This window comes from Salvia hispanica, chromosome 2 (genome assembly GCF_023119035.1).
Source record: "Salvia hispanica cultivar TCC Black 2014 chromosome 2, UniMelb_Shisp_WGS_1.0, whole genome shotgun sequence".
NCBI lineage: Eukaryota > Viridiplantae > Streptophyta > Magnoliopsida > Lamiales > Lamiaceae > Salvia > Salvia hispanica.
Genome location: NC_062966.1, coordinates 8611998 through 8682175, shown reverse-complemented (window position 1 = coordinate 8682175; position 70178 = coordinate 8611998). Strand labels below are relative to the sequence as shown.

Below are 70178 nucleotides of genomic sequence, written 5' to 3'. Positions count from 1 at the left end.
CATCGAGGCACAAGACATCTCAATGTTAAACTTGAAAGAGTCGAGCTTCCAATTGAAGGCACAATTGGGATTTCAGGTCCAGAAAACAAAACAGGTGAGTGGCGCGCCGCCGTCGTGGAATGAGGATCTGATGTTCGTCGCCGCGGAGCCTTTCACGGCTGAGAATGACCTCGTGTTCGTCCTGATCGAGCACAGGCCACCCAAGGAGCAAGCTATTGTCGGCGTCACAAGAGTACCTCTATCGGCCATCGAACGACGCGTCGACGACCGAAATGTGGTGTCGAAATGGTTCACACTGGAGGATCCGAACGAAGAGAAGAGAGTATACAGAGGCAGAGTACATCTGCGCCTCTGTTTCGACGGTGGATATCATGTCATGGACGAAGGCGCTCATGTTTGCAGTGACTACCGCCCTACAGCCAGGCAGCTCTGGAAACCACCAATCGGAACAATCGAATTAGGCATAATCGGATGCAACGATCTGCAGCCGATAAAAACTATCAACGCAAAAGGTTCAACCGACGCCTACGCAGTCGCGAAATACGGCAACAAATGGGTCCGGACTCGCACTATCTCCGATAGCTTAGAGCCGAGGTGGAACGAGCAGTACACGTGGCGTGTATACGACCCTTCCACTGTTCTTACTGTCGGAGTATTCGACAGTTGGGAAGTAGCCGAGTCAGAGGCCTCCCTAAGGCCCGATTTCCGCATTGGAAAAGTACGTATTCGTATCTCTACACTGACTACTGGCAAGGTGTATAGAAGCGTATTCCCGTTGATGTTGTTGTCCCAAGCCGGCCTGAAGAAAATGGGGAAGATAGAACTGGCCGTCCGATTCGTCCGATCAACGCCAACGCTGGATTTCCTACACGTGTACTCGCAGCCCCTGCTTCCGGCAATGCACCACCTCAAGCCTCTCGGAATGCTGCAGCAGGAAGCGCTGAGATCCGCTGCTGTTAAGATCGTGGCGACGCACCTCTCGCGGTCAGAGCCGCCCCTGCGACGCGAGGTGGTGAACCACGTGCTGGAGCAGGACGGCGCCAACGCATTCAGCATGCGGAGGGTGCGAGCAAACTGGTACAGGATCATAAAGGTGATGGCGGGGGCGGTAGAGGTGTTCCGTTGGGTGGAGGACACGCGCTCCTGGAAGAACCCAACAGCCACCCTTCTCATCCACGCGCTTATGGTGATTCTGGTGTGGTTCCCCGACCTAATAGTCCCCACGCTGGCCTTCTACGTGTTCGCAGTGGGCGCGTGGAACTACAGGTTCCGTGCGAAGGCGGGGCTGCCGCACTTGGACCCGAGGCTGTCGCTGGCGGAGAGCGTGGACCGCGAGGAGGTGGACGAGGAGTTTGAGGCGATGCCGTGCGCGAGGGGGAACGAGGTGGTGCGTGCGAGGTACGACAAGCTGCGGATGCTGGGGGCGCGAGTGCAGGCGATGCTGGGGGATATCGCGACGCAGGGGGAGAGGGTGCAGGCGCTGGTGACGTGGAGGGACCCGCGCGCGACGGGGATCTTCGTGGGGTTTTGTTTCGTTTTGGCGTTGGTGTTGTATATGGTGCCGTCGAAGATGGTGGCAATGGCGTTGGGTTTCTATTACTTGAGGCATCCTATATTTAGGGACAGAATGCCCTCGCCTGCTCTCAACTTCTTCCGCCGACTGCCTTCTCTCTCCGATCGTATGCTTTAACTAATCACTACATCTGTCCTTAATTATGCACTTGGTTAATTCTGGAGTGAGATTTGTAGCTATCACTATAAAGTTTCTATATTCATAATTCGAGTATGTGCTGATTGTAGTCTTTACATTTATTTATTCAAGCTCTAGTTAAGTAGTACTAGTAGAACTTATTTTATCAATTTTTGAATACTTATACTATGTAGGAGTACTACTTTGTTATGTTTGTATGATTCAAAATATATAATAATTTCAAACTTACCATGATCATTACAATTGTAATTACACACAATATAGTCCAGACTCTCTTTCCGTTAGTCTGGACTCTAAATAAAGTTGCGAAGATTAAAATGGAGACTAACCTCCTGATTTGGCTAAAAGGATATCTATGATTATTTTGAGAAAACTACAGTACGCTCAATTTTATTCAATCTTAAAATTATTTTGTCATTGTAATTTAATTTGGTGATTTTGGTTGCAATTTGAGTACAATATGCAACTAAGTAGATACGTTAAAACATGTCTGAGTTGTTTGTAGTATTATGTAAAATTTATTTTTCAATTTTATGAGAAATTATTTTTGCTGCCATGGTTTGTCATTACTATTATTGTTTTTTTTCAAAACAAATAGTATTAATTGGGTAAACAAGTTTTCCTTCTACGTATATGATTAAATGGTGGGCCCTGGTCAAGAAAAATGTAACGCCCCAATAAATGTGCATGTGAGTTGAAATAAGATTAAGTAATTGAGAAATTAGAATGTTTGGCTTAATCGAGAAATTAGAATGTTTGGGTTTTAAACACTGGAGAGTGTTATATTGTTAATTCAATGCTTAATTGTTAACTATAATTTAATAATAGTCATTAGATATTCAAATTAAAAGTCTAGATCATCAACCATGAAAGGTCAATACGATCAACAAAAAACGTCAATAAGATCATATGATTACTTCGAAAAAATATCAATAAGGATATTAATGTCAAGTTAGTTATAACTATCTTTTAAAAGAAATCCCAAAACTTTAAATTCATATAACATATATCAAATTACAGATAATTTTATAAGAATTCCAACGATATACTACATGCATATGTTCCGACGTCAAAATTTGAATAAAAAAATCTAGAATTTTCGTATTTTCGTACACAGGTTAATGTCAATGCAGCTAAGATAATATGTCAATATAAAGCATATACAATGTCAATCCTAAATTGTGTTGACATTCTCAAAGCATTGTGTTGATATTTTCGAAACACTATATTAACATTTTCATCCAAAACCCTAATTTGGAGTTTTTTTATCTTTTTCGATTTAATTAATATAAATGAAAATTACACGTGGCAAATTGTAGACCACACGTTTTCTAAAATCATATGGCCTTAAATTAGTTGTAGTTAGCAATTAAATGATGAGTTAGCAATTGATCAATCCCCATAAACGGCATGTGTAGATTTCAATTAAATTATTTTAGAATTATACTATCAAGCACAACTCCTACCCGATTGAGTAGAGGAGCCTCTGACTTCAGCCATATGTTTGTCCGAGCGTCCATTCTTCGTCTATTTTGATCCTTTTTCACCAATTTCTGCACACAAACTCAATAACTTTGTCAAGCATCAAATGCCATGAAATTGACTAAAAAGCTAACAATCAAGCTAAAAACTCAGTAATAAACACCTCAATCAACTATAATACCTTAATAAAACAAAATACGAGTTTATAAGTGAAACAAGAAAAAATTGAATATACCCAAAAAAAATTATAAAAGAGTTTATAGGAAATGTTGGGTACCTTTGTCCATGAATAATGGGACTTTGCATGAATTTTAAGAAATGTAAATTGAAAATGAGTGAATTATAATTGTACTTATAAATATTATTTTTGTAATAAATTATTAATAAAAATGAGATAGTGGAATGTTGGATTTATTATAAAAAATAATAGTAGTGAATATGACATTTAATGGTTGGCATTTGAATATGGCAATATGAGATATTTAATGGTGAATGAGGGAAGTATTTTTATTTTTATTTTGTAAAATTTTAATATTAGTGAAATTAAAATTTTTGTTTTAATTTGAATTTTAATGTATAAATATACATAATTTCAAATTATGGAATAAGAGATGACATTTAAAAGTGGGATCCAGTAGATAGGAATAGAATTATGAGTGTTAGGGAATATTAAGAAAATAATAGCATGTGGCCAATTAAGAGAAGAGACGTGTTCGTGAATGCCTCTATGCCCATTCCCATCCTACTTATTGATTTATGTCTTTTATTTATTTTCGTGCTTCAATAATATATGGACGGTGGATGCCGAATCAATTATAACTTGATTTGGTTTCAAAATCATCTTCTAGTACTTCTTAAAGGTGGCATTTTTGTATATACAAAATGGTATTATTTACAGTTACAGACATCATTATGTTCATAAATATTGATGGTTTACATTATCACGCTAGAGATTATATATAGAAGATCTCAACCCCACCTTGCCTGTATCTGTATGCAATCAAATAACGAATATACAAATGGAACTTGTCCCGTTCAAACATCGCTCTATATATTTTCTCAAACAGAATCATCACTTTCATGCTCAGAAAAAATATCTCTATCTCTATCTCTCTATATACATATATGTATATATATTACCACACATACACAGACAAATAAGTGGTGATTGCTGGTATATCTTTTATCAAGGGCTTGGGTATAAGTATAACTGTGAGTTCCATTGGCTTTCTAGTTTCCACCCCTTATTTTCTCTGTTTGCCATTTCACTCTTACTTATGGAATGATTTCAATAATGAAGATATACTCGATTTGTTTAGTAGGAGATGGTTGTTTTAATTTTAATGACTACACTTTTCAGCAAGTTAGAAGCAGCAAAGCAGAGGATAAAAAAATTACTAGCACACTCTATTATAGGTAGCCATTAGCCTACACAATAAGCTTTGGTTTTGCACACAAATTTCTCACTATCTTTAATGAAGTTTATAACTTCCCTCTTCAATAATGAAATACACTCCATTTGTTTAGCAAGAGATGATTGTTTAACGATGTTGTAATGGCTGCCATTTTCTGCAAGTTTGAAGCATTTCTTCCCCATAAAAACAGAGGATAAGTAATTTCTCTTCTCTCTTTACCTTATTTCATTTTCTTGTTCCTCTACTTTGTTTATTTGGTGAATGCATCTAACTCTTATTTCCAGCACTGTTTTGTTGTGATTTGTGATCTTGAGATATTCTACAAGTACTACTATATGTTATCTATATGCGCACCTTGGAAAATATAGTAATATACTAGTTCTTGTTTTGTAGCAAACGAGATGTGGCATCCCGTGATTCATGTGATCTGTGATTGTGGTCCATTTGTTTCACAATGTGCTACACATACATTCTTCTAAGTTAATTCAATTTGTATTATTCCCTGCCCTTTTGCTTTGATTATGATTCTTCGCTCCCTTCAGTGTCAAATATATTTGTCATATACCATGCTATTCTTTATTTATTTCTCCTTCATTATTGTTTTCTCATATCACATGTACCTAGTGATATTTAGAGTGGTAACCAATGCACACACACACAAGATTCCATCAGTATCTTACTAAAAAGGTTTCTGCTTTTAAAAAATACTATACATTGTTGTAAGAAGTTTGCTTGCATAATTCACTTTTTCAATATTTTTTTCATGATAAAAGTGTGTGCCACTGCCAGCCAATGCAGGCAAAAATGGGGAAATTTGCAATGGGGCTTCTACTGATGTGTTGGTTGGGAGGCATAGCAGATGCGGAGTACAAACTGTACAAAGATCCTACAAAGCCGATGAATCGAAGAATCAAGGATTTGATGGGGAGGATGAGCTTAGAGGAAAAGATAGGGCAGATGATGCAAATTGAACTAGCCGTTGCATCACCCCAAGTTATGAAGGACTACTACATAGGTCTCTCCACAATTTGATTAGGCTCAACACAATATTATTAGTATCTTCTATTTATGCATATACCTTATACTATCAATATCATGTTTCTATTTCTAGGGAGTGTGTTGAGTGGTGGAGGGAGTGCTCCAGGCCCGATGGCGCCCCCCGAGAAATGGGTCGATATGGTGAATGACATCCAGAAGGGCTCGTTGTCAACCCGTCTTGGCATTCCGATGATTTATGGGATTGATGCAGTTCATGGACACAACACTGTTTACAATGCTACTATTTTCCCCCACAACATTGGGCTTGGTGCTACTAGGCAAGCATTTTACATTACTTGTATGTGTATTTGGAACATTTTCTTGTGACCAGGCCACCAAAGTTGTATCTTTATATTTGAGTTTGACTATATATGAACAGGGACCCTGAATTAATAAAGAAAATTGGAGCTGCCACTGCACTTGAACTTAGAGCCACAGGGATTCCCTACACTTTTGCACCTTGCATCGCGGTAACAATCACAATTTATCACACTTGTAATGGAATTAATTGCTTAATATGTATGCATCTGCGCGTGTTGTGCAGGTCTGCAGGGATCCGAGATGGGGCAGGTGCTACGAGAGCTACAGCGAAGATCCAAAGGTTGTGAAAGAAATGACTGAGATCATAGTAGGACTTCAAGGAGAGATACCTTCTGATTCTCGCAAGGGTGTTCCTTATGTCAATGGGCAGTAAGTTATTACTACTACTTAGTTTGTACAAGCATTATCAAAAAATATTTCGGTTTTGGTATGGTTATGTTACATGTTGTATACAGAGATAAGGTTGCAGCATGCGCCAAACACTACGTTGGCGATGGTGGGACAACCAGAGGCATCAACATGAACAATACTGTGACGGGCATGCACAGATTGCTTAGCATCCACATGTCTCCCTACGATGATTCCATAATCAAGGGCGTCGCAACTATCATGGTGTCCTACTCAAGCATCAATGGAGAAAAGATGCACGCCAACACAAATCTCATCACTGGTTTTCTCAAGAAAACATTACGCTTCAGAGTAAATTAAGTCCATGCTATGCTTCAGTTTTATAAATAACAAACTGAATTTTCTTGACATTCCCATATATATGCAATGCAGGGATTTGTGATCTCGGATTATAAGGGCATAGACCTGATAACTGATCCGCCCGATGCTAACTATACATATTCGATACTAGCAGGAATCGGGGCTGGCATTGACATGGTTCGTTATAGTACTAAATTGGTTTTGTAGTCAACAAAATAATGTTTGGCGTAAAATTCCAGGTGATGATCCCGCTTAACTATACTGAATTCAAGAATGGACTAACTAGTTTAGTCAGAAGCAAGTCCATTCCGATGAGGCGGATCGATGATGCTGTCAAGAGAATTCTCAGAGTGAAGTTCACAATGGGGCTTTTTGAAAACCCGATAGCTGATTACAGCATGGCTCACTATGTAGGCTGTGAGGTGAGCTATCACTTAACAAACCCTTCATTTTAAAAACTATGCAATTAGCAAGTGCAAGAGGAATGAGGTTTTGGCAACAGGCACACAGGCAACTGGCAAGAGAAGCAGTGAGGAAATCTCTAGTCCTATTAAAGAACGGGGCGGGTGCAGACGAGCCCCTGATACCGCTTCCTAAGAAGGCGTCAAAGGTGCTGGTAGCAGGGTCCCACGCCCACAACCTCGGATACCAGTGTGGCGGTTGGACTATCGAGTGGCAGGGGAAGGGCGGCAACATCACTTCAGGCACCACCATCCTGAGTGCGATAGAAAATACAGTTGACCCAGACACGGAGGTTGTGTACGTGGAAAGGCCAGAAGCTGCGTACGTGAAATGTAGCAAGTTCTCGTATGCGGTGGTGGTGGTGGGAGAGGTGCCGTATGCAGAGGGGAGTGGGGACAGCTTAAACTTGACGCTGCCGGAGTCAGGGTATAGTGCCATCGAGAGCGTGTGTGGGGCTGTGAAATGTGTGGTGGTGCTGGTGACGGGGAGGCCGGTGGTGATGGAGGCGTATATGGCGCAGATTGATGCGCTAGTGGCGGCGTGGCTGCCGGGGAGTGAGGGGCAGGGTGTTGCTGATGTTTTATACGGAGTGCATGGTTTTAGTGGGAAGCTTCCACGGACTTGGTTCAAGAGTGTTGATCAACTTCCTCTCAATGTGGGTGACACCCCTTATGATCCGCTCTTTCCCTTCGCTTTCGGGCTTACTACCAAGCCCAACGCTACAGCTGCAGGGCATTGAAATATTTGGATACAAATATATGATGCTTCTCTATACTTGTGTGCTTGGATGCTGTAATTTATGATGGCCCCAATAAAATCTAACCATTTTTGTGTGAATTGGCAACAGAATTAAATTAAAAAGAAGAAAAAAAGTAGTGCCATCCCTTACTTGCGTATCTCACTTCTTTGTCATTATTCATCAACGCCTCCTGTTAACAAGACAAAGTAAAAGAAAATTAATTATGCATGCTTAGTTCATGTTCAACTAAATCTTTTTTAGACCATAAAATTAACCAAATTAAATATACCTCATACAACCAAATAATCCAACTTTGCATTAGGCATATAGCCCAATAATACCCAAGTGGACATGCGTGCACACAAAGTCGTCCAGTACGTCCCTCCAAAGACCAACGACGCAGTGCATGTCCACATGCATCTTGATTTGCACACTTCTTACAACCTTGATTAGAAATATTGGTAACTCCCGGTCATAATGGCATATTAGAATCTGTATTAGCTCCAACAAGCTTCACATACCATAAACTTGACCTACAAAAGGGATAGTTATCTCATGCATTCTGCACACCTTGCATATCTCAAATCATACGAAAAGCTCTATGCATCCTTAATTGTTAAGCTCCGCCTTCACCTCTTCTAGTTCACTAGATGTGTTTCCATATTTGAGACATAACGGTTTATCATTATAGACGACTCACCTGAACTGGGAGTACCGGGGCGAATCTAGTAAGGTGGTAGGAGGGGCATTTGCCCCACCTCAAATTTTTTTCCCCATACATATATTGTCTGTTTTAAAATTTATTTCTTTTAATTTTTCACTATATGCCCCTCCTCAAATTTTTAAATTTTCTTCATAGATAAATTTGCCACCTTCCCTACAAATTCCTGGCTCCGCCCCTGGGGAGTACTATTGTGGTGTACATTGTCTTGCGGAAAGATAACTTCTTGATTCAACTATCCATTAATTTTTCTTTCATTTTGCAATTTTCAATTTTGCATTTCATCTTCATTGTATTTTCCTTTTTGTTTTGAATTGTATCCTTGTATCCAAATAAAAAAATTCAGATGTCACCCGGACCCGACCTTGTTTGGCACTTCAAATGCGGTGCAATCCACAAAATTGAATGGCCTTGCAAGGGAGTCGTAATCACGTGTAACATAATTTTCGTCCACTTTTTGGTAAGGTTGGCAACACATGGACCGTTTTGTCAATTATTTATTTCTTGTCACCGCCACCCCGACTTTTCAATCTCCACTATTCTAGTAATTGAAACCTGTGAGTCATCACGTCTGTATAATGTTTTGCTTGCTTGAGAGAGTATTCATTAAAATGATAGTTTCCTTTAAGCAGTGTATAGCACTAAAATACGTTCCTATAAATTCCACACTCACTATTCAATTCATAATTCCTTGAAAATTGACTTTCCTATTCTCTTTTTCTTTTAGGATGATAGATTTTGAAATTCGAATGTTGAATTTTATTTGTTGCACTACTATTTTAACAAAATTATAGGAGAAGATGATTTAAAAAGTAATGAGTGAAACAAGTAGCATACCATAGTACCGCACTACCTCAATGTTGACTTGAGCTATCTTGTAGAAGCAGAAAGTCAAATAAAAAATGCTTCTTCAAGTACGACCAACTCATCCAACCGCCAATATAATCCACCAACCCACCTCTCAATTTTTCCATAATTTCAATTCCATTTCCCCTGCTACATCTACTGTTTTAATTTCCCATTTTTAACACCAAAAAAAAAAGCTGAAGATCCCCTAATCCATCTCTCCCATTAGTATTAGCATCTGGTTTGAACTAATAGGTTGTGTGGTTTTAAGATAGAGAAAACAAGAAAAGCGTGGGATTTTACATTAGATCTAGCGCTGTTATTGAAGTTCGATCGAGAGCATGTTGTTCCACACTTGTGTTTGTATTTACACTCACCAAAAATGTGATCTTTGAGCTGCATAAAATGGGGATCTGTTTGAGCAATCAGATAAAGGCTGAGAGCCCTTTTCATACCACCACAGGTACATCCTCAAATGCTTTCTTTTTTCTTATGTAAATTTACTAGATGTTTTTGTGCTTTTACAAGTTGATACTATTATCTTGAATTCTCAAATTGTAGTATGTTACATAAAATGGTTGTTGATAGGTGCAATCTCGTCTAAAATGATAAGCGGAGATGGGACCGAGTTAAGCTGTTCGAGTAGCAAGAGATCCTCTGCTTCCATACCTCCAACTCCCCGGAGTGAAGGTGAGATATTGCAGTCCTCCAACCTGAAAAGCTTTGCCTTCAGCGATCTCAAGGCTGCCACACGAAACTTTCGCCCCGACAGCGTGTTGGGGGAAGGAGGTTTTGGTTCTGTTTTCAAAGGTTGGATGGATGAGCATTCTCTCACAGCATCAAGGCCTGGCTCTAGCATGGTTGTTGCTGTCAAGAGGCTCAACCAAGAGGGCTGGCAGGGCCACAAGGAATGGTTGGTATGTATTTCAACATATTTCAACTCCCCTCCAATTCTTTGCCTTTAATTAGTTGCAGCATTGATGTCCTTGGTTTGAATTGATAGGCGGAAATCAACTATCTTGGGCAGCTGCGTCATCCGAATCTTGTGAAATTGATTGGTTACTGCTTAGAGGATGACCACAGACTTCTGGTGTATGAGTTCATGCCAAGGGGAAGCATGGAGAATCATCTATTCAGGAGTGAGTTCATATTTGACATCATCTTTCTAATATAAATTCTTATTTATGCAACTTTAATGATGAATGATTTTATTATGAATTAGGAGGGTCTTACTTCCAGCCGCTGTCGTGGCGCATAAGAGTGAAAATTGCTCTGGGTGCAGCAAGGGGTCTTGCCTTCCTTCACAATGCTGAAACACAAGTGATATACCGGGACTTCAAGACTTCTAATATCTTGCTTGATTCGGTTAGCATTTTTCGACTGTTTTTGTTTCCATTTGCCTCTCTTTTGCTTGTTCTCATTTCCTGGGGGCTCTTTTATGCTAGCAGAACTACAATGCCAAACTCTCTGATTTCGGACTGGCTAGAGACGGGCCAACTGGTGACAAGAGTCATGTCTCCACTCGAATCATGGGTACTTACGGATATGCTGCCCCGGAGTATCTATCCACAGGTATGGATCATATACTATCTCATTCAAAATTACCTTGCTTTGATTTGATGGCTTTGTTTCTTTCTTTTCATCTTTACTGCCAATTTCCATACTTAATTCCTTTGCATTTATAGGCCACTTAACCACCAAGAGCGATGTATACAGCTTTGGAGTGGTATTCTTGGAGATTCTAACTGGTAAGAAAGCAATAGACAAGAATCGGCCGATGGGGGAGCATAGTCTGGTGGAGTGGGCGAAACCTTACCTGACAAACAAGCGCAGAATATCCCGTGTGATGGATAGCCGCATTGAAGGGCAATACACAGTTGATCTAGCCTTAAAGGCAGCTGCCCTTGCTCTCCAATGCATATATATGGATCCCAGAACTAGGCCTACTATGGATGAGGTGATAATAGCTTTGGAACAGCTCCTTGACTCAAAGGACGCCTTCAAATCCGAAAAGGAGGAAAAAGATCACGGCCTGAATAGGCGACGCCAATCAAATTCAAATGCCGGACCTAAGCCCTGCAAGACCAGTGCTGGAGGAGGGCGCCCCGCACCTGCTTATCCGAGACCTGCTCTTTATGCATAGATGCTTGTAAATAATCTTTTTTCGGTGTTCTGTAATGCATATGTTGAGCTTCTGTAGTGCCTTAGAGTTTTGAGCTTCTTCTGGTTGATAATATATACATGCTGTAATATTCAAATATCTTCTATATATATGTATCTTGTAATTTTAATTTTATCAACGGTGGTTAAGATTTTGATGTGTTATTGCTAAGATATCTAAAAATCTCAAATTCTGTGGCAATGCCTAAGGTTTTAGTTGACTACAATACTTACTCTTTACTCTACCAAGTAGTAACTGAGATGCATTTAAACATGCAAATTCTTGGTCAAACCATAATCTATTATTGTATCTAAAATTCTTCAACAAATACTAAAAATGCATAAAAGTCAATGTAGAATGATGGTGAGCCAACCAAGTCTTCATTTGAGTCTGTGAATTGGTGGCAAGCAAGAGACTTGAATATTCAAATGTCATCCATTGCCTAATGGGATTTGAAGTTTTGACGGTGTTTTGTGGGAGTGGGAGTAGGAAAGACAGCATAAATATTGCTTGCACCTATATTAGAAAATAGCAACCTTTTAATATTTATTGATGGAGAAGAAAAGAAGGGTCAGCCAAAATTTGACAATAGATAGAAAAGGTGTCAAACAATGCATGTTCTAGAAATGAGTTAAGAGTTAGTTAATAATGTGAGGTGAGACATCACAATCAGTTGGAAAATGAGGCGTCGAATTAGTCTTCGCTTATCCAGTGGTTAGGTTGTAGTTGTACAAAATATATAACCTCCACTAGTGATTACAATCTGCGCTGGATTCCTAGTGTTATACTTTATTTATTATTAAAACTATCTATGTAAGATTTTAAATCATTCATTAAACAAGAAAAACAAGCACAAGTTTCCACCCCGATTATAGGAATACTTAATTCAAAATATAAATATAGTAGTTATTTATATGTATTAAGATCTAGTTTTGCATAATTTAAAACTCTATGTGGTCATATCCATTTTAGTAGTATGTGTTGGACTTACATGTATATTAAGTTTCCTTGCCTCTATTCGAAAATACATGACCATGAAGAATCCAACTGCAATTTTCAGTAGCTACAGTGCTACTGCATCTTTGGTGTATTACTGTTCAAAAACTGAAAAAAAAATGACAATTTGGATGAGATGAAGTATGATTGGAGGTTATTCTACTTCAAAGATGAGTTATGCAGTATGGTTGGGGATGTCATCCTACTTCTACTGAAAGTTTAACATTGTAGTAGTATTTTTTAGTATATTCCATTCAAACTATTCCAAATTACTTAAAACAGAACGAATGCATTTCTCGAAATCAAGATACCTATAGTATGCGTGTCTGTATTTACTTTTACAATACGTGTTAGATTATGATCAATCGAATATTAATTGTCAAGCCGTCTTAGCTCAGCTGGTAGAGCGCGTGGCTTTTAACCACGTGGTCGTGGGTTCGATTCCCACAGACGGCGATTTTTGGACCTATACATTAACCTCCTCCTTCAATTATTTCATGTTTCTGTATATCCAAGAATGCATTAATTCACGAATTGTACACTCGTCTCAATCAGGAAGGCCCAAATGCCTCTGCCATGTTATAATTTTTTCTTTGTTATACTCCCTCCTCCCATATTACTTGAGTCACTTCTTTTTCGCACTCGTTTTATAAAAATAATAATAAATAGTTAAAATAGAGAAGAGAATAATATAGTTATCATGTCTATCAGTAATTAAACAGACCACCCAACCAATTAGTCATATATTTTTTAATATTTAATTAATTTATCTCTTTTACACAATCTCAACATTCATAAAATCTAATCGTACATTTTTTGGTAGTTTATTAATGACCACTCCGATCACACTATTATTTCTTTTAATTATCATTCTAATATTATTATTATACTTATATATAAATATTTTATTATAGCAAAATTATAAAGAGTGGACTATAAAAATTGCATCAGGACAATATAAGATGGATATTTGAACTACTTCGTAAAAATAAATTGCATTTAAGGTACCTGGACAAAATTTAAATTCATTTAAAGTATTTTTTCACATTTTCTATCTCATTTTTCCCTTTCTCTATTATGCATTTATGTTCTCATCTCTCCTCACTCTTCCAATTTATTTATGATTTCTTTCTCCTATCTATTTTTTTCCTATTTATTTTACTTAACTCACTTAGAATTACTAAGTTATACTCAACATATAAGTAGTTTAAAACGCCGAATGGAAAATAATGGAGTACTCACGTATGAGATTGGGAAAAATTCATTTCAATTTATACAATTGTGTATATTCAAATTCAATTATTTGTATATGTTTTACTTTATCAAAATTCAAGATCAGTTATAGTTAATACATTGTTGTTAATTAAATGTTTTTAAAATTTTATTTTGAAAGACTTATTTTTTTCTAATTTTCATTTGTTTTTTTTTTTTCATTTGCTTTTACTCATTAAGCTAATTATATAATATGATTATTTATTCAAATTACTATTTTTAATTAAACTAAAATAATGTTTTAAATTTAAATTTATTTTTCGTTCCATGTGATTTTTGGTCATATTTTAAAATATTAGTTATTTGTGAAGTAATCATGAATAAATTGGAAATGTGTGGAAATATGAGAGATATAACTTATAAATAAATTAGAGTAGAGAGAACAAACTAGATGTACTAAATTACCCTTCAATGCAAAAAAATAAAGAACGGTAAAATTGTCCAAATAAAAAAAGTTAATTCATGTGAATTAAAAATGTTCACCACTGCCTACTAAATAATTTCAACTATTTTTTCTCTTTTTATTCTACATTACTAATACATATTAAAATTCGTATCAATCTCAAATTATCTATTTTTATGGAAGGAGGGAGCAAGTACAGCATCACCAACCTAAACCATTTGGCTGCCATTTTGATTGTAAAAACTTGAGACTAAGAAATGAACTTATATAAATCTTGGGTAACAACACTAGACAAATGATTATAACGACTTACGTTGCACTATATTTTTAGTGAACAATGAAAAATAGAGGACAGTTGAAGAATTATGTCATTTTGATTACGATGTTTTCCTATTGCATCTATAGCTTATATATTAAGAAATTAAAACACAATTGAATTTAAGAGAAAAGGATAGATATCAATCATATAACATGACACAAAATGAGATGAACAAATGAATGAACGACTGCCAAACTTATATAAACCTCACACTAATCTGAATCCAAATCTACCGCAAACAGTGTGCAAAGTAATCTACCCTAACTTCACATAAAACTAATCTATCGACAAAGTTGAGTGCATAGTCCTTGAATTTGAGTCGTAGTCGGATTAACAAGTGAATACGTCCTGCTTTTGCTGCTGTTCGAGCATGTCAATGTGTACTGGTTCCCACTTTGTACAGCTTGACACGAGATAGGCTGCGTGTTGCAGCTCCATCTGGAAGTAGGAACGCAGCTGAGATAATGGCACCACGAGCAGTGATCGTTTAGATCCTCACCACGGAGGAGCAGAACCAGCCCCACCGTGAACCTATACATACAACGTGTTCAGTCGAAATAGAATAAGGCAGCATATAACATAACATAATTGGCCTAGTAAGATAAGAACCTTGAGACGGAACAACTTAGAGACGTACCCGACAATAAGAAAGATCAAAGAAAGCACCCAAAGGATGCATTGGTACGGCTTGAATCGGGGGGTGGCTGAAGTCACTGACCCAGCTGGAGCATATCTCTGGCTGACCCAACCATACTGAGGGCGGATCAAGAACACGAAACCAAGAAGGAAACCGGACAAAAATCCTCCAAGATGAGCAAAGTTGTCGACGTGTGGGAGGATTCCTACTGCTAGGTTGATGGCAATAATCACAATAAGTGTAGACAAAGCTGCTATCTGAAAATGGAAGATTCTTGGTTTCAGCAAAAAAGTTAAAGACTTCATAAAAGCAAACCGATTTTCGCATATATACCTTGTTAGCATATATACTCCAATTAGTAATAAGCTCCGACAGCATTCCTCCCAACAATCCAAAGAGAGCACCAGAAGCACCAACTGATATATTTGATTGAATGAAAAGAGCAGATAGAAGACTTCCACCAAATCCAGAAATGAGATAAAGCAAACCGATTTTCGCTGAAAAGCATCACATGTAACTATAGATTAATTGAGATGCAGGTGCCTCTGAGTTCTTACTACAAGAATATATAACTAAATATGGATAGGAGAAAAATAGTTTTATGATACAAGCTGAACTTATGAGCCATATGCCTTGAATTGACAGAAACATGGATGGCAAACATATAATCATCTTCTAATAACAATGTAAACTGCAACACACTCAATTTCTACAAACATCATATTTAAGGTCACAAATCTAGATAGAGTCACAATCACAAGATATCAACATGCTATGATGTTCATATGGTTCTATTATGTGAAACTGTACAAAGAGAAAAGATTGTAATGTCTCTCATCCTCTAGACCATCATATAAATTTCTACTGTCAAATTTTCAAAAGTGCAATCACAATATACACAAAATCATACTATCAAAAAGTACTATTTCAACTTATTTAGTTTAACCAAGATGATGCCATGTCACTTTCAACCACATGATAGGTAATGTGGATAACATAATCTAATTCCAATAACATGAGTATGTAGTGACTTAACATACCGAATCCAAATTCTCGCTCAAGTCGGATGCCAATGACCAACAGACTCAACATATTGGCGAGCAAGTGAAAAACTCCGCCATGTAACCACATACAGGTGATAAGCCTCCATCCTTGATGTTGATGTACAACTTTACCCACATCTAGAGCCCCCATCTTCTCCAACCTAAACCAAGCGAAGATTCAAATGAATTTAGAGGTCATCCAGTACTAAACCACTCGCTCACAAACGAAATCAGGGTCTTCGATGACCTCCCAGTTAGGAGAAGTCGCAATCAGTTAGCATTAGACTATGTAGCAGAATTGCTGACAGAGCCAGATACAGCTAATAGGCATCAAAATTCCCTTGAAGTTCCATTGAAAAAATCATCATTTTGTATGTTTCCAGGACAAATTACATTACAAGTGAGGTTTCTGAAGTGAAGGAGGATAACCATCAACTGGTGTCTATGAAGGATCAGCTAAAAGTCAAGATTTGTGTTGTTTGAATTTCAAGATTAAGTGTCTCTAATCTAATTTTTTCTAGTTTGGTCATATTTCAAAATTAACACAACCCTCACAAGGCTAGTAAACAATTCAATTAGAAGCATATTATTCAAGATTGGGAATCGCAGATGAATTAACAGAGAGCTTACGCGGAGGAGGAAGGGCCAAGAAGGGGATTTTCCTTGAAGGGCTGAAAGGAAAGCCTCCCCAAAAAGGGAGCAAGGCAGGAGACGGAATTCTTGGGGCAATTATTGACAGCCATTGTTATAATAAACATCACCGTGTTTACAACTATGAAGAAAGGTATGAGCCACGGGAACCATTTCTTGAAATGCTTAACTTCTCTGTAGACGACGGGAGCGGCAGGTGATGGCGACGGAGACTCGATGGAAACGGGGTGGATCATGTTGCTTCCCCGCCGTGAGTGGACTCGAACCTGTATGCTGTTGGCGGCATTGTCCATTTTGGGATCGGAGATATATGCAGAGAAAAGGATTTTTGGTGGGTTTAAATTTGTTTGAGTAGGCTTGAATATGGAGAAGAAGGTTGGTGGGGTGGGTGGCCGGCGATGGAGGTGAAGGAGGAGGAGGAGATGGTTCGGTCAACTGTTTTAACCGTTTTCCTCTCTCTTTTTTCCTTTTCTGTAAATATTTTGCTTATTAGTACAGTAGTACCTTTTCATCTGCCGACGCTGCAAGCAAGCCTCTTCTTTGCTTGGACTCAAGTCCTTTTTTCTTACTCATTTTTCCAAATTTTAGGCCTAAAGACAAGAATACAAATGCTATTCGCCGACGATAAATTAAATACTCTCTCGCTCCATCATTTAAAGAGTCATTTTAACTTGCCATAAAATTTAATAAATTATTTGACTTTGTAACAAAAAGCTAAAGGAGAAAGTAAGTGAAACGTGTGATCCATTTTTTATAAGTAGAGAACAAGTAAAGTAAGAGAAGAATAATATATATCAAAGCTTTTTCTATATTATTTTCTATTTTTTTTCACATTAATGTTTCATTTTTGATGGGTCAAAGGTAGTACTCCTCCGCCTGTGAAATATTGTCACTTTATCATTTCGGCTCGTTCGCGAAATATTCTCCACTTTGCTTTTTTATCATTTTTGATAAATATATTTTTATTTTTCATCAACTCATTACACTCACATTCTATTATAAAACTAATATATAAACATAGAATCTACGTTCCACTAATTTTTTCCATGCATTTTTCTTAAAATCTGTATCAAATCAAACGTGAACAACATTTCATGGACAAGTAGCCATTATTCATGTAATATTTTTACTGTACCTTTTACAACTACAAACTATTTTTAATGTGGAATTAACATTGAACTATTTTTAATGTGGAAAATAACATTTATAGGTAGCATGCTATTTTGGAATATATGAGAATGCCTGGATGTGAAGAAATGGATTGCTTCAAAGTCAAAAAAGGAGAAAGAAAATAAGCAAGCAATAATGAATTAATGATGGAGGGCAATTGGCAGATTGCAGGCACGTGCAAGAATCCAAAGAGTGCTAAGACGGAGATTAAGATCCAAACATGATCTCATATGTGTTTAACTATTTGCATTATTTGTATCCCAAAAGTCCACTCTTACATGTATGAATAAAATATAAATACTCCGTATTTGTATTACTATGGCTATTGATATGGGATTAGTTGTCAATATTCTTTTTCTCACACATGGCCGTGGACACAGGACACCACACATAATTTAGATTTAAATCACGTCATCCAAATGGAGTCGGTCGCCACTCCAAAACTACTACTCCCTCCGTCCCACTTAAAATGTAACATTTGGAAATCAGCACAGAATTTTATGTAGTGTTGTTTTGTGAGTTAATGAAGAGAGAGTAAAGTAAGAAACATGAAAAAATAGAGATAGAGTTGTTTCTATTTTAGGAAACGTTTCATTTTTAATGGGACAACCAAAAAAGGAAAACGTTGTATTTTTAATGGGACAGAGGGAGTACAAGCTAAAATTACATAATCTATACTCACTACGTATGACTATCAATTAACATCATATCCCCAGGAAGGCAGGAAAGATAAGCTTATAAGCACCCCTGACACGTGTCAAGTCGATATACTTACACCGGGTTAAACGAATTTTAATTTATTCCAGCTGATTGATTGCACTTCAATCATTGAAGTAAACACTTCTAGACTCCGTTTTACACTATTACTGTATTTGTACTTCCCAATGTCGGCCATTTCGTACAATCCTACACGGATTGTGGATCAATAGGATACAGATTAATCGGGTTGTAATTTTTTCGGATTATAACAGTTTAATTTTAATCTTAAAAACTCGTGTTTCGTGCTAGCCAACAGGTTAATCAGATTACTACCGATAAAATTAACATGCGATCAATTTAATAAATAATGATGAAAATTAGTTATATTTAAAAAATGAAAATATTTAATTATGATAAATTTGAGATATATGCTTAAACTCAAACATAAACATTATCAAATACTAATATTTGAAATTTGATATTTTTGCAATTTGAAAATAAATATATTTCGAGAAATTTTAAATCATGTTTTAGAAAATTTAATATTTTTTTAGTGAATTTGAAGTTTTTAATTAATTTATCTATTATTATATTAATAAAAATTTAATGTAATTTGTATAAAATATAAAGTTATTTTTTTAATTAGCTATGTTACAAAAATCAATGAAGTTTCGAATTAGGAGTCAAACTTTCTCTAATTTTTTTTTTATCATAATTTCTAACATAGTTTCATAATTCTCATGTCCCAAGCAAATGTCTCAACTAATTAGTAGTTGGAAAGGAGAGAGTGAAATATTTCAAACCGTCATAAATCATGATGTTTTCAATGCTCTCTGACTTTAGAGTGGAACATATTTTTAATTTTGGGCCCAAAAAGTTCATATACAAAGACCAATGGATCATGATAAGCAAATTCTGGAAACTTATAGGCTACATGAACCGAGAAGCCTCGGTCAATTTCATTAAATTACAAGGAATCATACAACCTAAGAAGCCCTTTTAAATAGGAGTATGAAGGAGTAACTGGTGATTCATTACTATTATTTGCCTGTAAATACATTGCGTATTTTCTTATTTTCCCTCTAAACTATAAAATTTGAATGCAGATACATAAACTTCTGATAGAAAATTAAAGCTTGGAGACTGGAGTACTTGGCAAAATAAAAATTACACCAGCATAATTTTATTACTAGTACTTTGGCAATAAATTTCCCTTCACCGTGATTGATTCCATTCCCCTCTTCAAAAGCAGTTTGCTCCTCCTTGAAGACGGGAGAAGGCTCCATCTCCAACACCCTCCCCCCATCGACCATCGTGATTGATTTAGTCTTAGCCTCCATATCCGGAACTTGCTAAAAAAAATCTACCATCACTTTTCATAACCATTACTAATAAACAGTTACAGTTGTTATAAACATAACTCAGACATTGCTGAAAATTCTTGAACACATAGCACATGTGATGTACTAGAAAGAAAGCTCACCTCATTATAGCACATCGTACGGATTAGCATATAAAACTAGAAAAAGTATCATCAAATACACAAGGAACTGTTGAATTATCCACACAAGTTGGTGACGTCTACGTAGCAATCATAAATACAATACAGAAAGGAGCAACTAGTGAGCAAAAGGAACTAAATTTTTTCATCGGTTATTCCATGTTTAGAAGACGAATATATGAACAGGCAAGCAACAATGCAGCGTCTGGAGATGGAGACAAAAGGCATCTACTGTGCAAGTCGCCGGAGGCAGAGCCTTCTCAAATAGCTCAACAAGAAAGAGCAGAAATGGTGTGGTGCAGGTACGAGATGACTAAATGATGTGGAATTCGAAATTACTACTATTACTGTACTATTTTTAATTAACAGATTTATGTTGATTAGGGTCTAGGCCTTCGAATGCACAACATCATGATCCATACTCACTGAGAAAATCAAACGACATGATTCATAATTTGTTCTCAATATTTGTCATTTTTAATCTTTTAAAATTATAGTATCCCATAATTTGTAATTTTATTTTATTATCTATGAAGTACTTTCGTTATCGTCTCATATTTCAGTTTTATAAGGAAAATAATGAATAATGTAAGTTAAATGATCTGGCGTGGGAGAGAGAGCCCCGAGAAAAAAAAAAGAAAAAAAAAAGAAGGGAAAATAGTGACGTGACAGAAAACTTGGTCTGAGCACTAAAGAGAGTTTCCCAATTGTCAACGCCCTAAGGAATAGACATACAATGCACTACTCAAGGCATAGTAAGTGAAAAAGTTGATTGATGTAGATGTGTGACTCAACTTTATTTTACCCAAATAGTATCCCTAAGTGTACGAGGTTATCGTAGCAAACAGTAAACAAGAGTATATATATCCCACAGAGACAATTTAGTGTAAACCTAAGTACCACGAACAAATTTCAACTACTATCCAGACGATCGAGAATTTTGGTTTTAAACTAACAACTACTAAAAGCATATAAAAACAGAGATTAAAATAAAACACTTAAACAAGAGAACAAAGAAACAAGTTGCAGACAAAGATGAAGAAATATGCAGAATTCAAGGATCCGATGCACAACTCATAGCCTAACCCAATTGAAACCGATTTACCATTTAAAGTCTCCAGAATTGTTGAATCAATCACAAATATAGTTTAAACCCCCTCCCGAGGTGAGAAATCCGTAGATTAGGTGTAATAATTGAAGTCCCCTTCTAATTCTTAGACCTAACTCCTAATAGTTCGATTAGATTAAAGATCCCACTCAAAACCTCAACTCTCCCGAGTTTTATTGAATTAAGGTGTGAATAATTCTTCTTTCAAGGTTAAATATTTCATCTCCCGATTATTCTAAGAAACCCTATACTCCCAATTGGTGATCAAGCAATTGTTAGGAAAAAGCACAAGAATAATTCAAACAATTGCAAGAGCAAGATAAAAGCGAAGTCAATTGGATTAAAACTATAAATCAATGCATCTTCATCAAGAATTCTACATAAAAGATGTTTAGCTACTCATGTTCATAGTAGAACACAAATAGAAACAAGGAAAAACAGTGGAAATCATGATGCGAATCGCAATTGGCGGATGAATTGAAGCTTGAATCTTCAATCTTCTTCCAAGAATTTTTCACAAAAAGAGAGCATGTATTTTGTCGCTTGTCGAGAATGAATAGAATTGACCTAATTCTTCCTCCTTATTTTCTCTTCAAAAAATTGCGTTTCAGCTCTAAAAAACGCCAAAATGACGGACCCGGCCGGGTGGAATTAATCCACTGGAAATTCACCCGACCGAGTGGGACTTCTTTGGTACTCTCTGGAATCTCGCAGGCATAATTACGCCACCCGGCCGGGTGGAATTATAGGGTAATAATTCACCCGGCCGGGTGGGAATTTCTGGACAGCGCAGTGTTCGTATAACGGCCATAACTTCTTCTACCGAACTCCGATTGAGGCGTGCGAGATACCCACGCGAAGATCTTTCGAAGACGAAGAGATTGGTATGCCTTAGGGGCTGATTGGACTTCAAAATCTCCAGTAAATATTGTCTCAAACCAAGGCTGCTGCACATCCACATATTTTGTACATTTTTCTACACATTCTTAACAAAATGGTCAACATACCAACATAATAGAGAAGTAGATATAAACACGTCCAATAATAGACAAAATATGATCAAATTCATACATAACCACCCTCTAAAACCATGTAAAATCCAAGTATGTCAATGTGGTGGTGACGATGAGTTACTATAGTACTACGAAAATTACAAAATTACTACTCCCTCCGCCCAAACCTGACATGAACCCATTAACGGCTCAAATCACTTTAGGTCAACACGACACTATAAGTAATTTAAGTATTACCAAATTCAGATTTCATAAATCCAAATTCACATTTCACTCTCGCACTTTGCATACCCTAACTCAAATTTTAAAATAATAAAAATTAATAATACTACCCCCGTCCACAAAAAATAGAGCATATTTACTATTTTTGACCGTCCACAAAAAATAGAGCATATTTATTTATGGAAAGTTTTCAACTAATAATATCTCTACACATCATTCCACTAAGAGCATCTCCAATAGCGGACTTCCCGTCGTCCTTCGGAGAGGCTTCCGGGAAGTCCGTCGGGGAAGGGCGCCATTGTGGCACGGAGAGGAGGACGCGGATGTCCCGTGAGGACACGGGAAGGACGCGGCCTTCGCGGGAAGGGCGGGCGGACGTCTGCCATTGTGGCGACGCGGGGACGTCCGGTATATTTTTTTTTTTTTAAATCTCTAAATTGAATATTTGTGAATTTGTGAATTTTTTTTATTCCATAGCGTAAATTTTAATTCTGTAACGTAAATTGAATATTTGTGAATTTTTTTAATTGCGGGAAGTCCGCGCTGGGAGGGCGATGGGAAGGGCGGATTGTGCAATGGGAAGTCCGTATGACGTTGCAGGAGATGTATTTGGGAAGGGCGACGGGAAGGGCGTTAGGGAAGTCCACCCATTGGAGATGCTCTAACACTATTTCTCACTTACTTTTTCTTATTCTCTCTTATTTTTTTCCCTTCTTTCTTACTTTATCAATTCTACATTAAAATTCGTGTCATCCACCAATTGCTCTATTTTTTTAAATGGGTAACCCAAACCTGACACAAAATTTTTGTGGTTTTAACGGGTCGACTAATAAGCTTTGACTCAAACCATTAATTTCGTGAGGATTTGTGTCGGGTTATCGTATCGTGCCAAAAATTGTCAGCCCTATATTAAAAGAGTGAACTACATAAATGGTACATGATCTTTCACTTTGACACATAAAATGGTACCTAATCTTTATTTTATATCGTTTTTGGTACCTTGTGACAAAAATAATCTCAGGTACCAAACATGTGATTTTTTTTGTTATGGAGGATGTTTTTGGAATTTATAATTAAATAGTACCAAATATGTGATTATTTTTTCTTCCTTTCTTATTTCTTTTTTAGTTTCTTCTTCATTCTTTTTTTTTCATTTTCTTTTTTTTTTAGTATTTTATATTTCTTTCTTCTTTCTTTTTTTCTTTTATCTTCTTTTTCTTCTTTCCTTTTAGTTTTTTAATACTTACATCAATTGCGTTCATAATATAAATCAAGAAAAAAAATCTAATTAAATTAATTATTTAAAATAATTAAAACAATTGAATATTTTTTATTAAATTACTTTATACTCATTTTAAGATTGATACACCTAATTAAAAATATTCAACTCTTCGTATCATTATGAATACAATTCACAATTATTATTGCATAATATTATATGATTCATAATTTATATAATTATACTATAATTATTTATTAATTACTACTAGTTTTTAGCATTATAATAATAATATTTTTATAATAATTAAATAGTATAATTATAATTAACTATAAATGAATGATATTAAAAATAAATAAATTATTAATTTATAACATCAAAATAATAATATTAATATTGATTAATAATAATACTCCCTCCGTCCCGCTTTAGGAGTTCCGGTTGAGTCGGGCACATGTTTTAAGAAAAAAGTGTTTGAGTGTATAATAAATAAATATTGTAGTGGATGTTGGGACCCACTTTTAATTGAGTATCCAATAAATAAATGTTGTAGTGGATGTTGAGACCCACTTTTAATTGAGTATCCAATAAATAAATGTTGTAGTGGATATTGAGACCCACTTTTAATACTTTTTTATTAGTTGTAGTGAATGTTGGGACCCACTTTTAACACTTTGTATGCATTTTTTATTAATTTATTTCAACCAGGACTTCTAAAGCGGGACGCCCAAAATTGATCAACCGGGACTCCTAAAGCGAGACGGAGGGAGTAGTATAAAGAGTGAGGAGAATGAGAGAAGATATTACAATATAACTTTTGGTACTAATTTTATGTATACCTAAAATATCCTTTATGATATAAATGAGAAAACGTATTTGTTTGGAGGGCATTTTGGGAAGAAAATTGTATCAGATATCAAAAATGTGATTTATAGTATAAAATAAAGATCGGATACCATTATATGCGAAAATGAAAGATCAGGTACCATTTATGTGGTTCACTCGTATTATAAAAAAAACAATGGAAAAAACGTAAAATGTGCTAAAATGGAAAGTTCAAAAATAATTCGCAATATTTTTTGAAGGACCGCAAATATAAAAATATCAAAGTTCAGGGCCATTTTTAATATAGAATAAAAAGATAATATTTGGTACTTTTGCAACGGGAAGGAGAATCCATGCCCAGATTTTTGAATTTAAACTATGAAAGCGCACATTCAAAATTTTTCCATTTAGAAAATTTCAACATCGTTTCATCTCCTCTGTTGTTAAAAACTCTCAAATTGCCATGACCACTCAATCAGAAAAGCTCTGCGTCACACCTCAGCGCCAAATCTTTTCAACCCCAGCCAAAGATCGTCACCAATCCATCTCAATTGCCCAGGTCAGAGTAATCGTACGACTTCGCCCCTTTCTCCCCCATGAAATTTCTTCCAGAAATGGACACCCCATCTCCTGCGTTTCTCTCCAAGAATCGGAAGCCTCTCCATCAAATGAAGTCACCGTTCTTCTCAAAGACCAAGCAACCAGGTTAAACCTTTGAATTCGTGATTTGAAATTCTCAATTTTGGGTTTTCGAATGAGTAATTGATATTTTCCCGTGGATGTAGCCGAAATGAGTGCTTAAATTTGGATGGTTTTTTCGGGCAAGACGACAACAATGTGAGCCAGATTTTCGATAGGGAAGTGAGGCCTTTGATGCCGGCATTATTTCAGGGATACAACGCCACTATCTTTGCTTACGGCGCCACCGGCAGCGGAAAGACCTATACTATGCAGGTTTCATTCCTTAAAATACAACCTAGATTTGATAATAGGACTCAGTTTCAAAATTCATGACACGCTAGTATTATTTTGTGTTGAATTTGATCCCATAAATCAGTTCAATGAGATTATAACCATGGTGTTCTTATATAGCTAGATAGGATTCTGTACTCATTGTGAACACTGAGGCTACTGGCTGGTATGTCAGGAGCTTAAACTTCATTTGGTAAAATGAAAATTGCAGGGGAGTGATTTGCTGCCTGGTGTAATGCATCTTGCAGTTGCGAGCATCTTGTCCGAGTGCAAGTGTACGGGAAGTAGCATTGCAGTATCGTACTATGAGATATACTTGGACAGATGTTATGATCTGTTAGATCCTAAAGAGAAGGAGATCATGGTTTTGGATGACAAGGATGGACAGATGCATCTCAAGGGACTGGCTCAAATTGAAGTTGACTCGACCAGCAAGTTTCATGAGATTTTCAACTCTGCACTACAAAGGCGAAAGGTTGCTTGCACGGATCTGAATGATGCATCAAGCCGTAGCCATGGCGTGCTGGTGATTACTGTATCCACCCCTTCTCAGGAATCAACCAAAAAAAGTGTCACTGGCAAACTTAACCTCATTGATTTAGCAGGTTTTCAGTAACTGGCCTACTTGTTTCTGTCGTGGAATCTCAAGAATGTTATTCTAACATTTGATTGTCTATCAATGAAACTTAGGTAATGAAGACAACAGGAGAATTTGCAATGAAGGAATTCGACTTCAAGAGAGCACTAAGATCAACCAATCTCTTTTTGCACTATCGAACGTGATATATGCACTTAATAACAGCAAGCAGAGAGTACCATACAGAGATAGCAAATTGACACGCATAATACAGGATTCTCTCGGAGGAACAAGCCGTGCCCTTATGGTGGCTTGTCTGGTATATCAACTTAATCTTTTCTGATGTGGTTTTTGCACTTTGAACTTGCAAGACCCTTGTATTAACTTGGGCTTCTTGGGTCATAGAATCCAGGAGAGTACCAAGAATGTGTTCATACAGTTAGCTTGGCAGCACGGTCTCGCCAAGTTTCCAATTTTGTATGCCCTGCTCATAAAAAAGCAGACTCAAACATGAAAGTTGACATGGCGGCAAAGCTCCAGGCATGGCTAGAATCCAAAGGCAAAACGAAAGGTAGTCAGAGAGTATACAATTCTCCATTTTACAGTAGAAGTCCTTGTTCAGTGAAACCTGTAAGGAAATTGAATACTTTTACACCATCAACTAAAGCTGTCAGAAACAACGAACAAGTTCCGGATTCAAAAGAGAGGTGATGATTTTTGCATTACTATGATGTGACATGATCTTTCCCATGAATGCTAAACGCTTAAGTCTTTGTTTATCCACAGGAGTTCATGTAAAACAGGAAAAAAACTATTTCAGGGTGGAGTTTACACTGACTATAAAAGAGAGGTTATTGTTATGTGATTTGTATCAACCGAAACTTAAAATTACATATACATTCAAGTAATCTGGTTTTATTGCACAGGTTGAAAACCTTTCTGCTGCAGAAACTAATCAAGACAAGCTCTCTGTCCCAGTTTCTGAGGATGCGTCAAAATCAAATCCTGCTGGTACACTATCTCTTGCCTTCGTTTCACAAAGCTTTTATCTCTAAACATTAAGCTACTTTGAGATAGAAATAAAAATGCTTTTCAAGTATGTGTAATACTTCTTTATTCCAGATGAACTACAATATGGGAAGGAAACAACAACAAACAAATGTGGCGATGCCAGTGGCCTATTGCAGGAAAATGAGAAAATCGAAGCACTTGAGAAGCCCTATAGGAAGGTCCTCTCACCAATTCACTCCAACATTGAGAGATCCCATTTTGTTTCTTCGGATCCAAAGACTCCTACATTACGTGCAGTAACATGTAATAGAGAAAATAGCATCCATGAATATGGTACCCCACTTGATAAAATTACTGCTCGGAGCTCCAGCTTGAAGGTATTGCCTCACTTTTTCCCCTTGTAATTTACACGGCTCTGTTTCCTGTGCTGATAGATATAAATGGATTTCTTGGACAGACTTCTCTTCTCCAAGATTACATAGAATTCTTGAATACGGCAAGCAGGTATCAACACTGTTTACTGTTACTATACATGGAAGTGCATTAATCTTATTCTCAAGTTTGTATTGAACATTTTCATGTCTATTATGCCAGTGAGGAGCTAATGGAGCTGAAGGTAGCATTCCCCTCGGATCACCATGGACTATAATAGAATTCCCAACTCTGTAAACCATAATTAGTTACTCCTATTTATTGTTGCAGGGCATTGGGCAAAAGATGGCTGATTACATCATTGAGCTGAGGGAAACAAGTCCTTTAAAATCTGTAAGAAAAAAACACACAAATTATATGGTAAGAGAGCTTACGTTAGTTGCCACTAACTCTCTAATTCGACCTTTTGTAGCTCGGCGACCTGGAGAAGATAGGTCTTTCCTCAAAGCAGGTATAGCATATGTTCCCACAAGAACTTTTTGTGTTGGATTGAAACAGATACTGAAGAAATATTTTATTTTAGGTGCATAACATGTTTGGAAGGGCTGCAAGAGGACTTCTTGAGAATTTCATACACAACGCCTAGGATCATCAAAGCTGCAAAGGCAACAGAAATTTGAGCCTGTGCTGATATTAGGTTCTGCATTTCCTGTCGAGCTTGCTCTTGCTGTGTGTTACTGAATTTGAGTGTTTAGATACGTTTGTCCATGTATTAACTAGGAATTTAGCTGTCACGTTACTATAGTGACAAAGTAATCTTATTTTTCTTCCTTTATTTTTATTGTGAGTCATGTATGGGGTTGTAGGCAAAGTGATCATTCAAGATTTTCAGTTAAGATTGTATAACAAAATAAAAAAGTCAGATTAAAAGGTGATATAAAGCATAGATAAAACATGATAACAGGACCAATAATAATATAATAACAATATGATGGATTTAGTGAGTTTACAAAGTTACAAGACCAAGTGAATGAAGCAGAGATCCATTCAAGCTAATCCTAGTAAAACACGTAAACAAGCAAACTCCATCACAAAAGGCAAACAAACTTATTAGAAAAGGCTATGAGGGCCTTTTTTGTAAATAAAAACACGATAGATATATAAATAAGGTGTTCATCTCCGCTTGGGGATGGAACCTCCATTTCACTTGCAGTTGCACGGATCGCAGGTGCAGTTAGCTCCGCACTTGCATCCATTCTCGCCTTCGCCCATACCCATCTCCACTCCCTCAGAGTATCTATACAAAATTACTTGTTTTCAGAATAAATTTATTGAATGAATCGAATTGAATTGAAATATCGGTGGATCAAAATCAGACTTACGTCTTCTGAGGAGCAACGCCGAGCACAAGGGTTTCGGCGGCGCCGGCAGCCTCGGAGTAGCTCAACCCCGGGTACATGCTGCAACTGAACATATAAATCGATTAACGAAACTGTTTTAGGATAGGTAGGAAATGGAAATGGAAATTGAGATGATGAATTACCCATTGCAGCCGCTGCCGCACTTGCAGCTGGATCCGCAACCACAGTTACCATTGCAGCAAGACATCTTTTCTGATTGATTATGCAAACTTGTGATGATGAATTTGTGTGTTTTGATGTGAGAAGCGGTGTTTGATCGACTCCTCGTTTTATAGGGGTGCGAGGCCGAGGAAGCGTGGACGTCATCCTTACACGTGGCACTATCCTATCGGCCAGTTTCATCTCCACCGCCCATTTAGTGTATGGGACCCACCGAGATATTTCAGACTTTAGCGTTGATTATATTGTGGAAATTTCTGGACTTGATTGCGAAATAAAGTTGTCTAATCTAATCCACAACTCCTTAAAGTTAACAAAAGTCCTATTAGAGATAGCATCACCCCACAATCCCATATTCAAACCTAGGAAATTTATCAAAATCATTAAATTTTGTTAATTTTCAATTTATATTACACATGTCAAAATTGGAACAGTAAATTACTATAAATTTTATAAAATTTTAAATTGTTTTTAGAGGCAAATTCATTGATAAATTAGTGACACATATCATATAATCAATAATTAGTGGCACGAATATGTATAATGTGACAATATAGATGATTGAACTATGCAATTTTGAATATAAGAAACTAAAAATAATAGCATAAGTTTAATCATGTAGATTAATTGAGAATACTTGAAATTTCTTGTACTATTTCAAAATTCAAAAAATGTACTGGTATAAATCCTAATATGATTAAATTTCATCATTTATATGCAATTAATCCAAATTTATACTCCCTTCTTCCCTGAAAACATCGGGCAAAAATTTCACCTTGCCATTTGAATCCATACCCATTAGTAGTATTTCTTACTAATAATAGTAGCACTATTTTTTTCCTCTTTTTTATGTCTCTTGCTTTTACTTTGTTTAAAATCCATAGCCAGATCAAGAAAGTACTTGCTAAGATATTTTCAACCATTTATACTAAACTCAAAGTCATTTTTAGTATAAGTCACACAAAAAAATAATTTTACTTCAACTATTTACATCAAATTCAAATTTTATACTATCATTTTTGAGTATATATCACACCAAAAAGTTATTCTACTCCATCTATTAAACCACACTCAAATTTTACACTTCCTCTATCCCATCTTAAGTGATTGAGTACTTTTCAGCACATGTTTGAGGAAAATGATAATAAATAGTTAAAGTGGAGAGAAAGTAAAAATAGAATAATGTATATATGACCCTCTTCTATATTATTCTATCTCTTACTTTACTTTCTCTCCACTTTTAACTACTCCCTCTGTCCCACAAAATATGTCACACTTGTGGGACAACACGAGATTTTAGGAGGTTTTGTTTTGTGTATTAAATGGAGAGAGAATATATAATTTTTATATTCATGTGAGAGGGAATTTTTTCCAAAAAGGGAAATATGACATTTTTTATGAGACAAACTAAAAGGAAAGTGTGACATCTTTTGTGGGACAGACAGAGTTATTATTATCAACTTCGCAAAACAAAGACAAAAAAAAAATCAATCACTTAAGATGGGACGGGGGGAGTTTGAAGTTTTCTACACCAAAATATGATTGAATATATCTATTAAATATGGGGCGTGGATAGTGTACTCTATATTTGGGTTATAAAGTACTCATAGGCTACTACTACTATGAAAAAGAAGAGGGAATGGAGACTACTTTAAATAGAAATCACTCTTTAAGAGTAGGTGGGGTATAATTCAAATTCATCCGTTGGTTGTGCACGGGAATCTCTTTTTGCTATTGAGCCAACCCATTAATTATTTAATTTATCTCTCAGATATTACAAGATTCCAACTTTAAGCAATCATTAAATTTTTTTATTAAAAAATATAGCAAAAAGAATGAAAATCGAAAAAAAAGGGGGCAGCGAATTGAAATCAGAACATTTTTTTAGTGGATTATTTTTTAGTATCTAAACTTTGCCAAAATATTAAATGTAATCTTCGTTCTTCCAAATACCGTCACACATTTTTAGACTTTGTTGTAATATTGTTGAAACGATTTTTATCCTTTTTGAAAATTTTTGTTCAAATGACTCATACTTCTAAAGGGTATTTTCAATTTTCGATTTGAAATAACCTTTTGATATTATGACAAAGTTTAGAAACCAAATACGAAGGTCATTGAAACTACATTTAAAGAATATTACTACATTTAAAGAATATTTCTGTACATGATTTCTTATTTTAAATTAAAAAAATACTTTGAAAATAATATTAATAATTAGTATTTATTAGTATTTTTTATTTTTTTTAATTTGAAGAACATATTAAAACCTGTGTTTTAATTTTATTTATTCAAAGTTAATTTCGTTTAAAATAATGAATCTATTAAATAATTATATATTTTTAATATTACGTATTTAATATGAAAGTGATAAATTAAACCTACATAGCACTCTTATAAAATAAATTATTACAGTACTACAAAACACATTTTTAACAAAATACTACTACGATGGAATAAAATTTATATAGCATTCATAGTTAAATATATAAAATTTACTAAGAGAACCGTGTTTTATTTATATATTCATTTCCTAATATAAAATTTGCTCTTATTTGTTATTTCAATGTATAATATTTTTAAGAGTAAATTACAAATTCAATCCTTGGACAATTAGGTTCTAACATTTCTGATATTGGACAATTTTATAGCATTATTGGTCTCTGGACATGAGGTATAATCATATTGGAGATTGGAGGGACTTATTCTTTTTTATTTTTTATGTTACTCTTAAATTACAGTCAATTATAAAAATGGTCTCTAGATTATAGGTTTATCTCGCTTATATCTTTAAAATTATCTCTAAATATTATTGGACTAAGAGTTTATCTCAAATTTAGTCATTTCGCCATTTTTTGATACGAAAATACCCTTTTGAGCATTTGAGCAATTTGGTCTTTACACTTTTAACATTTTAAATATGATATTATTTCAGTGATGTACTAAATCTGATATTATTTCAAAATTATCATTCTTCTTTCCTTTGTCATCCTTCATTTTGTTTCATTATTTCAATATTAGATTTAATTTTGTAAAATTAAATTTAAATTTTGATTTTAAAATATTAATAAATTTTTTAATTAAAACTATTAATTCATGGACACTATAAATATTGATTAAAACTATTAATTTTTGTTATTTAAAATAATATTCGGCTGAATTGTAGAAGTACAGAAAAATAATATTAATCATGATGTTTTAATAAGAGTGTTGGAATCTATGCCCGGTCAATGAACTTTGACCAATTATAATTTCAACGAGATATTTAATTTTGTGAAATTAAATAATATAGTGTCGATCTACGTTCGGAGTAGATGACCGTGGTATATTTATTTTCTCAAATCCGATTCCCGGTGAGTGAGAAATAATTGATTAAAGTTGTGCAAAATTGCAAACTTAATGAGCTATGAGAGAAGCTTAGGGAATAATTAAAAGAGTTAATTATCCCACATTGGAAGTTACAACCTTATTAAACTAGTATTTAATAAAAAGGATTATTACATGTAATAATTATAGTGGACTAAGATGGGCTGTAAGAGCCCACACGCGCGCACACGCGCGCTGCCCGCCCCGCCGCGAGCCTCGAGCCCGAGCCCGCGCCCGTGTCCTTGTCCTTGGATCTTGGCAATTGGTCTTTGGGCCTGGTCGTGGGCTTGGTGCTTGTAAGCCAACGTGGCTGACACGTGATAGTCCACGTCGTGAACGAATCTAGAAGCTTCTAGACTCGACCTCTCTAGCTCTGAGCGTGTAACGGCTCGTAACGCCCGAACGTTACAGCTCGTAACCGACGACCGTTACGGTCTAGCATTAATGACGGCCATTATGATCGTTGACCCCCTGCAGTGGACCGAGCCTATAAATAGGCTAGTCATTCCATGCATTCTACACACATCAAACACTAGAAAGCATTCTGCATCATAAGCTCTCTCTCTCTCTGCATTGTTCTTCTGTCGAAGCTCGCCCTCTCCTCCATCCAGTTCGTCGGAGCTCTGTTGATTGCGGTGTCTGCTGCTCTTCATCAGAGACGTAGCCGTTTTATCTTTGGGGACGAAACGCCAATCCGAAGAGCACTACCGGGGCGTATCTCGTCTTGCGGAAAGAGGCCTCCTCGACTCGGCTAATTCCTTTACGATCTATTTGTTTCGAGTTTTCCACTGTAATTTCGTTTCAGTTTCCATTTGTATTTCTTCTTGGGTTGTATTACGCCCGGCTAGTTTATCTATTGTAATCCCTAAATCTCCAACAAAGAGCTATTCTATTTAATCTTCCTTCAGTTGTTATAATTGCTTATGATTAAATATTACTCCCTCTGTCCCATTATAAATGCAACGTTTTCCTTTTTGGGTTGTCCCACTAAAAATGAAACGTTTCCTAAAATGGAAACATCACTCTCTCTACTTTTCCCTCTCTCTTACTTTACTCTCTCTTCATTAACTCACAAAACAATACTTGGATAAAATCCTGTGCCGGAAACCAAATGTTTCATATTTATTGGGACGGAAAGTATGAAGTTAACTAAAATTTTTATATAGAAGTATTTTTGTTGAAATTTTCTAGTTAATTTTGATTGTTTTCAAATTAATAAACAAAAATTGCATTAGTCTTACATTCGACGCATATTTATTTCAGAATAAATCGTGTTATATGATCTATTTATGATTAAAACTATTAAATATTGATTAAAACTAAGACGTCGTCATACCTTATTGATTATATATTAAACACTATCAAATATTGATTTAAACTATTAATTTTTTTATTTAATAATTTTAATAATTAATAAAAATAAAAATAAAAATTTAAAATTTAATTTTATAAAATTAAATCTAATATTGAAATAAAGAAACAAAGTGAAGGATGAAAAAAGGGTAGAAGAATAATAGTAATTTTGAAATAATATCAGATTTAGTACATCACTAAAATAATATCAGATTTAAAATGTTAAAAGTGTAAAAAGACCAAATTGCCCAAATGCTCTAAACGGTATTTTCATTTCAAAAAATGGCAAAATGACCAAATTTGAGATGAACCCTTAGTCTAGGGATGTTTGGCGATATTTTTAAAGTCCAAGACTATGAGCGAGATAAACCCACGGTGTAAAGACATTTTTATAGTTCATTATTCAAAAGGTACTAGCAATGATATTAAATACTTCACCGTTACCTCTTTTGTGTTTTTTTTTTCAGTCAATTTTTAATTTACTTTTCTTAATTGTTACTTCTCTTGTTTCTTCTTTCATTTTTCTTTATTTATTTTTTACTTCTTCTTTTGTATTTTAAAAATATGAATTTGAAATAAAATTAAATTTATTAATCATAAAATATCGATGTATATATATTAGTACTAAAATATATGATTCAAATTAAATTTATTAATCATAAAATATCGATGTATATATATATTAGTACTAAAATATATGATTGTGCTATTATTATTTTATATACCTTTGAATCTAATATTTTAAATAAGCGAGTGATTATTGGATTAAATCCAAAACTATTTGATTTGTACAAAAAATGTCTTATTGACAATAGAATACTAAATATATAGAGTATTTTTCAGCACAATTAAAATCTATACGTCAAAAATAAAAAGGAATTAATTTAATTAGTTGTCGATTTATTTATTTATTAGTAAAAATTTTGGATTTTTATTAATTCAAAAAATAATCATATCATAATGATATAACATTATAAGAAAAGTAAATATATAGAGTATTTTTCAGCACAATTAAAATCTATTACATCAAAGATAAAAGGAATAATTTAAATAGTTGTCGGTTTATCTATTTATTAGTAATCTTTTTGGATTTTTATTATTTCAAAAAATAAAGGGCTTGAATAAACTAGAAGAAGATGGATTGTTGCAATTAATTTATTTCAAATTTGTATATAACCAAAAACTGAAAAAAAGCGCGTGAATAAACTAGAAGAAGATGGATTGTTGCAATTAATTTATTTCAAATTTGAAAAAATTTATTTCAAATTTGTATATAACCAAAAACTGAAAAAAAAAGCGCGTGAATAAACTAGAAGAAGATGGATTGTTGCAATTAATTTATTTCAAATTTGTGTATAACCAAAAACTGAAAAAATTTATTTCAAATTTGTATATAACCAAAAACTGAAAAAAAAGTGCCCACCGTGGGGCTCTAACCCAGCCTTGCGTTCTATCGAATTTGTATATCATCATTACATAACTCTCAGCTAGCAAAGAACATTGGAGCGGTCCAAACCAAAAGCCCAGTCTCACCCTCTCAACTTAAAAGACCATTGTTCAATTCCCACACAACTATTAACAGCTTTTAACCTCTCTTTTCAAAAGCCAGTGTTCTTTAGCATGTTAAACATTTAGCAACTGACTAATTGAACGAAGAAATACATTTAAGAAGAATCTTTCGTTATAAATCGGAGAGAGTATAACATACTTGGGCCTCCTACACTTATTAAATATATAAAACCCTTTCCGGGTATACGATATTAGGGCCCGTGCTTAATGTATAATGAACTAAACTTTATTAATAGCCCAAATTCAAATTTTGCATAGATTACTTATTTCACTCTGCAATGTTTAGTCTTCACAAATTTGACCCAATCTAAGATAGAGCTATTCTATATTTCCGGAAGGCTTATCAAGTCATTTTAATGTTTCTCATGCTTAGGCCATTCAGAATAAGGCCGTAATTTGCGGCTCTATCGCCGCTCTGAAAAAATTCCGGCCATCAGAAAAACAGCCGCAATCATTACGGACCTGATTTTGGGGCTGTTTTTCCGGCCTTATTGCGACTCTGGAAATTCCGGGGCCTTTGATATTCATTTTATTTTTTAAAAAGTTTAAATATAGTTCACACTTTCTCTATAACTACCTCACTTCATAATCCCATCATTCCTCTCTTTTCTATTCTACATTCTCTATCTACACTCCACTAAAATGAATCATGGTGGTCGCCCAACGATTTCCAACGATGGTCACGCAATGTATACCGGTGTTCACCCAACGGTGGTCCCCTAGTGAGAGCCATGGCTCGGGCTGCTCAAAATGTCTTTGCATTTTTAGTCAGCCTGTAGAATGGATCCGAAAGATTCTGACTCATGGAATCGTTATCAGCCGATAATGACCCAAGAAATGGATTCCCCATGAAAACACGACTCTAGGATCAACCTCATCGACGATTTCCCGATCAACACAAACTACTATAAGATTTCGGACATGGAGCCATCAACTGATGTAGCGCTACCATCCCCTTCGGAGGTGCATACCGGTTCACGCGCAAGGGGGAAGGGCAAAGCCAAGGGCCGGGGTGGGGGAGGGGAAGTATACCTTAGAGGAGACGATCTTGGTGGGTAAGTGTTACGTTGACATTTCCAATGATCCGGTGACCACAAACAAGTAGAATGTCAACAAATTCTAGATATGAATCTCGGAGACGGACAACCTCCGGTTCAAGCTCGACTGGCATGCTTTGCGAACAGTATCACCTCTGCAAGTATTGGGGCCAACTTCAAGCAGAGGTGTCCAAATTTGCCGCCATATATAAAAACAACCAATTTGGACTTTAACGTGATACTCCTTCCATCATAACTAAATTGAGTCGTATTCTTCTTTATGATGTTCCAACTAAGTTGAGTCATTTTCTTTTTAAAAAAAAAACAAACATCCAATCACTCTTACTTTATTTCACTATCTACTTTATACTCTCTATCTTTCTTACTTAATTCATCTTTCCTACTCCTTCTAACCCAAGGAAGATGACCCCTTCTTTGAGTGACACGGATTTTTATGCATTTTTATTTTGTGTGTTTGGTGGAGGGAGTAAAGTAAGCCATCCATTCTACTAATTCATTCTATTCACATTTTATTACTCCCCCCGTCTCCTATTAGGAGTCACACTTTGACTGGGCACGAGTTTTAAGAAATGTAAAGAAAAGTTGGTTGAAAAAGTTAGTGGAATGTGGAATCCATTTTTTTATATTGGTTTTATAATAAAATGTGAGTGAATTGAGTTAGTGGAATGTGGAATCCATTTTTTTATATTGGTTTTATAATAAAATGTGAGTGAATTGAGTTAGTGGAATGTGGGACCTACTTACCATTTATGGTAAAAATGAAGTGTGACTCTTAATTGGGGACGAACCGAAATGGAAAAGTGTGACTCTTAATAGGGGACGGAGGGAGTATAAAACTAATACTCCCTCTGTCTCATCTCAAGTAATTGACTGCTTTTCGGCACGTGTTTGAGGAAAATGATAGTAATAAATAGTTAAAGTGGAGAGAGAGACAAATAATTAATAGAATAATGTATATACGACTCTCTCATATATTATTCCATCTCTTATTATATTTTCTTTCCACATTAACTATTTATTATCATTTTGGCAAAACAACGGCCAAAAGGAAATCAATTACTTGAGCTGAGACAGAGGGAGTATATAAAAGTAGGATCCACAATCTACTAAATTTTAATGTTCGCTTTTATTTACAAAATCAAATAATTTCTTAAAATTCGAGTGGGTCAAATATGAGACATTTAATCATGGACGGATGTAGTAGTTTTTATATATTGTGTTTTTAATTTTATGTTATTTTGCAAAAAAATAAATATTCCTACTAAAATATTTGAAAAAATGGTGAACTAAGTTGTGGCTAAAAATTAGGCCCTCTTATTGTTATTGCATATATTGTGTGGCTGAGATTAAAAATGGCGACCTGAAAGGAAAAAAAGCTAGATTATATAACTGAAAATAAGGTTGAAAATCAAGGTATTATTGTGGATGCCTTAGGTTAGGTTAGGTTATATTGATAAGGGTTTTGGATATAATTACGATTACCCACCAAAAATTAACATTTTCTTTTACTTTCCCATTTTAACTTTTGCTTTTTGTCTGTTGCTATCATATATTCCCATTATATTCGAACTACGTCGAGCCATCGGAGATACTACTACGGCCCTTGCCTTTATCAAGGGTCTCATTTTTGTTCTTTATTACTGTAGTGCTTTTTCAATAGTAGGTATTTAGCCATATAAAAATGACCATTTCCACTAAGTTTATTCTTTCATAGAGGTTCCCATTAATTAATCAACCAAAGGTATTTATTTAAAAAAATGATAAGAATCTAAGTAGAACATAATCCAGGTGAAATATAATTTTAAAGTCAATTTAATTTTAAGTGACTTTAAGTATCTCCAAGAAGAGAGGGTCTCCAAGGAGAGAGGGTACATAGAAAAGGTATATTATGTATTTACCTTCTTAAAAAGTGAAATATACCCTTTTAAAAAGTAACACATTCCAAAGGGAAAAGGCATATAAAAAGGTAAGTTATTTTTTAAAAATAAAATAATAGTACAAAATACATTAAAAAATATAAAGTGTAATACCTTCTCAAATACCTCTCCCCTAAGGGTTTTCCATGAAAAGAAGGCAAATATGATAGCTATAAGATTTTACCTCTCAATGCCATTGATGGAGAGATAAAGATACATCTTCAAAATGGGAAAAAGGTGTAATACATTCTCAAATACCTCTTTCCTTTGGAGAATGATTTTTCATAAAAAAGAGATAAATATGGTAGTTATATTAATTTACCTCTACATTTGTTTTTCCCCTTGAAGATGCTCTAACTAAGTGTTGCTAACAGTCCATTGTGAAAAACATCACCTATTAATAAATGAGGTAAAATCATTTGATAGAACTCATCTCACGAATGACCCTACCAATGTAATGAATGTGTATGACTTAAAATGTATCAAAATTGATTAGAAGAAGATTTTTCAAAGCAATTTAGCTTTCTTGTCTGGCTGATCAGAAACTGGAGTTTATCGACGAATTCTTGACAGAAAACACATTGCTAAATGATACTCCCTCTGTCCGCCATTAGGAGTCCCAGTTACTTTTGCGTACTCATTTTATAAAAATGATAATAAATAGTTAAAGTGCAAAAATGGTAAAGTTAGAGGGAGAATAATGTTGATAAGAGTCTTCTAAACATTATTCTCCCTCTTACTTTATCATTTCTCCATTTTAACTATTTATTATAATTTTTACAAAATGAGTGCACAAAAATAATCGGGACTCCTAATGGCGGAAGAAGGGAGTAAATCACAGACCGAGTTTGGTGGGAAAATGACACGTTGAAAATACTTATCAACTGATCACCAAAAATCTGCAGTTACTGATTCCGTTTATAGTCACTTCATCTTAAATTTGATAAGTATGAGATTTATAAAACCGTACTGCACCTCACCTATATTTTGATTATTTATGTCTACGAGTTTTTAAAATATGTAAACGCTCTAAAAATTTGCAATCATAATTAAATACTCCCTCCGTTCTACAGTAACAGATGCATTTCATTTTGCACACTCATTTTGAAAAAATAATTATAAATAGTTAAAGTGGAAAAAAAGTAAAGTAAGAGATAGAATATTGTAAATAAGACTCTTCTCTACATTATTCTCTCTTTTACTTTACTTTGTCTCCACTTTAACTATTCAATATCATGTTTTTAAAATGAATGCAGAAAATGAAATGTCTCTATTACTGTGGAACGGAGGGAGTGGTTACTAATAAAAAATAAATATTCAATTATAAAGTTTGTAAAAGCGATCGAACATAAACAATAAACCACAAGAAACACCAAGAAATAACGTGGTTCGGCCGTAGCCTACGTCCACGGACGGAGAAGATGGTGTTGTATTGATCTTAATCGGGGATGAAGTTACAAATGGAAACAACTAGCTCTAGATTACAACAAGAAGAACATTCAACTCTCTTTACTCGCTTCTCTCTGAATCACAGAGACGAGAACTCGCAAAACATGGATGAAACTCTCCTTTCTCTCTCGTGTATAATCTCTCGGATGCTATCTTGAATCTGATCTTCAGCTCTCACACACTTTGTATATGTACTAGTGTGTGTGTGCGTGCGGTTACTCCAACACAAAAACAGCTCAGCTCCTTTGAGCTCAAACCGTTACAACCACCAAAACAGAGTCAACAAAAATATCCAACGGCTAGTTATTATTTGAAAAGTTCTTGGCTTCTTTATTCTTGATTAGCCAAATATCAACAAATCCTCCACCTGAATGATCAAGAATCTCCACACACCAAATCTCCATCAACAACTCCTGAGACACTAGTTTCGGACCACCCCCACCAAATCCAAGCAATGGTTGAACTTGGACTTTGGTAGAGCCTTTGTGAGCATGTCTGCAGCATTATGCTCTGTACTGACCTTCTCCACCCTAACCTTCCCCTTGTCTATCTCATCCCGGATAAAATGCAACCTCACATCAATATGTTTGCTGCGTTCATGGAAAGTATGATGTCTTGCCATAGCACTGCTGCTATCACACTTCACTGCTACACTTTCTTGTCTCACTCCAAAATCACCAGCAATTCCCTTCAACCAGTGACTCTCCTTTACTGCCTCAGTTAAAGAGATATACTCAGCCTTTGTTGTTGATAATGCCACAACAGACTGAAGACTTGACTTCCAACTCACAGCTGAACTGAATAATGTGAATATGTATCCAGATTGGGACCTTCTGTTATCTAGATTTGCTGCATAATCTGAATCACAAAATCCAATCAATGTATCTTCTTCACCCATGTCTTCTGATCTAAACAATATTCCCAGATCATCATGACTCTTCAAATATCTGAGAATGTATTTTAGAGCCAACCAATGATCCTTTCCAGCACATGACATATATCTGCTTGCTACACTGATAGCATGTGCAATATCTGGTCTAGTACATATCATCATGTACATTATACTTCCAACTATGTTGGCATAGGGAATCTTACTCATCTCCCTCTCTTCTGCCTCACTCTTTGGACACTGATCCTTAGACAGTTTAAACTGCTGTGAGATTGGAACTGAGGCTCCTTTGCTGCCATCAATTTGGAACTTCTGTATAACTTTTCTTATGTAATCTTTCTGAGACAGCCACAAACTTTTCTTTTCCCTATTCCTCTGTATGTCCATGCCCAGTATTCTATGAGCACTGCCAAGATCCTTTATCTCAAAACCATCAGCCAGCATCTGCTTTACTCTCTGTACTTCTCTTTATCTGGGCTAGATATCAAGATGTCATCAACATACAGCTGTAGATACACCACACTTGCTTCATTTCTATTTTTGAAATAGACACAGCTGTCATACTCAGATTTTTCAAACCCCATTTTCTCCATGTGTTGATCAAGCTTTATATGCCACTGCCTACTGGCTTGTTTCAAGCCATACAAACTTTTCTTCAATATGCAAACTTTATCCTCACTTCCATGCATCATGAACCCTTCAGAGCTCTTGATTGGACACACATGGAAACTACAACCAGAATCCACTATCCAAGGGAACTCCTCATAGCTGTCAGAAACATTCAGAGCCTTGGGGATTTCCAACTCTTCTGCAAAATCAGTAGTGTTCTTCCCATTCTCTTCTTCAGCTTGCTTCTTCTTCCATGAGAAGCAATTCTTCTTCAAGTGGCCTGGCTTTTTGAAATAGTGGCATGATCTAGTCTCCTTTTCTTGATCTTGTCCTGCCTTTTGAGGGTATGGTTGCTTGGATCCAGCACCTTTCTTCTTGAATCCCTTCTTTCCTTTTGCATTCTTGACCACAAGACTCTCTGCCACTGGATCTGAGTGTCCTTTGCTTCCTTGCTTCTGAAGCTCCTTGGATTTCAAGGCTGACTGCACTTCTTCCATTGTTATGGAGGTTTCCCTCCCATAGAGCATTGCATCTTTCAGCTGCTCAAAAGATCTTGGCAAAGTATTTAACAATATTATTGCCTTGTCCTCATCCTCGAGCTTCACATCAATATTCTCAAGATCATCGATGATCTTGTTGAACATATCAAGCTGTTCCTTTATGCTCCTCTCATCAACAATCTTGAAAGAATACAGCCTCTGCTTGACATACAAACGATTTGCAAGGGACTTAGTCATGTATAATGACTCTAATTTGGTCCAGAGATCCCAGCCGCGGTTGTCTCTCTTGCAACCTCTCTTAAAACTTTATCCCCCAAATTCAGAATAATTGGACTATGCGCTCTCTCAAAGATCTCATCCCTTTTTGCCTTTTCTTTGGGATCAAGCTCCTCAGCTGCCTTCGTTTTGTCTTCACCCTTCAAAGCCTCGGCTAGCCCCTGCTGCACCAGCATGGCCCTCATCTTCAAACGCCAAAGACCAAAATCATTTTTCCCTGAGAATTTCTCAGCCTCGAATCTGGATATCGACATCTCTTCTTCCTTGCGCGATTATGCCTCTCTTCCCACAGACGGCGCCACGTTGTAAAAGCGATCGAACAAGAAACAATAAACCACAAGGAACACCAAGAAATAACGTGGTTCGGCCGTAGCCTACGTCCACGGACGGAGAAGATGGTGTTGTATTGATCTTAATCGGGGATGAAGTTACAAATGGAAACAACTAGCTCTAGATTACAACAAGAAGAACATTCAACTCTCTTTACTCGCTTCTCTCTGAATCACAGAGACGAGAACTCGCAAAACATGGATGAAACTCTCCTTTCTCTCTCGTGTATAATCTCTCGGATGCTATCTTGAATCTGATCTTCAGCTCTCACACACTTTGTATATGTACTAGTGTGTGTGTGCGTGCGGTTACTCCAACACAACAACAGCTCAGCTCCTTTGAGCTCAAACCGTTACAACCACCAAAACAGAGTCAATAAAAATATCCAACGGCTAGTTATTATTTGAAAAATTCTTGGTTTCTTCATTCTTGATTAGCCAAATATCAACAAAGTTAGTACTCCGTATGATTGTTGTCGAAGGCTACAACTGTAGAGCTATTGGTTTAGCCAAAATGGGTATATAACTCAACTCATAAATATTGATGGAGGATTTTGAAGTTGAAATAGTAGAGCTAATAAAATATTTGATTCTGACCGTATATATGTATTAGAATATAGTCAGATCTCAAATTTGTCTCTTGAGGTTGTTTGATAAGCCCAGGTCATTCATTTTATTATATTTTGAGAGAATTTGGCAGGTGTCAGACACCAATAGGTGTGATCTAATAAGAACTTTTATTATATACATTTAAAATTCAATGTTTCAAGTGTTCAACCTAGGAACTTTAATGATGACAACGTCAGTTTAGAAAAATGAAGGTGCAACGATCTGTTTATGAGGATTTTGAAATAAACATATAGAAAAGTCAAATATTGTAAAAACTCAAACCACCACTGAGAGACTTGTAATGGGGGTTTTGATAATTACTTGCTAATCAAATCTTCAAATGCTCACTAATGAAGCTTCAAAAAGTCAAACGTATAATAGTCCAGCATTAAAAGTCGTCTTCATTAAACTTCGTCAGCTGCACCACTACATTCTTAGTGCTATGTTTTTAATAAGAATAATAGTCATAATTATTTTGTTCTCAAATAATAATAATATTATTACAAGATAAAATATAACTTATTTAGGATTCATTTATATACTGTACTATATTAGTGTATCATTTTGTAGTGTATAATTTTTATTTGTATTCTAGGAAGTATGCAACAGTGACATTATATATTGGGGTACATGATTTAGATTTATTACAAGAAATGCAAAACTGAATAATGAAATTATAATATTTAATGAAGGAGCAAACTAACTTGAAATAATTTTTCGCATTTGAGTTAAATTTATTATAATAAACTCACTCCTTAGCCCATCCCATTGAAAAAGAGATATTCGGGATGACACGCGAATTAATGTATAATTGGTAAAGTATAAGAAATGAAGAGAATGATAGTTAAAATAGTGTTAGTGAAACCCACATTATTATTAGTGTTTAATGTTGGACCATAGTGGTATAAGTTGTAAATAAATTGATATATACAATTAATGAGTTGGGAAAAACTTTTCATAAAAGGAAATTTGATATTTTTATAGGACCACTGGAAAAGGAAAGTGTCCATATTTTTATGAAACGAAGAAATATTCAGTTTGTTATATAACTAAATAGTTAAAGAGCACAAATTGTGAAAATTGATACTCAACAAACCAAGCATGATTCACTTTTCTTGTATCTCTTTATTAATCCATGTTAAGGTCTAAGAAGAGGACAAAACTATGGCAATGAGCTAAGATGCAGCTGGGTCTTAATTCAACCAGTAATCGGCCTATCAAGATAATTCAACCAGTAATCCGAAGACGACACGTCCTGCTCGTTGAGATTAATATGAAACCAACCTCAGTTGCTTCCGTTAGACATTTTCGCACAATCGTGAATCAAAATTAAAATGGAAAATTGAGTGAGTTTTTTTTGTGTGTACAAAAATTATACAGTGAACAGAATATGGTATAGATAGATGATTTTGGAATGAATTGATAACGGTATATTTGGAGAAATGAGATAATTTTACAATTACTAATTAATTTTTGATTTAATAAATAAATAAGTATTAAATGGTAAAAAACGACGCCTACCTCCAACAGAAAGCCGCCACATGTGTGTGTGTGGGGGGGGGGGGAGTCGTTGCTCACCCCCTTACCCCCTTCCTTCGCCGTGCGAGCCTTGCCGGGTGGAGATGCTCGCAATGCGCGTCCCCCCCACCCATCTCGTCTTTCCTAGACGAGCCAACTCTATTTTATTTTCGTCCATTGGGGGTGCTCTTATTAGAAAATAAGACAAAATTTAGAGCAATCAAGTACTTTCATAAAAGTTATACTTACTAACAGATCGGGGGTACACCGCTATACAATAAATGCAGTAAAAAAATAAGGTAAATTGTTAAATAAATTACAAAAGTTGGTCAAATCATGTTCCATCCCATTCACGAAAAATGAAATTTTCTCAATTATCCCGTTCTCCCTTATCCTGCAAATGACGGGCTGATGTGACAGTTGATCGGTTAAAATACGTGAACGAAACGTCGTTTTGAACTTAATTAAACATCATCGTTTTGTCTATACGTTTTAAACATGCTTATATATAATTAGATTTTTTTTATTTTGCTTATATTTATAAAATCCAATTGGTTTGTCAGATTTTAATTAGATTATATTATGTCACAAAATAAAATTTTTGACGTTCGAATAAGATTAAAGGAGAGTTGGAAATTTTGGTTGCAAAGAAAAGAGAAGCAAATAAGGATTTGGATCCCCTGCTTAGAGCCACAGCAGGGGATCCAAACCCAGCAAATAATCATATTCAAATTTAGGAGAAATAATTTGGTCTGAGCATGAGCCCCGAAAGGCAAAAGCACCCATTGGTGGTACTTGAGTAAAATGAGGTATCATGGCATTTAGCCAATAATTTAAAGAAGGTTAACAAGAAAAAAAAAATTAATGAAGGTTAATCAGTATGTGAAATTGCATTTTGAGGCATTAATGATGATGGCATCCGAATCAGCATCCCACCTTGACAATACTAATTGGAAAATTGCAAGTGGAGCCTTTTGACATTGCACATAGTTTTTTGCTAATAAATTATAAAACACTTGGAATTTATATAATCCAAAGACACGCCTTTTTTTGATAGAAACAACTATTTCTATTCTTATTCTGTATACCCACAAGAATAATCCTTTATTCACTAAATAATATTCATAGTCAACGCCCTCAAACCACATAAAACCAAAGCATCGAATATATTTAAAAAATCAAATCGAAGTTTTAATTCCAAAGTCAACTCTCTCTCTCTCTCTCTCTCTCTCTTTTCAAACTCCAAATCATAAACCTCCTCTGTTTCATAAACGAAAACAGAGCATTCATCTTTCTCTCTCTTCCAATGGGAAATGGAGTCGGAAAGTTCAGCCTCTGCTTCGCCGGGGACGCCGGCGAGATTTCCCGCCGGAGAAACGACATCTCCGTGTGTCTCTCCGACCCTCTCGACGAGGGATTGGGCCACTCTTTCTGCTACATACCATCAGAGAATCTCAACAAATCCCAATCTACAGAGACGGCGGCCTTCCGCTCCATTTCCGGCGCCGCCATCTCCGCCAACACCTCCACGCCTCTCTCCACCGACGCTTTTTCCTACACCACACTCGACAAGGCCTCCACCTTCGAAAGCACCAATTTTTTCTCCTCCATCCCTCTCCAGCCAATTCCCAAGACAGACACAGTCAAGTCCGGCCCGATTATGAGGTCTTCGGGCCTGATGGACCGCGGCTTCTTGTCCGGCCCGATCGAGAGGAGCTTCGCTTCTGGGCCTTTGGACATGCCTAAATCTAAAAAAATGGGCTTGGTTAAGAATTTCAAGAAAGTGGTGTCTAAGTCTTTGTGGAGTTTTTCAAGGGAGGTTAGTGTTAGTGAAGGAGAGATTAGTAGTGGAAATAGCAGCAGCACAATCACTAGTCATAATTTGAGTAGTGAGCTGAGTTTGGTTGATGAGAATAATGATGATGCTGGAAATGAATGTAATCTGCAGTGGGCTCAAGGGAAAGCTGGTGAAGACAGAGTGCATATTGTGATATCTGAGGAGAATGGATGGGTTTTTGTGGGGATTTATGATGGATTCAATGGCCCTGATGCTACTGACTTCCTCTTGAACAATCTCTATGCCAATGTCTACAAGGAGCTCAAAGGGTTGCTGTGGTTTGATGGGGGGGAATCTGGCCAAGGCGCGGAGAGTTTGGATGGTAACGGGAGGGTGGAGCTCGAGAGGAAGCTGAGGGAGAGGCTGACCTATTTGGGATGTGATGGCGCGGTTGATCATTCGCTTGTTCTTGAGGCCTTGTCTGAGGCGTTGAGGAAGACGGAGGCCTCGTATTTGGAGATTGCGGATATGATGCTGGTGGAGAATCCTGAGTTGGCTTTGATGGGATCGTGCGTCCTGGCAATGGTGATGAAGGGAGACGACGTTTATCTCATGAACGTTGGGGATAGTAGGGCGGTTTTGGCGCGAAGAAATGACAGTGGTGGGAAGATGGTGCTTGTGAAGAAGGATGGTGATGAATTACTCTATGGCTATGAGTATGACAGTGTACACTATTTGAGTGCTTCTCAGCTCACAATGGATCATTCCACTTGCGTGAAAGAGGTAAAATCCAGCCTTATTTTGGTAATGTGATCAAAAAATGTTTTTATGCAAATTGATGAATCTTGAAAATGTTGTTTTCTCTTAGGAGGTGAGGAGGATTAGGTATGCACATCTAGATGATGCCTTTGCAGTTGTGAACAAGAGGGTGAAAGGCTCACTCAAGGTCACGCGTGCCTTTGGAGCCGGCTTTCTCAAACAGGTAGAAGTCGCAGAGTTGTATGTTTGGGGATTTATTAGTGTTGATGGCTTACATTTGTTTGCATTCTTATGTTTTACAGCCCAAGTGGAACAATGCACTCCTTGAGATGTTTAGAATTGATTATATTGGAACATCACCCTACATCACATGTTCACCATTCCTTTGCCACCATAGGCTACAACACACAGACAAATTCTTGATCTTATCCTCTGATGGCCTCTACCAATACTTCACCAACAAAGAGGCCGTCTCTGAGGTTGAGACGTTCATGTCCATGTTCCCCGAGGGAGACCCTGCTCAACATCTCGTGGAGGAGGTATTGGTCCGCGCTGCTAAGAAAGCTGGTACAGTCTTAAAGAAACCTTGAACTGATCATGTAAATGCCTAAATCTAACACCAACTTTGCTTCTCATTTATGAAGGAATGGATTTCTATGACTTGCTTGAAATCCCACAAGGGGAGCGGAGGAGGTACCATGACGATGTGTCAATCGTTATCATTTCTCTCAAAGGAAAATACAACGTTCATCATAGTAAATGCTAGGTCACACTACGAGGATAAAACACGGAGAGGGGCACGCTTCAAAGTCTCGTGTGGACGAAGCATACCATCGATGTTCATAGTTATAGCATAAGATTAGGTCACATTTTCCATCTTAGGATAGAAGATAGTAGTATACAACAAGTGTGATGTGGGGGAATGTAAATGCTTATTATAACCCCTTTTTGTACATTATGGTGCTTACTTGAGTGCCATTCATAGAATATCTCAAATACAAAATTCTTTGGTTCTTTCCCATTTTTGTTTGCTTAGCTTCCTGCCTTTGTTTATTTGTAAATTAATTATTAAATTGATGGTCAAAATAGCGCGTTTGAGTTTTGTGAATGTGAATTCCACTTCTAAACATGGATTGGACTTTGTGTAAATGAATTTTAAGTCGCATGCCAGCATTCAAAAAGTACTAATCTTCTTGCTAAGTCAATGCAATCTTTTATGGAGTAATAAAATATAAATGTAATCTTCTATTTACGCTTCAAAATCAAGTCCTGCATATTCTTGATATACTACTAATGATTTACTCCTATTTGAAAAAGCCTCTCATGAAACTAGTTGACCCAAAGAGTTCTGACAAAAGGTGGGAAAAAATATAGAAACATGGATTATGACCACACAAAAAAAGAGAGAAAAATGCATGTTGAAATTATCTAGGAGTACTAAAAAAGCAGACATAATGGTGTAGTTAAAAACTTACTAACTCCACTTACAAGTTGAACTTGAACCTAGTTGACCAAAACAAAGAGGGCAAATCCTTATTTTAATTTCGTTTATGATGTCTATACAAACTTTGTTAGGTTAAGGCTCCGTGAAAGGTAGGAGTAATTATTTTCAAAAACTACTACTATAAGACAAAAGAGAGGCAAGTCAAAGGTAAATTAACAAAAGCTATTACCAAACCGGGCAAATTGATAAGGGTTTAGGTATTTTATCGAATTTTGATTATTGGACTATCACTGTCAATTGCAATTTGATGCGACACTCCTCCCTTCCATTCTGATAGATGTTGCTATATTCATCTTAAAAATTTAATATTGACTAACACATTTTATGCATTCATTTTTATTTTCTATGCATCTTACCATTTTCATAATGTAAATTAAATTTGATCTACTGCGCTCTCCCAATACACAATGTTACAAGACTCACCAACTATGAAAATCAAAGCATATCACTCACATATTTAGGTCCATTGTTGTGGTAGAGAGAGGTTCAAGTTTATAATTGTCTATCTTAGTGAAAAAGTATGATACTAGACTTGTTTGGATGTGCGGAATATGTCTTTTAATTGATAAATGAATAGAATCTTAAAGTCGTACCCATATTGTACTGAAAATCAAGTTTTTTGGTCTTCGATATTAACCACTCTATTATTAGGATGTTTATTTTTTTAATAATGTGGAGCATTTGTTATTGTTCATATGGTACCTGATACACATTTGATGGAGTACTATTTTTTAATCTTCTTTCCTGTTTTGAAATGTATATTTCTATATATAATTATGCTGCACTTCAAAAAACATGACAGCTATTTTTTATTAAAAAGACTTATGTGAGCGCAATAAAACCTCTTAACAAAACCTTCCTATATTAAGTATTGGAAATTACATAAAAGGCCATATACACGAAGGATTCAGAGGAGTTGAATAAATCAATTATCGGTATTGAAAATTCAAAATTGGGTAGTGGCTGCGTGCTTCATGCGATTCAGTACATACAAAATTAACTTCGTTAATTAGTACTCCATTAATCAAATAAGACTTAATTATATGGCTGAAAATGATACATATAAAAATAATGATTAATGCACATTTATTGATGTCACTAATCATAAATTTATACTAGTATCTAGTATTTAACTAAACAATAAAGATAAATGTACGTATTAATTTACATGAATTATATTATCGGTATTTTATATTATTCTATAGCAATACAAATTAGTGATATGGAACATTAATGACAAATTTTCATGACTTCAAACTTGAATCAAATAATTTTACAATATTTAATAGAATTCTTTTTTCTTAAATTTACAGATATTTGATTTAAAATTTTAATATTTTTCAAAATTGTTATCGAACGATTAGCATATAGCTTATTTTAAGTTAATTTTTAAGTTGATCACTACCCATGAAACGTAAATTTGTTGAAGAAAATTAGAGACCTGCTCCATCGATTATGTTAAAACTTAAACGCATTGATTAAAGCTTTACTACGTAAAACAAACTTAATGATATTTCGCCTAGTATTTGTGACAAATAAAGAAGAAGAATGTGTCAACTATGAATCCGCATGTTCAATCATATCATGTATTTTCACAAATTAGTTAGAAGCAAGATTTATAATGGTTACTTCATGAGCAACTCCTAGAATTAGTCTACACACCGTGCTAACAGAATAACACAGATATGTGCTTAGTATTACAAGTTGCAGAGGTGTTTCTCAACCAAAAAATCTGTATAGTGATGTACCTTAAGTAGACGATTCAAGAGAAACGGGAGTCGTTGCAACAACAACATGAATGGCTTCCTATTTTGTTCCACACCCTAGGGAAAGTCATGTCAGTGTGCACTGTGCACATTAGTTGCAAAGCTTTCCTAAACATTTCTGGTGTGCACATCACCAAATGAACCTCTGCGTCCCAGCTTCGTGCGCCCAAGAGAAGGGCCGGAATAAGAACATATACATTGTGAAGAAATTGATACAAAGATACAAGAACCCCAGAAGAAGCCAACTCATGTTGTCAATAATGTCGGAGTGGAGAACCATGAAGAAGAATGGAATTGTATAGTATCTGAACTCTATCAACGGCGTGGGAATAAGTGTTGCAGCGCAAGCCAAAACATATACCAACACCCAGAGCTTCTTCTGATTTTTGGCTGCAAATAACAAAAGAATTAATCTCATTATAAGATTAAAATTGCCGAAATAATAATATATGAAGAAAGGAATGCTGGACTTCGCACTAACCCAAATTACAGACTATGGAGAACCACGAGTAAATATAAAATGGGATCATAAGGTACTTGGTCGACCAATGGCGGTTGATGACTTTCCGCCAGAGATAGAAAGGATAATGCCGATTGTCTGCTAGGAGATATGGGTGGGCAATGCTGCAGAAGACAATTCAACTTTTTTAGTAGAATGTAGAATAACCTGTAACTAGATCCATTAACTTTTTCGCTTTAATTGAAGAAGCCGTGAAGCTTTCATCAATGCAGCAATTGGAACACATGAATCACATTCAGAATGAACAGAACAATACAGAAAGACTTGCGACTTTCCTTCAATGAGTATGACTGCGATAACTCATACGGATTATATCATATTGAACGAGATATTCTGGAAAAAGCATATCACAGAAAAGTGAAACAAATTTAACTAGGTGTGGTGAAGCAGCTGACTGACTGAGACATATGAATTAATCACACTGATTAATTAAAAAAAAAGACATTTTAGAAATTATCCCTCCAGTTTCTTTGATTACTTAAACCTGAAAAATTTTACAGAAAGGAAAGCAAGGGCCAAGGCCATGAACCCCTGAAAAAAGCCAAGCAGTCTGTTCTTGAGGAGCTGATGAGACAGAGTGGAAGCTTGACCAAAAGAGAAATGGACAGGAAAAGTAAACAGAGAAGAAACCACGCCGTAATACAGAAACTGGGAAAAATGGGGGGAAACTGTATGCGCATCTTTAGCACCTGAAAATTTGGGGCAAGTTACTATTTTCAGTTGATGCAAGGGATAACAAAATGATATACTGTCAATAGAGCTGAAGAAAGCGATGAGTGAGAATAGAAGCAAAATATACCAAGAACAATACTCCCATTCCAGCACACAAATGCTATAAAAGCCGCAAATACCATCAAGAAAGGACTTAGCAAAACCGAAATCTCCAATAAATGATTCCAAGATACAAGTACTATGCTATAAATCTCGTCAAGCAATCCTGCATCACAGAGGAGATGTATCATGTAATTATGTTATCAATCTTAGAACAAAGAAAAACATAAAAATGCTGAAAAATTTATTCCGAAGTGCTAGGTAGGGACAATTGCAAGCCCTGTTATAACTAGTCTGACTTTTTTGCATTAATATGCAGTAGCAACTCTGCACCAACGAGATCCATCCATCTTTAATACTCCCTCCGTCCCCGATTAAGAGTCACACTTTTCCATTTCGGTCCGTCCCCAATTAAGAGTCACACTTCATTTTTTACCATAAATGGTAAGTAGGTCTCACATTCCACTAACTCACTTCACTCACATTTTATTATAAAACCAATATAAAAAAGTGGGTCCCACATTCCACTAACTTTTTCAACCAACTTTTCTTTACATTTCTTAAAACTCGTGCCCGGTCAAAGTATGACTCTTAATAGGGGACGGAGGGAGTACTAAATTATACTAGTTCTAATTATCAAAAGATAAACAGTATTCTGCAATCAAATCAATTATTGGCAATATTCTTCCTGATTAATTTGATGCACTACTGGAATTGTAGGGATATGAGATGTAACCTGAGGAATGTACCATAGGATTCAACGTTTCTACAGCAAGGTTTTTCTGATTTCTCATACCATTATTGACCCTTCGCTTTCTCAATTTGGAGATCACTGAAACACCCTTATGAACGTCGGAGAAATCATCATTTTGCATTGCTGTCTTTACCTTATCTATTTCCTCCTCCCTATCCTTTAGATGAGACTGAGCGAACTCTATAACACCAGTGCAAGCAACAAAGAGCAACCATATAATATTTGTTTGCCTTACCAACACAGAAACAGCCCCTAGCTACAGGTCATTGAAAGTAAGATCATCATAATGAAGATGGAATGCCAAGGAAAAAACTAAAATCATGGTTGGCAGATGAAGAGTAAAAGTGAAACTGCCTTAAAAGGACAAAGTAGTAGTCCCATGTTATGCATATTAAATAGTGGAAAACACTTTGAAGTATCAAATGAAAAACTGCATACGAAGAATAAATTGTACATCCTGATGCTAAGACGCTGAGTTAATTAGATTACGAAACTGACATAAATAGAGATGCACAATAAACAACATACTAAAACCAAATTTAAAGATCCACAGGCTGTAGGTGCAGTACTAGATGATTGACACTCATCGCGATTGGAAAGTTCAAGACAATAAAAAGGAATAGTTCTTACCAAAGAACTGCAGATGTACTTCTTCTTCAAAACTAAAAGATACATAGCAAGTACGGCAGTTAGAGATGCGACGTCTGTATAGTATAAAAAGGAGAAGAACCAGTGCAACGGATACAATGACAAAACCACAGCACGGAATGTTGCTATCTTGTCATGAAGCGATGGTCTCAGATGAATGATTATCTCATATACAAGAATGCTACATACTACTGCAAGAACACCATTGGTTAGTCGTAGAATTGAAGTAGAGCATGAGTCTGAAAACGATGGCACTGCTCGCATGCAGAACAATCCTGGAAACAAAGAAGCAATATATGCAAGTGAAAGAAAGTACCTGCAAAATTTTATATTGCATAAATCAACTTCTTTTACTTGGAAAAATTCTAGTACATAACTGGATTTTGTAAACAAAGACTGCTTTTATTATCTACTATTACTAGCTTATTTCATTATCATCCAATATATTGAGGTAAATGTGACTAAACTATCGACTCAAGCATCTAGACTGATTTTTTTTACAGTTCATCAAGGTCATTCTAGAAAAGAAATAAGGACATGAATATCTTATATCCTCAGTATCAATGTAATGCTTAGACGAATAAATAATCTTCTAAACTTTCCATACATATCCAAATTTCTGAGCAAAGAAAACCCCATGACTGCAGCCTTAACTCCTACACCCGAAAAACAATGCCAATTGGCCCCAATACATTTAGCGACACAATATAGTGAAACAATTAACCGTATGTAAAGAGACTAGTTAATCAATTCCAGTATGAATAACAATTTCAACTAGTAGAAATTAAGGAATAAATAAAAAAGCAGAATGAAATGAATTAACACGGAATGAAGACTCACAGTCCAGGAGGCGTGGTGATCATGGGATCCCAACTTGTGAAATTTCCCCGACAGTAGTGTTGAGCCTGGGGAACGTGGAATATCTCATCCTTCACTTCCACCATTAACATTGAGGAGAGAAAAAATTTGATGAGAAATCAAATGGCGTATTTAGAGACCGTCAAAATTAGGTAAATCGGCAAGGTAAAAGAGAGGAGTTTACCATGTAAGGGTCGGGAACAAAACGATTGACGATAAGATGAACGGGAATCAGGCATAGAGTCACGACCGATGCAACGGCGGTTCTACCCATACTTAGGGATAAAGTTTTCCGATTTGCTGAAGAGGAGTCACAGCACTGTTGACGAGCGACTACCCCGTCCGATTAAAAGGTCTTTCCAAATAAAACTTAATTTACTCAATGGAAAAGATAAATGGAAAAAATATGATTTTGTTTTTGGTTTTTCCCATCAAATTATGATTTTTTAAATTTTTTAAAAATAAAGGATATTAAAAAATAGAGTGAACTACACAAATGGTCCCTGGACTATGGGTTTATCTCGCCCATAGTCCCTGGACTTTAAAAATATCGCCAGTAGTCGCTGGACTAAGGGTTTATCTCGAAATTGGTCCTTTTGGCTTTTTTTGGTACGAAAATACCCTTTGATATTATTTTGGGGGGTTTGGGCGATTTGGTCTTTTTACACTTTTAACATTTTAAATCTGATATTATTTTAGTTATGTACTAACTTTGATATTATTTCAAAATTATCATTCTTCTTCCATTTTGTTATCCTTCACTGAATTTGTTTTTTTAATTTCAATATTAGATTTAATTTTACAAAATTTTAAATTTTATTTATTAAATATCAATAAATTTTTTTAATTATAAAAATTATTAAATAGCAAAAATTAATAGTTATAATCAATATTTAATAGTGTATAGTACTATGTAATCAATAAGGTATGACAACGCCTTAGTTTTAATCAATATTTAAATAGCTTTAATCATAAATAGATTATATAACACAATTTATTCTGAAATAAATATGCATCTAATGTAAGACTAATATAATTTTTGTTTATTAATTTGAAAACAATCAAAATTTACTAGAAAGTTTTAATAAAAATACTCCTATATAAAAATTTTAAGTAGGATCAAATTTTTGTCAACTTCATAATATTTAATCACAAGCAATTATAACAACCGAACGGAGGCTAAATAGAATAACTCTTATTTTTCCATCATGATTAATATTATTTTTCTGTACTTCTTCAATTCAATTGAATATTATATTAAATAACAAAAATTAATAGTTTTAATCAATATTTATAGTGTCCATGAATTAATAGTTTTCATTAAAAAATTTATTGATATTTAAAAATCTAAATATTAAATTTAATTTTATAAAATTAAATCTAATATTGAAATAAAAAAAAAATCAGTGAAGGATAACAAAATGAAAGAAGAATGATAATTTTGAAATAATATCAAAGTTAGTATATAACTAAAATAATATCAGATTTAAAATGTTAAAAGTGTAAAAAGACCAAATTGCCCAAACCCCCCAAAATAATATCAAAGGGTATTTTCGTACCAAAAAAAGCCAAAAGGACCAATTTCGAGATAAACCCTTAGTCCAGGGACTACTGGCGATATTTTTAAAGTCCAGGGACTATGGGCGAGATAGACCCATAGTCCAGGGACCATTTTTGTAGTTCACTCTAAAAAATAATATGAACCTCTATCCATTAATATTAATTTTTTATTATTTTTTTCTGTTTTTATTTTACTGGAGTAATACATTAAAATATGTAGTATCTCCCTTTAAAAGTTTATATTTCTAAGTGATGAATACTTAACAAAATATATTTTGCTGATGTTTTATTTATTATGTGGAGTATATGAAATATTGTATTCGTAATAAATCTATCCATAATATATTGTATTGCAAAAATTGATACTTTACGAGAATATGCACTTTTTTATTTTTGATTTGTCCCATAAAAATGTGCATTTTCTAATTTTGGAAACTCTTATCTGTCTAATGAGATGGTGGGACTCATTCTTCATTGATAATACTTAATTTTCTCTCTTACTTTACCAATTGTGCATTAAAACTCGTGCCTAACTAATGCGTACTCTTGTGGAACAAAAGGAGTAAGAGAGAATGAGAAAAAGTAAATAAAGTACTCCATGAAGTATGAAGAGAAAATATGGATAGAATAATATTAATAATTTGAAAGAAACTTTTTTTTTTGGATGAGACTATATTCTATACACACCCTAAAATAAAAAGATATGACTATTCTTTATATGACTATTCTTTTTATTGAAAGGGAGTATGAATAATAAAAACAAGACATTCTCAGTTAAGATAATCGAAAATACTTTTGGCATTCGTAGGGTTGGGTCGATACGATATACCGTATCAAAATTTTTGTTTCGTTATCATACCGAAAATATCGATATGAAAGAATTTCATATCGTTATTGTTTCGAAAGTTACGTTATACCGTATTTCGGTATACCGAAATTTCGGTATGGAAAAAAACTATACCGTTACCGTTTCAAAATTTCGGTATATCGTACCGAACTTCGGTATACCGTTCTGAACGGTATATCGATATTTCGTACGATATACCGAAATTTTATACCATTTCGAATACCTGTATACCAAAAAATATAATTTCAAAACCGAAAAATAAAACCAAAATTAATGGAGTATAATTTTAACATAATAAAATAAACATCGTCCACATCTTCATAATCAAAAAATATATAATTAAGTTATATGGATATATTATTATTACTATTATTATATTATATTATTACTATTATTATTATTATCATCATCATTATCATCGGTATAAACGGTATAAACGATATGTATCGATAATTCGATACGTATTGATTTTCTATATATTTCGGTATACCGATAATATCGATATATATCGTATATTCGATATAAAACGGTATACCGCGGTATAAGAAAATTCATATCGTTATCATACCGAAAACTTTCGATACGGTATTGTATCGTACCGAAAGTTTCGGTATACCGAAAATTCGATATTTTTCGATATTTTTCAATACGATACAATCGATATACCGTTTTTTCGATATATTTACCCAGCCCTAGGCATTCGTGCGCTTTTAAGTCACAAGGTTAAAAAGAATGAAAAGACATTCAAAGACGTGAGGTTCATGGACCTAAAAGTTTTAGGTAGAAAATGCGTTTTCTAGGGACCAAATTTGAAAAATTAATCTATAAAGTTAAACCGCTTCTTAAAATTTATGCCTTGTCAAAATTAGGGTTGGGGGAAAATACCGACTTTATCGTACCAAAAAATAAGAAAATACTGAATTTTTGGCATACAGTGATTTTCGGTAAGGTATGATACCTTACCTTTACGATTCGGTAAAGTTACGGTATGAATTTTCAAATACCGCAGTATATCGCTACATACTTATATACGGTATGTACCGTAAATTAAGATATATACGGTAAAATATAAATAATATTATGCATAAAATATATTTTATATATTTTTAAAATTATAAAATATAAATAATATTCTAAAAACTGAAATTATCTATTTTCATTGATGTTGAAAGTCAGGTATACCGCAAAAGTACGGTATACCGAAAATAAGGTACGGTACCGGTATTGGAATTCATCATACCGAAAATAAGGTATAATGAAATTCGGTATACCGAATATTTGATAAGGTAAATGTATGATTTTTTTCTCATACCGAATTTATGGTATGATATACAGTATGGTTGTTTCGGTAAGGTATACCGTACTTATCCACTCCTAGTCAAATCGTGTCTTTTATTCACGAATGATGAATAGTAACTATACCCAAAATTTGGGTGTCGCCATAGAGCAGCCATTTAATCAATTTAATCATGACTATATTTATCATTATAATTCATCGATTCTAATTAAATTTCCATTCAAAATAATTGTAATTAAAAATTAGTAACTAAAAACAATTTGATGCAACATAACCAATGATTTCAGTAATTTGGAGTAAAATAAATATTGTGTGCAACTTCTAATTGGGCCTCCAATTCAAAATTCTCCACAATTTAAACGTGCTAGACCTTTGACATAGTGTGGGCTTGGATCCTGACATACTTTCGCAAATACAAATTAATTAAATAATTAAACCATTAACATTTTCTCAAAAAATCTCATCATTTACCGTGACGTGTTATATGCATACTAAGATATTAAATTGTAATTTTAAATTAATTATATAAAACTAGAATCAATAATAACAATGAATAAAATGAGCGAGTGACAAAATTTTAGTTTTATGAGAATTTAAAATATATACAAATCAACTTTGAAACATAATAAATTTGAAACAAATCGCATATTAGTATAGTATTTAAATATTAAATCATAAAGCAGAAGATAAAAATCAATCACAATAAAAAATTAAACAAAAGGGCAATTATTCATATTTTTAAAAAGATACTTCATTATACACTTAACTTTAAAATAAAAAAAGAATAATTCACCTCATTATTACAAACAAAAACCTTTGAGGGCATACTCCTGTGAAATGGAGAGTATTAAGCATGACTTTTATTCTTTTACCAGATTAAAAAAAGTTTACTAGTATGGAAGAGTTATAAATAACAGCAATAATAATTATTGTTTAACTTTCTTTCTAAGATATTGTTTCATTAAATTATCATAAAAAACACATTCTGAGATCCTTATATTAATATAATTTATTTTATTAAGTCCTTATAAAATTTTTAGCTTATTAGATTCTTAAAGTCCTTTCATATTTTTTTTGTTTATTACGTATTTATACTAATGCATTTTGAAGAGATTCTTTGACTGAATCTTTATTTAACGAACTTCAAAATTTAATTAATTAATTTATTTTTATTTTCTTATTTATTTTGAAATTGTCAGTTACAATATCGATCCAAGAATCATTGAAAAATTGATAAGTTTATAAGTTGATAATGGACAACATGAATAATTTTTTTCCAATGATTAAACGTATCTGAATTAAGTTCAAAATAAATTGGAGATAAAAAAAAATATAATTTAATTAACAAAAGTAAAACTTAACTAAATTTTGAAGTCTATTAAAAGAAATTCAACCAAATTTAAAATAAGAGCTTAAAATGTTTTTAAGTTAAAATGCATTAGTATAAGAATCTAATGAAACAAAAAAAATTGTAAAAGCATCTAATGAAACAAAATGCATTCACGTAGGTGTCTTACACACTAAAATTATGTACAATGACATGATGAACAAAATATATTAATAGAAGGCCTTCTAGATGCGTTTTGTCATATTAATATTCAGATGCTCTTTTCATGCTCGGTCTTGGTTTTCATTAGTTACCGTTGATTTTTTGGGGCTTGCTTTGGTGGTTTGTTCCTGCTCCAATAATCTTTTTCTCTCTGCCTAGTATCTTTTGGGCGTTGTTGTGCGCTCAAGAAGCGTAAGGTCCTCTTGGTGTTGGTAGCTTTGCCTTTTGTTTTGTATCGTGCTTTTGTTTTGCTAGTCTTTGTTAGCTTGCCTCTATTGTTGGACGATTTATGATGTATTATCGGCTCACCATCCTTGTGGCTTGAGCATTTCTACTTATAGGAAAAAAATATTTATGTGTTTTGCTTTATTAGACATTCCTATGGGTGACCCTCACTCAACCTATAACCCTAATCAACTTTTTAATAAAATACTCATTTCTCTTTCATCCACATGTACAACTCCCATCTTATTAAAACTTTTACTTCAATCAATGACCCCAACTCAACAAGAATGAAAGGAAATTTTGTTAACGTCATTTTTTGGAAGAGTGCTTCACATGATTTTTTTTGAAGAATAATTCACATGATTTTTTTGGAAGAATAAGAATGACAATCATTGAATAAAATAATTAATAATAAAAATTATAAAACATTTTAATGTTCAATTAATAAAAATATGACATGTGGACATGACCCTCACTTTTTGTATGGGTCGGCTGACCAACACCAAAGAAGGAGGGGGTTGAGGTAATTCATTTTAGAATTATCTATATTTGTTGCTATTTTGTTTTTTTATGGGTGACTGAAGAGAGGGTTTTTGCACGTGTGTCGTGTGCACGTGTCCCACCTTTCAACAAGATTTATAATTTTTTCACTAATGCAACAAATATTACTAAGTATAAGCGGCAAGAGCGGGGTCGAACCACATGGACTATGGACCTACTCGCGATCGTTTCTACGACACAATTGGAAAAGGGGTCGGCTGCTGCCACGCATTCATTGAGTGGGTTAAAACTCTAATCTATTTGACCTGATGGAATTAAACTGGACTCTATTTAACTGACCTAGGAGACTGAAGAAGTACGGAAGGAAAATAAAACACGAAATTATTTTTGATCATTTTAATAAAACATGATAGCAACTAAAGAAAACAATTGAAACTTATTAACCAAGCTAAAAACTTTCCTAAAATAGGCAGACAAAGTGTAAAAGTAAAGTGGGGACCATTTTTCCTAAACTAGTTGGGGCTGCAGAAAGCTGTGAAAAGCAAAAAGCAGATATGATTTTCTAACTAACTTCTACTTCATCTTCTCCAAACAACCAAGTAAAAACAGAGCATGGAACAGAGCTTCAACACCATTGATGAAATAAAACAGAACATGCTTCAAAACAAGACGTAAACACGAAAATCAAGCTAGAACTACCAGATCTACGCTACTGGGTCAAGCAGAAAACGAAATGAACACAGATTACCTTGCATGCATCACCTAAACTATCGGATCTCAGAAATCGAGCACGTGAACAACTAAATCTCAACCTCTAAACTACTGGAAATCATGTAAACAGCATGGATCTAAACATCTAAGCTACCAATTGCGAAAAGCATACAAGAAACATAAGTAAATAGCATCATCAATATAAAAATAAACACCAAAGCTTCATAAAACTGAAAATAAGTCGAGATCCAACGGTGGAGTCGTCAATTCCTCTGACAGAACTCGAGATCTAACTACATCGTCTCAAAAAGCGGTAAAGAAAACAAGAATCCAACGTTGGAGTCGTCAATTCCCTCGTCGAAACCATTGAACTAAGCTAAGAAAACAGTTAACTATCTAAACTAAGCTAAGAGAGCAGTGGCGTTAAGCGCCTATGAGAGCTTCCTACCTAAACTACGATAGCGTTAAGCGCTACTTCTTCATTGTGGGAAGCTTCTATTTATAGAGTGGCTTCAACTTCAACCCTAATGCAACTTCTTTCGGTATTTGACCATTTTACCCTTGAAGTAATTGAGGATCTTCATGTCATTCTGTCATTCTATCTCCTTGACCGGGTAGACGACTTTTTCTGCACTTCTGCTCCATTCCGACATTATGTCTCCTTGACCAGTTAGGTGACTTTTTCTGCACTTTTGCTCCATTCCTGCTCCTGTCGTCAACTTCCTGATTCTCCTAGGTCCAAGCTACGACTTCTGGTGTTTTACTTCAAAATCAGCTCTTTTGCATCTGCCAGGTTAATTAGCACAAACTCCTGGGTCTAGCAGATTTCTGCACACTTAAGCTCAAAATTTGTGCATTTTCTCCCCCAAAAGCATATAATATCACCCAAAACCAATGCATGAAACGAGCCTTATCAGTGACCTTGGTTACAAGGTCACCGATGGAAGTAGTCTTATTATGTACACATATAGTACAATACCCCATATGTCCCTCTGTGATTGAGTCATATTCTTTTTTGGGTTGTCTCACTATAGTTGTGTCATTTCTCTTTTTCGGTAAAAAAAAAACAACCTATTTTTTCTCTCTTACTCTATTCTCTTTTCATCCCTCTACCTTTTTCCTTTCCTATTTTATTCTTCTTCACTTGACTCATTTTAACACAATTTCTTAAATCGCGTGTTGAAAAGAAATATCTCTGCTGCAGAGGGACGAGGGAAGTATTATTTGCTCACATGTATGCATGCGGATGACCTAATACTCCCTTTGTCCACCATTTAAAGAGCCATTTTGTCATTTTGGGTTGTCTACGATTTAAAGAATCCTTTACTTCATTCCATTTTTTATATGTTGTATCGTCCCACATTCCATGATGCAGTTCTAGAAGACAAGACTTGGAGGCTAATCAAGTTATATTTTGGGTTTTATTTATTTCCTAGTTAGGAGAATTAGTAGATGGAAAAAAAAATTAGGAGTTTCCTTCTACCAAATTAGGTTTCCTTCTTTGTTTATTTTACTTTTAGTTATTTCTTTTAAGTTTTATTTTCCATAAGTTTAGGATTTCTCTTTGCCTATGCAAAACCCTATTGTTGAACTAAAAAGATAGAATTTGAATATTAAATTTACTCTAAGTTTCATACTCTAGTGTTCTCAATTAGTTGAGTTTTTTATTCTACTTGTTCAGTCATTCTCCATACGTTTCTGCATCATTCTTTATCATTGGTATCATGATCGAGGTTGTTAAGCAATGGCTAAACGTAGACATGACGACGGACGTGGCGATGCTCGTAGCAGTGGTCGTGGTGGGGTAGCACGAGAGCGCAATCTGGGCAACATCGAGATCGATGAAATGAGGCAACAGGTTCGACCTCCAGCGTGAGATTAAGATCGGTGATCTGAGACAACAGGTTCGAGACCTCTAGCGATGACTGGCGCGACGAGAGCAGCGTCAGAGGAAATCCAACCCGATGAGGTCTAATGCGCTGAAGTGTCGTTCGCTTGACAATCCATTATTCAGTGACGTCTACGGTGGCCAGCCAAAGTCTAGCTCAAACTTCGGTGTATAATAAGCTCGTATACGATGAGGATATATTGTGATGCCGGTGTATAATAAGCCTGTATCCGATAAAGATATATTGTCTATGTCAGTGTATGGTAAGCCAATATACGACGAAGATATATTCAATGTTGTTGTTGATATCATTAAGGTTGATGTGAATGTGGTAGATCTAGGAGTTTTTGTTGTTGGAGGGACGATAGAGAATGGAGATGGGAAGGTTATTGAAGAGGAGGTTCCACCTGAATCAGACGGTAGTGCTAAGTTCAGCTCTGAGAGTCAATAATATTGATGTCAACATGATTTTCACCGCTGACATAGCTTCTTTCTTTGAAGGTTACTATACAAATAAGGGTGTAAATGTCATCAAGGGCGCATTAGTTGTTGGATTTGAGACCAACGAGTATAGGGAGGTGAAGAATGTAAAACTTAAGGATGGCATGACAACTGATGTAGTTGGAGAAATTTTGATAGGGTTAAGATGCTATTTCGATAAAGTAGACTCGAGGTCGAGTCGTTTTCAAGAAAGGGAGTATGATGCAGTGCTAGAAGAAAAGACTTGGAGGCTAAGCAAGTTATATTTTAAATTTTATTTATTTCTTAGTTAGTTGAATTAGTAGATGAAAAAAATATTAGGAATAATTTCTTTTACTTCTACCAAATTAGGATTTCCCGCAATTAGACAACTGACGATTTAACTGATGTCTTCATGGAGGGAGTTGATAACATCGAATTTTATTACTTATTGATATTCGGTCAAATGTGATATGCCACAAAATTCAATAACAGAACAATGTTAATTGACGACATTAATGCGGGACCTTTTTTATATTCAAATTTCAAGCCAGGAATAATTTGTTAAACTTTGTTCATAAAGGGCCATGTGCATAACATGGTTGGAGATGAATTAGATGCATAAAATTTATTTTGGGGTGTACATTTAATTATAATTAAAGGCTATTAATTTATTTTGACTGGAGTTCAATGTGACTGCCGCAAGCTTTCTCAGTTGATCCAGGTTTGCTCTAAATGATTCCACTAGCTTTTATACAATTATTGTCAATAAATTGCACTCTTTATTGTTTTTCCCTCCTCAATTTGGCGAGAAACTAAGTGGTAGGTTTAATGCCTACCGATAATTAATTAGTTTTGTAGTATAGTAGTCCAGTTTCAATCCATTGAGCTATCAAGATAAGTTGGTCAAGTTTCTTTTTCCCGGTTGTGGAGATGAATTACATTATGCAGATATTTTTTAATTGATCTTTTATTTAAAACACCATTACATATACTTTATTATCTTTTGTGTAATTTATAGATATTATGTGTTAATTAATTCAATCATACTCCGTCCGTCCACGAATAGGATGTCATTTCTTTTCGGCATGAGTTTTAAAATATGTTAAAAAAATGGATGAAAATGAAAAAGATAGTGGAATATGAGTCTCACTTGTATATATTAGTTTCAAAGGATATGTGAGTGAAATGAGTTGGTGGAATGTGAGATCTTTTTACCATTTTATGGTAATTATGAACCGGGATTCTTATTTGCGGACGGACCAAATTAAAATGGAAAAACGGAACTCCTATTCACGGAAAAAAGGGTGAAGGTATTACTTATTGTTTAGGTGAGTGAAGACAGAGAGTCAATGACTTAAATTAACCAAATTATATATAGCTGCTTTGAACATGTTTAAAGCTAGGTATTATTGCCACCTTACAATATAAAGTTGAATGTAAACTATCACTCACATATTGTCAAATTTAATGTACTGTGGTATATATCACGTTATCCATATTCGACATTAATGTTGATCATATGCCATCTATTTATGTTGTTATATAGTATACTTATAGTATGTTACTTTGATTTGATATTTTTTTATTTAACTCGGCAATTTTTTTAAAAAGAAAAACCTCGGTAATATTTCACGAAATTTATCTTGAAAAATTATATAGAACACATTTGGTTAACACGATAATATACCTCTCCCGTCCCAATCGGCCCATCCACCTGTTTTACAATGGAGTGGGGGTTCTTTTTTCAGCTATATCATGAAATTTCATACTCCTATTTTCATAAAATATGTATGCATAATGATTTTTTATATCAAAACGTATAATAATAATGGAATTAAACATTGTAAAAATAGATGAAAACAAATAATTAAATATGAAATGTTTATTTTTCGGAACTAGAATTAATATATATGTCCCATTAAATAATTAAATATGAAACATTTTGCATTTAGGTATTGGATTTTATGTAGTGTTGTTTTGTGAGTTAATGAAGAGAAATAAAAATAAAAAAGATGGGAAAAAGTAGAGATGATATCTATTTTCAGAAATGTTTCTTATTTAATGTGATAATTAAAAAGAAATATTTTATTTTTAATAATAATAAAGCAACTACTGAAGCAAGAGGATTAAACAAAGTCAAATTTCGAAATTGTCATTTTTAATAATAGCGTGGCCCACGCGAATAATTAATCAATACAGTCTATACCTTTCCGATAGCTGACCAATTTTAATTCAACTGATATAATAAATAATTAGTAGAGCTAGAATCGGCCCCTACCGATATTTTCGATGGTTAGGGATTGGGTAGCGTTGAGTCATTCATTATTTCATTACAGCTGATTTGTTAAATGGTATTGATGATTCATTTTTCATATAGTAAATATATGTACACAAGTGAATGGACGTAAGTAGTTTTTATCACGAAAATTAAAAATACTAAAATCATTGTTGTGAACATATAAATTCGTACGTAGCTTTCATAGTTAAACAAACTATTCAGTAATACAGTTCTAGTATAGAATGATATACATCCACAGGTATATAGAGCAATCGATTTCACTATATATCTAGACAATCTAAAATTTAATTTCTAGTTCAATTAAAAGCGTAAGCATAAACATTAAAAATTAAATCAGTTAAAGGATAGAAATCAAGAATAAAAGAAGCATGATCTTATAAGTTTGATAACACTTCTTTTACTCTCAATCAATTTCCAAATTATGCCTGCTAGGGTCTCATAATAATTAAGCTATCACAAAGATTAAACCGTGATTCTCTCAAGCACACAATTTATATATTGCAATTATAACCAAAGTCTCCTTCTAGTACTCCCTCTGTCCCACTTCAGGAGTCCCGGTCCTTTTTGCACACTCGTTTTATAAAAATTATAATAAATAGTTAAAAGTGAAGAAATGGTAAAGTAAAAGAAAAAATAATGTTGAGAAGATTATTTATTATGACTTTTATAAAACGAGTGTGTAACAGTGACCGGACTCCTAAAGTGGGACACATGGAGTACTAAATAACAACTCCAAACCTTTTTCTAGGATTTAATTCTTCACTCAAAAATTTCAAGTCTCTTAACTATAATTGGTTAATGTGTCAATTACTTATCAATCAAATTAAGCTAATCACCTCTCAATTATTGTAGCGAAATGAACATTAACTCATCAAATGATCAATGAAATAAATGTAAAAGCACATGAGCTAAGACATAAAAAATGGAACTCAATAGAGCATAGAAATCAATGTATCCATAGTAGAATTATACGAATTATTTAGCAAAACATGTTTATAATAGATGAAAACAAAAAAAGTTAAACTAACTACATCCTTGATTGATAAAATGTTGATTGGGAGCTTTGTCTTCACTCCGTGGAATAATTGGAGAAGTCCGATATCGAATCCTTCACTACGTAGATATGGACACTCTTCTTTAGGATGTGAGTAATGTTTAGAATGGTCCATGTTTCTTGTCCTGAATAATCGCCTAAAAATATGTCATGCTATAACAATTCTGTCCGTCTTACCCATCCGGCGTGGCTTTCAGTCAGAAACGATCCAGCCTGCGTAAACTCTCTAAAATGGCTCGACACTTTTCGACCTAGCCCGCGTGCCTTTCGGTCAGGAACAACTCGGCACACATAAAATATTTGGAATGGCTCGGCACTTTTCTACGGCCTGTGTTGCTTTCGACACATTTATACCCGACCTGTGGCTCGACACTTTTCTACCCGACCCGCATTGCTTTCGGTCATAAACGACCCGGCCTGCGTAAACTCTATGGACAACTCACAATTTTCGTAAAATAAGCATAACTTTCTCTACATGGTTCCGATTAAGGCATGGAAAATTCACGCGAAGCTCTTCCGAAGACGAAGAATTTTTATCCGTTACACATTTTACGTCATTTTCCATTTAATACTCAACAAACTCATAGAAAAACTAATTGGTGTATAATTGATGCAAAAACAAAATTCAGCCTATGAAACTTGACGGTAAATACATCAATCTATTAATCAAAAACTACAAAAGTCCAACGAGTTTATCACTCTATTACATTCAATGTAAAATTAACTACACTCAAGATAAAAATGAAACTAAAGGAAACTTTAGCTTCTTATAATGTTATTCGTACTTTCAGCAAAGTCCCACATTCATCGTAAATTTTCATGATCAAAAGACTAAAGTTTCAAATTAATTCTAATGTTAAACATAATCTCTAATTTGAACCTTAACGCATACATAAGTATATTAGTGATATATTTACGATATTCTATAGACTATAATAAGAATGAGTAATAGCGTGTTAACTTAATTTATAAAAATATGGCAACCTCGGGTAACATACCACATGCATATAAGTTGTACCAAAGAGTTGATTACATAAACTTCCTCTGTCTCACAAGTATATACATTTTCAGTTGGATACAGATTTAATGCGTAATTACAAAAAGGAAAAGAGATGTAGAAAAAATAGATTAATTAAATATTGTTACCAAAAAATGATTCTTATCCTATTAGAGAATAAAATTCTCCAAATTAATAAATACTACATACTATTATGAAATACTCTCGCCGTATTAAAAAATAGAAATAATTGAAATGACACGGGTTTTAATGCACAATTGGTAAAATAAGTGAGAAAAATTGGTAAAGTAAGAGAGAGAAATAAAAAATGATGAAAGTAGAATTAGTGGATTGTGGTGTCCATGTATAAAATAGAAAGATTCTAAAAATTTTGTTTTTTAGGAACGGTATGAAATAGAAGTAGTTGCTATTTTTAAAAAACAGAGGGAGTAGATTAAAAAATACTTCATCTGTCCCATTAAAAATGAAACGTTTTCTCATTAAAAATGAAACGTTTCATAAAATGGAAATAACTCTATCTCTATTTTTTCATCTCTTTTACTTTAATTTCTCTTTATTAACTCACAAAACAACACTACACAAAATCTCATGCTAATTCTCAATATTTAACGGGACGGAGGTAGTACTAATAAATTATTAGACAGACCCACATCAAAAATTGGGAAAACATAAATCCGTTTCTTATAATATGATTGGCCAATATATGGAAATGTGCTAAAGAAATGGAGAATTTTGGACTGTTTTGCTTTTATTTTATTTTTTTCGCTATGTGTGTGTGAGAGAGAGACAGAATTAATTAATGTTGAAGAAAATTGGATAATAATGGTATAATGAGTGTTAGTGCACATCGGATCCTTCGCCTAGCTACTGTTTGAACGCATCAACTGTTTCTCTCTCTCATCTTAATTTCTTCCAAGCTGACGAGAATTTCATCAACCACACAAGACTGCGATAAATCCCCTTCAACAAACTGCCAAATTATATGGTTAGTTCTTCATTTGGTTTCACTCTCAATTACTACTAGAATCATCATCTATTTAACACCTCTTTCCCTTTTATCATCTTCTATTCCCCCCTCTCTCTCTCTTCCCTATCTCCCTTTATGTGCTCAGAAATCCACCAGTTTTCGCCATTTCTGAGGAAGATGTCTGTCTCTTCCCTATCCTTTGAGAGAAAAGCGAAATTCAGCATCTCAGAAACTACTCAAAATGGGGTTGAAGAAGAGAAAGGAAGAGTAAATCTCGAAATCGAGAAGAAAGAAGACGAGAGCGGTGAAGCTGCAGCCACAGTTTCTCACGACGACGACGAAGACGGCTTCAAAACTCCGACCTCCTCCGATCACAGAATCCCGCCGATCACGGAGTGCCCGCCGGCGCCAACGAAGCCCCGCCCGCCGCCGCTGAGACTGAAGCGAAAAAGCTCCCAACCGGCCGAGATCGAATCCATATTCCGCTCCATCGCTACCGATCAAGACGACACGCAACACCGTAAAATCAAGAAAGCTCGAACCGACGATCACGACCGATCGTGAATCAATTGAAGTTTAGTTTAATGTTGTAATGTGCTCTCAAAATTCATGATCATATCATATGGTTGTAAAAGTTTAATGTATTTTCAATGAGTTGAATATGATCTAGATACTAAAAAGGTGAACATTTCTAGCATAGGCTAGGAAATAGAGGTGACAAGGACTTGTAAACTTATTTTCTTAGCTTATGTTGTGAAAAGTAGGCTACATATCACACAATCTTTTTTCTATTGATTTTATTTGTGATCTTGATTTGGAAAATTTAAATATTTAGCCCAATAGAAAGCTTGGCATTGTTGTACTGCGTATATATATGCATGTGCTTCAATTCGTAGGGTTCCTTTAAGGAAGGAAAAAAGTAGGAAGATAAATTAGGGTATATTAGTTCCTAACTACGAGCCTAGTTTATTTTGATTCCGGATATAGCTTGGATGAACATTTTTGGTCAATCATTTTAATTTCTCTTGCTTTATTGTCCACACCATGTCATTCTCTCTACTTATTTTTTTAAACATAGCTTTCTTAAATTTCATTATTAAAATCATAAATGATTAACTTGGGACATGGTATATACATTTCTTGAAATGCTGGTGGAATTTTTATTGCGAAAATTAAAGCGTATACTATATATATTCATCCACAAAAAAATTGTCACATTTTTTCATTTTTGATTGTCCATCAAAATTAGTGTTTATATATTTTTGGTAAGTTGTCTTTGTAATGAGAAGAGTCATATTTTCCAATGAAAATAATTTCACCACTTTTTCTATCTATTTCTCTCTTAGTTTACTATTTTTTATTAAAACTCATGCTATCCACGATTAGATTTTTTTTGTGGACGAATGCAGGTATTAATTTTTTTTTAACAATTTTACTCCAAAATTTACTATTTACCTCTACCGGCTACCTCTACAATTAATGTTATACTAATTAATTCATTATTCATCTCACATTTTTTACTCAAAATTATAAAATTTGTTACTAAGCATTGAATTGATTTTAAGCAAGGAGGGGGATGTCTGCGTTGATGCTAGCTAGTTCTGAATACCAAATGTTTGTTGTTTCCACTTTTAAATGTAGACTTTCTTGAAAAACGAAATTAAGTACCGCTTGTTGGTAAGTTTTTTTGTTCTATATAAATATTAAAAACAAGCTAGTTTGATACATTTAAAATGGTTTTATATAGCTCAATGTAGGATGATGCACTGAAGCACGGGATCATTAATTTCGAAGAGTTTTGTTAGTGA

At 34.8% G+C, this 70178-nt stretch overlaps 9 protein-coding genes, 1 long non-coding RNA gene and 1 other non-coding gene across 17 annotated transcripts in view; 7 read left to right on the top strand and 4 right to left on the bottom strand.

Annotated features, from left to right (window-relative positions):
* Positions 1-1838, top strand: part of LOC125203330 (protein QUIRKY) — a 3291-nt gene extending 1453 nt beyond the window's left edge. The window contains exon 1 of the mRNA XM_048101653.1: positions 1-1838. This exon is cut by the window's left edge and continues 1453 nt beyond it. Within this exon, the coding sequence (XP_047957610.1) occupies positions 1-1690 (1690 nt within the window). The 3' untranslated portion in view covers positions 1691-1838.
* Positions 1839-4860: 3022 nt separating this feature from the next.
* On the top strand, positions 4861-7974 carry LOC125208177 (beta-glucosidase BoGH3B-like). The gene is made up of 9 exons (XM_048107759.1): positions 4861-5295; positions 5398-5623; positions 5720-5924; positions 6026-6116; positions 6191-6336; positions 6423-6666; positions 6748-6852; positions 6915-7097; positions 7178-7974. The coding sequence occupies exons 1-9, from the start codon at positions 5254-5256 to the stop codon at positions 7874-7876; spliced, it is 1941 nt and encodes a 646-aa protein (XP_047963716.1). The 5' UTR covers positions 4861-5253; the 3' UTR covers positions 7877-7974.
* Positions 7975-9563: 1589 nt separating this feature from the next.
* LOC125205435 (probable serine/threonine-protein kinase PBL11) lies at positions 9564-11739 on the top strand. The gene is made up of 6 exons (XM_048104361.1): positions 9564-9906; positions 10032-10360; positions 10447-10582; positions 10666-10808; positions 10892-11015; positions 11129-11739. The coding sequence occupies exons 1-6, from the start codon at positions 9849-9851 to the stop codon at positions 11584-11586; spliced, it is 1248 nt and encodes a 415-aa protein (XP_047960318.1). The 5' UTR covers positions 9564-9848; the 3' UTR covers positions 11587-11739.
* Positions 11740-12983: 1244 nt separating this feature from the next.
* TRNAK-UUU lies at positions 12984-13056 on the top strand. The gene has a single exon. It is a non-coding gene; the product is annotated as a tRNA-Lys (tRNA).
* Positions 13057-14712: 1656 nt separating this feature from the next.
* LOC125205436 (RHOMBOID-like protein 1) lies at positions 14713-17488 on the bottom strand. The gene is made up of 5 exons (XM_048104363.1): positions 16905-17488; positions 16272-16435; positions 15565-15728; positions 15232-15488; positions 14713-15125 (listed from the first exon to the last, which is right to left on the bottom strand). Exons 1-5 carry the CDS (start codon positions 17216-17218, stop codon positions 14876-14878), a joined length of 1149 nt encoding a protein of 382 aa, XP_047960320.1. The 5' UTR covers positions 17219-17488; the 3' UTR covers positions 14713-14875.
* Positions 17489-25059: 7571 nt separating this feature from the next.
* LOC125205287 (kinesin-like protein KIN-10B) lies at positions 25060-28449 on the top strand. 2 transcript variants are annotated; one of them, XM_048104126.1, is made up of 13 exons: positions 25062-25387; positions 25468-25636; positions 25866-26259; positions 26345-26550; positions 26637-26938; positions 27018-27081; positions 27158-27242; positions 27354-27619; positions 27700-27746; positions 27837-27858; positions 27945-28007; positions 28087-28125; positions 28198-28449. In XM_048104126.1, the coding sequence occupies exons 1-13, from the start codon at positions 25146-25148 to the stop codon at positions 28258-28260; spliced, it is 1962 nt and encodes a 653-aa protein (XP_047960083.1). In that variant the 5' UTR covers positions 25062-25145; the 3' UTR covers positions 28261-28449. The 2 variants fall into 2 exon arrangements, with proteins under 2 accessions (XP_047960082.1, XP_047960083.1); XM_048104125.1 differs by having other exon boundaries at positions 25060-25387; positions 27945-28125.
* Positions 26417-26900, bottom strand: LOC125205291. Its single transcript, XR_007173735.1, has 2 exons — positions 26820-26900; positions 26417-26715 (listed from the first exon to the last, which is right to left on the bottom strand). It is a non-coding gene; the product is annotated as an uncharacterized LOC125205291 (long non-coding RNA).
* Positions 28450-28577: 128 nt separating the features above from the next.
* Positions 28578-29303, bottom strand: LOC125205288 (metallothionein-like protein type 2). Its single transcript, XM_048104127.1, has 3 exons — positions 29158-29303; positions 28997-29080; positions 28578-28911 (listed from the first exon to the last, which is right to left on the bottom strand). The coding sequence occupies exons 1-3, from the start codon at positions 29220-29222 to the stop codon at positions 28818-28820; spliced, it is 243 nt and encodes an 80-aa protein (XP_047960084.1). The 5' UTR covers positions 29223-29303; the 3' UTR covers positions 28578-28817.
* Positions 29304-45845: 16542 nt separating this feature from the next.
* Positions 45846-48192, top strand: LOC125205636 (probable protein phosphatase 2C 4). The gene is made up of 4 exons (XM_048104687.1): positions 45846-47195; positions 47281-47394; positions 47474-47738; positions 47816-48192. Exons 1-4 carry the CDS (start codon positions 45942-45944, stop codon positions 47935-47937), a joined length of 1755 nt encoding a protein of 584 aa, XP_047960644.1. The 5' UTR covers positions 45846-45941; the 3' UTR covers positions 47938-48192.
* Positions 48193-50179: 1987 nt separating this feature from the next.
* LOC125205637 (dol-P-Glc:Glc(2)Man(9)GlcNAc(2)-PP-Dol alpha-1,2-glucosyltransferase) lies at positions 50180-54342 on the bottom strand. Of its 6 annotated transcripts, none has more exons than XM_048104695.1 (9): positions 54177-54342; positions 53975-54068; positions 53324-53409; positions 53117-53148; positions 52469-52742; positions 51761-51898; positions 51446-51650; positions 50923-51065; positions 50180-50831 (listed from the first exon to the last, which is right to left on the bottom strand). In XM_048104695.1, exons 1-9 carry the CDS (start codon positions 54229-54231, stop codon positions 50572-50574), a joined length of 1287 nt encoding a protein of 428 aa, XP_047960652.1. In that variant the 5' UTR covers positions 54232-54342; the 3' UTR covers positions 50180-50571. The 6 variants fall into 6 exon arrangements, with proteins under 6 accessions (XP_047960652.1, XP_047960648.1, XP_047960649.1 ...); XM_048104691.1 differs by having other exon boundaries at positions 51446-51492; positions 51592-51650; positions 53117-53450; positions 53975-54063; XM_048104692.1 differs by having other exon boundaries at positions 53975-54063.
* Positions 54343-68401: 14059 nt separating this feature from the next.
* On the top strand, positions 68402-69222 carry LOC125203131 (cyclin-dependent protein kinase inhibitor SMR3-like). The gene has a single exon (XM_048101422.1). It carries the CDS (start codon positions 68506-68508, stop codon positions 68932-68934), a length of 429 nt encoding a protein of 142 aa, XP_047957379.1. The 5' UTR covers positions 68402-68505; the 3' UTR covers positions 68935-69222.
* The last annotated feature ends 956 nt before the right edge of the window (positions 69223-70178 follow it).

What these genes read in the sequence shown, in the direction of transcription:
- LOC125208177 (XM_048107759.1), top strand. Translation starts at nt 5,254, where the DNA reads ATGCACACACACACAAGATTCCATCAGTATCTTACTAAAAAG. An exon ending in GTTCCTTATGTCAATGGGCA is followed by an intron (nt 6,337 to 6,422) that starts GTAAGTTATTAC and finishes TGTTGTATACAG; the next exon opens with AGATAAGGTTGCAGCATGCG. An exon ending in TCGGGGCTGGCATTGACATG is followed by an intron (nt 6,853 to 6,914) that starts GTTCGTTATAGT and finishes GTAAAATTCCAG; the next exon opens with GTGATGATCCCGCTTAACTA.
- LOC125205435 (XM_048104361.1), top strand. Translation starts at nt 9,849, where the DNA reads ATGGGGATCTGTTTGAGCAATCAGATAAAGGCTGAGAGCCCTTTTCAT. An exon ending in CTAATATCTTGCTTGATTCG is followed by an intron (nt 10,809 to 10,891) that starts GTTAGCATTTTT and finishes TTATGCTAGCAG; the next exon opens with AACTACAATGCCAAACTCTC. An exon ending in CCCGGAGTATCTATCCACAG is followed by an intron (nt 11,016 to 11,128) that starts GTATGGATCATA and finishes TTGCATTTATAG; the next exon opens with GCCACTTAACCACCAAGAGC.
- LOC125205436 (XM_048104363.1), bottom strand. Translation starts at nt 17,218, where the DNA reads ATGGACAATGCCGCCAACAGCATACAGGTTCGAGTCCACTCACGGCGG. An exon ending in CTTGGCCCTTCCTCCTCCGC is followed by an intron (nt 16,436 to 16,904) that starts GTAAGCTCTCTG and finishes CGCTTGGTTTAG; the next exon opens with GTTGGAGAAGATGGGGGCTC. An exon ending in TGAGCGAGAATTTGGATTCG is followed by an intron (nt 15,729 to 16,271) that starts GTATGTTAAGTC and finishes GATGCTTTTCAG; the next exon opens with CGAAAATCGGTTTGCTTTAT.
- LOC125205287 (XM_048104125.1), top strand. Translation starts at nt 25,146, where the DNA reads ATGACCACTCAATCAGAAAAGCTCTGCGTCACACCTCAGCGCCAAATC. An exon ending in GAAAGACCTATACTATGCAG is followed by an intron (nt 25,637 to 25,865) that starts GTTTCATTCCTT and finishes TGAAAATTGCAG; the next exon opens with GGGAGTGATTTGCTGCCTGG. An exon ending in TAACCTCATTGATTTAGCAG is followed by an intron (nt 26,260 to 26,344) that starts GTTTTCAGTAAC and finishes AATGAAACTTAG; the next exon opens with GTAATGAAGACAACAGGAGA.
- LOC125205288 (XM_048104127.1), bottom strand. Translation starts at nt 29,222, where the DNA reads ATGTCTTGCTGCAATGGTAACTGTGGTTGCGGATCCAGCTGCAAGTGC. An exon ending in TGCGGCAGCGGCTGCAATGG is followed by an intron (nt 29,081 to 29,157) that starts GTAATTCATCAT and finishes TTATATGTTCAG; the next exon opens with TTGCAGCATGTACCCGGGGT. An exon ending in GGCGTTGCTCCTCAGAAGAC is followed by an intron (nt 28,912 to 28,996) that starts GTAAGTCTGATT and finishes AATTTTGTATAG; the next exon opens with ATACTCTGAGGGAGTGGAGA.
- LOC125205636 (XM_048104687.1), top strand. Translation starts at nt 45,942, where the DNA reads ATGGGAAATGGAGTCGGAAAGTTCAGCCTCTGCTTCGCCGGGGACGCC. An exon ending in ATTCCACTTGCGTGAAAGAG is followed by an intron (nt 47,196 to 47,280) that starts GTAAAATCCAGC and finishes GTTTTCTCTTAG; the next exon opens with GAGGTGAGGAGGATTAGGTA. An exon ending in GAGCCGGCTTTCTCAAACAG is followed by an intron (nt 47,395 to 47,473) that starts GTAGAAGTCGCA and finishes TATGTTTTACAG; the next exon opens with CCCAAGTGGAACAATGCACT.
- LOC125205637 (XM_048104689.1), bottom strand. Translation starts at nt 54,266, where the DNA reads ATGGGTAGAACCGCCGTTGCATCGGTCGTGACTCTATGCCTGATTCCC. An exon ending in CTTTCTGTAAAATTTTTCAG is followed by an intron (nt 51,066 to 51,445) that starts GTTTAAGTAATC and finishes TGTCTTCTGCAG; the next exon opens with CATTGCCCACCCATATCTCC. An exon ending in CTCCATAGTCTGTAATTTGG is followed by an intron (nt 50,832 to 50,922) that starts GTTAGTGCGAAG and finishes TGTTATTTGCAG; the next exon opens with CCAAAAATCAGAAGAAGCTC.
- LOC125203131 (XM_048101422.1), top strand. Translation starts at nt 68,506, where the DNA reads ATGTGCTCAGAAATCCACCAGTTTTCGCCATTTCTGAGGAAGATGTCT.